General features: G+C 36.9%; 1 pseudogene; it reads right to left on the bottom strand.

The window, feature by feature from the left end:
• Positions 1-22,446: 22,446 nt before the first annotated feature.
• On the bottom strand, positions 22,447-49,709 carry LOC125101646 (glyceraldehyde-3-phosphate dehydrogenase-like; annotated as a pseudogene).
• Between the last annotated feature and the right edge of the window lie 22,380 nt (positions 49,710-72,089).

Here is a 72,089-nt window from a genome sequence, read left to right as displayed (position 1 = left end):
ACTATGCTGATTTCCTGCTCTTCATCTTTTGTGTATCTAGTATAGGTATTTGGTTTGTGATTATCATGAGGTTTATATAAACAAATCTCAAGGTTGTAAACAGGCCATTTTAAACTGAAAACAACTCCAGGATCAGCCCCACACCTGGCTTTCTGCTTAGCAGGGAGCCTGCTTCCCACTCTCTCTCTACCTCTCTGACTACTTGTGATCTCTCTCTCTGTCAAATAAATAAAATTAAAAAAAAAATGATTTAGGGCCACCTGGGTGGCTCAGTGGGTTAAAGCCTCTGCCTTGGCTCAGGTCATGATCCCAGGGTCCTGGGATTGAGCCCCACATCGGGCTCTCTGCTCGGTGGGGAACCTGCTTCCTCCTCTGTCTATCTCTCTCTGCCTGCCTGTCTACTTGTGATCTCTGTCAAATAAATAAATAAAATCTTAAGAAAAAAATGATTTAAACTGAAAACAACTTCAAATGCATATGAAAATTCTACATTTTTACATTTTTACACTTCCTCCTGGGACTCCATAGGAGGAGGGAAATTCAGGGGCCTCCTATGTTATCATCTTGGTCTGGAGTTAAGATATATGCTAACAAGTTTTTTTTTGTTTTAATGACTTAGACCATTTATGTAGAAGTTATTAATAAAAGACAACTGCTACATTGAAATACCAAATCTCGAATTATACTCTGAACATAAAATTATGTCATATCTTTGAACAATTCTTTATAGTTCTAAAGAGCTCATGACATCATCAGTTCATCTAGCAGTATATGCAAAGTGAGTTCATTAAATCTGGCTTAGTGCTGAGAAGGCACATTTAGCTATTTTTCCATATCTATTTTATCTTTTACAAGATTATGAGGGTTATATTGTGCTCCAAATTAATGTACTTAATTTTGTAATAGAATACTTCAGTGTCACTAATATATTTTAATACATTTTATATTAATTTTAATATTTATATCATATTTTCTTTAAAAGGGCAAACTTTTCACAAGGATACATGAAATCATATAATAATTACACAAAATAATTTAGTTTCTTATGCAATACTATATTTAAAAGGAGTGTAAACTATTTGAACATTTAGCATTATATGACTTTTCTCTTTGGTTTAAAATCAGAACATTTACACCAAGTTATTTTTTAGTTTATGATGCTACAAGTGTAAAAAGATAAAAGAAAAAATGAATTTATTTTACGTATTATGGAAAGAATGGCTGAGGATGGAGGGATTATGACTTTTCTAGAACATGCATTCTCATAGATTATTTGAAATTAGATTAATAAAATTATACAGCTAAATCTATACACTAACACCATTGAGTACATTTTACCTTCATATTTCTAAAGAAGTAGCTTATTTGATTCAGTCATTGAATTAAAGAACTTTGAGTTTTGGATCTAAATGATTCTTCAATTATCTCTTTGTCAGACAATGTGAATTTTATAGTTGGATATAAAACAGCATTCCTGACAGAGAATCTCTTGTGCAAAGCCTTGCAGCAAGAAGTTCTGAGGTACTTTTGGGAAAAACTTTTAAAGAAGTCCTAATGACAAGAGTCTTTAAGTGCTGTGGAAATGTGATCATAATATATTGTTACATGACAGGCTAAAGTTATGAAACATACGTATAATATTGTTTGTTTGTTTGTTTGTTTTTAACACCCATATCTAAGTGACTTAGTATAACAGTGGGAAGTGTTGACTCTAAAGTCACACTACTTGGGCTTACATCCCTGCACTGCCATGTATTGGCTCTGTTACCTTGCACAAGTTACTAAACTAGTATGTACCTGCATTTTCTAATCTTTCAAATGGTTATATTAATCATATACCTTTCATAGTGCATTTAGGACAATTATATATGATTATATGATTAAAGTATTCAGAACTGTGCTGCTATAGCACTGAGTGTTCAATAAGTGTTAACTATTATCATACTATTTGTAGGACCTTCTAATAGTAAAGACATATAAACATGTTAATGTTATTTTTATGCATTGCAAAATTAAGAAGTGAATCTTAATTTTATACCCTTTACTTACATGTACTTTATAAAATGTCCACCATGAATTGTGTGCTGTGGTGTTCTACCATGAATTTTACCTTTATTTAGAGAATAGATTAATAAAGTAGGTTGTAAGTGTTTAAGTAAATTAGTAGGCATTAACTTTTTATAATTTCAATCTGGGAGAAACATTTGAACTATTCTTTTGTGAGTAGCAATATTGCTCTTAGCGGATTAAAATGCAAGTATGAAAAGGGTACATTTATTGAATAAATACGGTCAAAATATTTATGGGTAGATATAATTGATTTTATAATTATAGAGAAGAAATAAATGTTTGTTAAAAAACCCATATGAGAAGTGTTTGTCACTATTTGTTTTTCTAGCAATTTGTTGTTTAATTCTCAGTGGGTCTTTTCTGTGTGTTCATGGGTGAGTTGGCAGTGTAGAGCAAGACTTCAGATGGGGGTTATAAAACTGAATATTCTATGTGGTACTTCAAAGTTTTGTTAAGCTGTGTGACCTTGATCAAGTTACTTAATATCCCTGTATCACCAATTCCTCTTGTAAAAACTGAAGAAGTATCTGATCTGCCTTGATTTGCTATTGTGAGGATCACAGCAGTGCTACGTATAAGAAGGACCTTGAAAGTTTTAAGTCACTAGACAGATGGGAATGCTCAACCTTACAAGCTTTTAAAGTATAAAACTTTGCTTCTATTATAAATATAATTGGATATTTCCCAAGGACTTTAATATTAAGATAAAAGAATACAGACTTGAATTCTGCGATAAAAAGTATGCATTCCTTAACTTCAGTGTCAAGCAAAGGCAGATCAGATTTTTCAGGCCCATCATCCTGATTGGGACAAAGAGAAACTCTGAAAAAATATTATATTTAAAACATTCTACTTGAAAGCATTGGAGAACCAATAATGCAGTGAAGAATTATATGGCTAAGATCATTTAGAAGAAAGAAAGAGAGAGAAAGAAACTTGGCATTTGGGTCTGCTTTCACTCTATATTGTCTGTTAATTTCAGGCGGGCGGAAAGCCACCTTTTTTTCTCCCATGGAAGCTGAGAAGCTAAACAGAGCTTTTGGTTGTTTTGCAGGTCTAATGGGACCCCAAAAAAAAAAAAAAAAAAAAAAAAGTAAATGAATATCCATAAAGACAAAAATGTAAAGTTTTCATGCTTTGTTCTGAAATCATAAGAGGGATAGGAAAAAAGAGTAAAGAGGAAATGAGATGACTCTTAGAAGTTGAAAACTTACATCCTCACAAAACCCCTCACACAATTGTTTATAGCTGCTTTATTCATAATTGTTACAGCTTGAAGCAACCAAGATGCCCTTCAGTAGGTGAACAGATAAATGAAGTGTGGAGCATCCAGACCTTGGAATATAATTCAGCATTAAAAAGAAATGAGCTATCAAGCCATGAAAATACATAGAAGAAAATTGAATGTGCATGACTAAGTAAGATATGCCCAGTCTGAAGGGTCACTTACTGTATGATTCCAACTATATGATGTTCTGGAAAAGGCAAAACTGTGAAGATGGTAAAAAATATCAGTGATTGCCAGGAATCAGAGGAAGAGAGAAATGAATAAGAGAAGCACAGACAGTTTTTAGGGCAGTGGAAATATTCTATGTGATATTATAATGATGGATACATGTCATTATACATTTGTCCAAACCCATAGAATGTACCACATCAAGAGGAAATGGTTTCTCAGAGTCCATAGTCTCTCATGGTTCATTTCCCCCTCCAGTTCCACCCGCCTTCATTTTTCCCTTCCTTCTCCTATGGACTCAGAAACAAACAGAGGGTTTTAGAGGGGAGGGCAGTAGGGGGATGTGTTAGCCCAGTGATAGGTACTAAGGAGGGCATGATCATGGAATGCTACATCAAAAACTAATGATGTACTGTATAGTGACTAACATAACATAATTAAAAAAGAAAAAAAGAGGGAATGGTAATGTTAAAATAGGGACCTTGGGTGATGATGATGTGTCAGTAGATTCATCAGTGGTAACAAATGTATCACTCTGGTGGGGGATGTTGATAATGGAGAAGGCTATGCACAGGTCGGCGCAGGGACTATTTGGGTAATCTCTGTACTTTCCTCTCATTTTTGTGGCAAACCCAAAACTCATCCAAAAAATAGTCTTTTTAAAGAAATGGGTAGCTGTGGGGCACCTCAGTGGGTTAGTCGGTTAAGGTTAAGCAGTTAAGCGTCTGCCTTGGGCTCAGGTCATGATGCCAGGTTCCTGGAATTGAGTCCTGCATAGGGCTTCTTGCTCAGCAGGGAGACTGCTTCTCCCTCTGCTTCTGTCCCTTCCTCTTTTTCTCCTTCTGCTTGTGCCCTTCCTCTGCTTGTGCTCTCTCTCGTGCTCTCTCTTCAATGAATAAATAAAAAAAAGAAAAATTTCTATCCAAGATTATGAAATCAGGAAAAGTTGTAGTAACTGATGTTGATGCAAAAAATCGTAGAATTTAAGGGTTGAAAGGACCTTAGAGGGCTGCTGGGTTGCTCAGTGGGTTAAGCCTCTGCTTTAGGCTCAGAGCATGATCTCAGGGTCCTGGGATGGAAGCCTGCTTCCGCCTCTCTCTTTGCCTGCCTCTCTGCCTACTTGTAACCGCTCTCTCTCTGTCAAATAAATAAGATCTTAAAAAAAAAAAGGACCTTAGATACTATCCTTCTATCTGAATATTTTCCATCAAATGGTAATTATTCTTCCTTTTGAGCCCAGCTTCAGCAATTTTATGGTGAAAAGAACCAGGAATTAAAATTTGGTGTGTTTTATTCTTGACCACAGAGATTATATACTTTGTTTTTATGAATCTTAAGCTCTTTTTCAAAATTGCTCTACAAAGTGTTCATTTATTGAGTCTCTTCAAAATGTTAGTAAACACAATAATCTGTAATGTAAACAAATAAAAAATTTCAACTACACAAAATGGTTAATAAGATCAACATCAACAGGTCTGGGGAAATAATTGACTCAGTAAGCCAACATCTCATTTATAGAAACATAAGGGTGTGGGTGTATCACAAATTTGTGGGCTGGTCACAAGCATAGTCACTAAAGCCCACAAGTGGGCTTTAGTGACTATCATCCACATGCAGGATAGGGAGCAGAACTTATCTTGTAGGTTGCTAAAGGAGTCATTTGACATAATTTCTTTTGTACCACTTTCTCTGTGGCACTTGCTGTTTTGCTCTGAATGCCATCTCACCAAACATCCACTCAAAGCAATAATCTAGTAATATTACAGTGATAAAATCATTCACATTTCTCACAGATGCTAGCATTTTTTCAAATGAATATTGCTTGCATTGGCGAGTCACTTGCTACTTTTTCACTGTTCTATCAAAGATAGTGTTTGCGTATACAAGATAAGATGATTAAGTGGAACCCAAAATTTGCATATGTTTAGTCTTTTTTGAGGACATCAAAATAGATTATACCACACCATTAATAAAGTAACCAGATGAGACCGGGCATGTTCAAGGTGGTATGGCCGTATATATTAATAGAGTAACCAAAACATCATTCTGCATCCCTTCAGTTCCAATCATAGGCTACAGAACCTTGCGCTTCTCATTTCTGACACACTGGATTCTAGTCTCTTTCAACTTATTTTCTGTTCGTATTCATCTTTGAAAGTTTTGCTTCAGGATCATCTCGTTGAACTGCACAAATTCTGACAGAAGAAGGCAACACACGCAGAATTTCAAATGCATCTCCATTCTTTAGCTTGAAATGGCCAGTCCACAGCCATTCACTAGAACCTCCTCTTGGAGAGTTGTGTACTGGATACAGGCAGTGGGAAGGAAAGAGTCTCTGACCTCCAGGATCTTACATGTTCGTTTGTGAGGATAAAATACACTCTAAGAAGCAACCATTTACCAAGCCTAAATTTTAAACTAAGCCTTGACTCATTGCTTTTTCTCACTTAACATCCAATTAATCGTAAATTCTCATATTTTGATTTCTCACACCCACAGCTACAAGTTTATCATCATTCCAATAGCGTTCTTACTTGTTCTGCTGGCTGGGGTTTGTATATCTCCCTCCAATCCACTCTCACTGCGAGAAGTTCCCTCCACTCTTCACCTTAGTTTGAACACTTAAAGCAAAATGTGTTGGTGAGCGAATTGTCACATATGGGTAAAATTAAACACAGGTAAGGTGATGACTCTGTCCACATGCACATAACCCATCTGTGGATCAGTCAGTACACTATCCTGCCTCCTTTCTCCATGGTCTTATGTAACATACTTATTCTGCCCTCCATAAGAGACCGAATGCCCAGGGTTGAAATCTGATGATGTCATCCACATTCTCAGCTTAAAAGCTTTCAGTATGCCCTCAATATTCTTAAAGTCGACACCCTCTAATACTGACTCTTGAAATTTGTGATGTGGTGTTGCCTTGCTCTCTGGGTCTATTTCTAATCATTACTCTCCTCATGTGCCCAAGGCTACCATTTTAAACTATTTGTCGTTACCCATACTTTACGCCTTCTCTTGCCTGTAGGCTTTTGTACCTGCTGCTTCTTTCCTGGAAATAATATCCCTTTCACTTTTCTTGTAAATTTTTCCTTTTCTTCCATGGCCCCAGTCTAAGAACTAAGGTTATCTCTCTTAAATGCTCCCATAAAAAACTGTACCTCTTTTATCATAACCCTAATAGAATTGGATTGTTATTTCCAATTTATCTGTTCAGACTCCCATGGAAACTCAAAGTCCTTGAACACAGATACTATCTGTTTTTGTCCTTTTCTGTCAGCTGGCTAGTACAGTATTTAACATGTAACAAATATACAATAATTATTTGTTGAATAGAAATTCATAAAGAAACAATGTATAATATAGATTAAATGTATTTGTGTCAGATTAAGAAAAAAAAAAGTTTTACTCTTTGTTAAATATTTACTCTATGCCAAACATTGGTGATAACATGGTGAACATGATAAAATGCCTGTCATCCTAGAACTCTAGTTTAGTTCCTTTTTCTTTTTTTCTCCATAAATCTTATTTAACTACCACATTTGTTATTATCACCTTTTAAGAAAATACTTGGGAGAACCCCAAATTTCAATACAATCCTACTCTACAAATAACAAAGTTACAGAAGACTGGAATTTATTATTGAAATAAAATTTCCATGAATCTAGTAGAAGGAAATTGATTGACCTTTCAAAAGAGATACATAGCATAGGAGGGAATGCAGAAAGACTTATTTCAGAATATAAATGACCGAGTAGCTTGGCTGGAGTAAAGGTAATCTGAGGGGTAAGTACAAAATAGGAGGTCTGAGGATTGTAAATGAGATCTGAGTCACGGAAAGGGATTTGGGGAAATGAAGACCTGAATGATTAAGCTTTGGCTAAGTAGGAGTTACATTATCCTAGTAGATTGACGTACAACATGGGTGTGGGAGAAGCTAAATGGGTGAAGGGTAATAAGGAACGCACTTGTGATGAGCATTGGGTGTTATATACAAGTGATGAATCACTAAATTCTACTCCTGAAACCAATATTACACTATATGTTAACTAACTAGAATTTAAATAAAAACTTCTAAAAAAAGATTGACATACAGCAATAATATAATCGATGATTTACAAGTAAGATATGTAATGAACATTTTTTAAACATCTGGGTTATATAGAACTATAAAATAAGAAGCTTTAAATTATAGTGAAAATTTGGAAATGCATTAAAACATCTTTGACAATCTCTAATGAAGACAGAACCTTTCAGAGCCTAGAAATTTTAGTCCTTAAAATATTAGATAAATGCCCATGCTGGCATGAATAACTTTGGCCTTTAATAATTTTGTTTAAAAGCTTCAAAAGTTATCACAGTCTAGAACTTTGTGAGATTGCTATATTTTGAACCTGAGAAGATTTTAAGATATACATCAGAAGAGTTCTCTTTAGAGGCACCTGGGTGGCTCAGTCAGTTAAGCATCCAACTCTTGATCTCAGCTCAGGTCTTGATCTAAAGGTCCTGAGTTCAAGCCCTGCATGGGGCTCCATACTGGGTGTGGAGCATACTTTAAAAAAAGTGTGTTGTCTTTATATATTTGAAAGCTATCTGAAGAGGATGATAACCTCCTAATCTATATCTTCATTGAAAAGAGAATGAAAAGAAATGTGCTTCCCCTATGTGAAAATGAATAAAAGAAACCTCACTTAAAATGCAGTTAGCAGGCCCTGATAGAGAAGCTGTCACACACTTGTTACAGCTTGCATAGTTCAGCACAAAGAAGGAAGATTTCCTCCCAGCCCAGCAACAGCAAGGTGTCCTTGCCTGTAGCCAGTGAGAAGCTGCCCCACTTGGAACTCTCATTTTTCCTCCACTGGACTTCTGAGAAACCTGTCCCAACTCCCCCTTTTTTCTGTTTTTTTTTTTTTTTTTTCCTTTGTTTTCTAAACTTGCTTATAGTTCACCTTAGTTTGCTTGTGGTTGTTAAGAGTGAGAGACAGTCTGCTTTGTGTGAATGGAGGTCTAGAACCTTGGATTCCCCACCAAAAGATTTATATGAGGATCTGGCCTCAGAATAAAGACAGCCAGAGGGAAGTAGTAAGCACAAAGCAGTTTATTAAAGCAAAAGTACACTCTCAAAGCGGGAGAGAGGGTAGGTGCCCCTAGGTTGTTTTGGGATTGGATATTCCTGGGTCTTTGTAGGCTGGGAGGATCTGTGATGTACAGTGGGGTAATCTGTAATGGAGGCTGTTTCCAATCATTTGTGGGACTCCTCCCACAGGTGGGTTGGGGAATTTTGACCTTGCAAGGTTTCTGTCAGAACCCTTATGGCAGCCTTTCTCCATCAGGTGGCTGTTCCTGCAATACAAATGCACTACAATGAATGTAGGGATTACCTTGGGGCAGAGGTGGAAAAGGAGAATGCATGATCTGCACCTGTGGCTCTTGGTCTGTCAGGACCAAGATCTTAGAAGCCCCAAGGTAAGGATACTGAGCTCCTGGGTTTTCAATATGTAGTTCTGTTTTGTTTTGATCACTGTCCTTGCCTCCCCAACTCATGTCTTTCCCATTCCCCTTCAAGGACTTGGGACTCTGCCTTTGGGCGTTCCTCCTGCTGCTACCTCCTGTGTAGCCTCTACCTAACATCCTGAACTGCAGTTACTCTGCCATTCTTGAATAAACTCATTTTGCTAACATAATAACTGGTTATTTTATTTTTTAAGGTTGATAACTGAAACAGGAGCTTTGGGATGGATACAAGAAAAACTCTTACACACATTAGAGATTGATAAATACATTTACTTGGACTCTCAAAGAGGAAGTTTTTAAAAATCAATATAAATGTTCCAATATATATTTAAAAATGCTACTCCTATTGATACTGGGTCATCGAGCCCAACAGTCAAGAAAGAATTCTTGAGATGCTTTAAGGTGCAAAAAGGTGATTTTATTATAGCAGGGGGACAGGACCTGTGGGCAGAAAGAGCTGCACTGGGATTGTAAGAAGTGACAGGTCATATACTTTTTAGTTAGTGGGGGTTAGGGAAGAGCCTAAGTCTAAGGAACTTGGAGGCAAGGCTTTCAGGACTTTGAGGGGCTAGCTGCTTATGTTAAGGCTCCTTTCAGTCTTTGAATATTTATTCATTTATTTTATTAAGAGAAAGAGTGCATGGGTGCGCAGGAGGAAGCAGGATGGGCAGAGGGAGAGTAAAACTCAAGCAGAGTCTGCACTGAGCATGGAGCCAGATGTGGGTCTCGATCTCACCACCCTGAGATCATGACTTGAACCAAAAGTTGGACACCCAACCAACTGTACTGTCCAGCTTCCCCAGGTTACTTTTAATCTTTAATAAAACATAAACACTGGGGCACCTGGGTGACTCAGTCAGTTAAGCGTCTGCCTTTGGCTCAGGTCATGATCCCAGGGTCCTGGGATTGAGCCCTGCATAGAGCTCCCGGCTCAGTGGAGAGCCTGCTTCTCCCTCTCCTTGCCACTCCCCTTCTCCCCGCTGCTTGTGCTTTCTCTGTCAAATAAATTAATAAGTCTTTAAAAAATAAAACATAAACATTAAGGCACTAAGGCAGCCATGAGTTTCCTAAGGAATGTAACACTCTGAATGTTTCAGGTATGTGTCAGTGGGCTGCAAGCTGTAAGATTTAATTTAAGCTACATTTCTCTTGCCGTTGTTTTCCTCATCACTATCATTTTCAAGAGAGAATAGTACAAGCAACTATCATTTTGCAGGAAAAATCATTTAATGTTTATTTCATTTGTGAGTTCATGCTAGCTCCCTCCAAGAAAACTGAAAGTTCTTGAGGTTTGATTAGTAAAGAAATAGATGATTCATTAAAGAGCCATCTTTGAACGTTAGCTGTATACAGAACAGCACTTTATTTTTTTAATTATTTTTTTAAATTTAAATTCCAGTTAGTTAACATACAGTGCAATATTGGTTTCTGGAGTAGAATTCGGTGACTCATCACTCACATATAACACCCAGTGCTCATCACAAGTGCACTTGTTAGTACTCATCACCCATCTATCCCATCCCCCACCTGCCTCCCTCCATCAACCCTGTTTGTTCTCAATCCTTAACAGTCTAATGGATTCTTTCCCTCTCTCCTTTTTTCTTTTTCTCTTCCCATATGTTTATCTGTTTTCTTTCTTCAATTTCACATATGAATGAGGTCATATGGTATTTGTCTTTCTCTGACTGACTTGTTTAATTTAGCATAATATACTCTAGCTCTATCCCCGTTGTTGCAAATGGGAAGATTTCCTTTCTTGATGACTGAGTGATATTGCACTGTGTGTGTATATATACCACATCTTCATTATCCGTTCATCAGTTGCTGGATACTTGGGTTCTTTCCATACTTTGGATATTGTTGATAATGCTGCTGTAACCACTGGGGTACATGGATACCTTCGAATCTGTATTTTTGTATCTTTAGGGTAAATACCTAATAGTGTAATTACTGGGTCATAGGGTAGTTCTATTTTTAACTTTTTGAGGAACCTCCATAATGTTCTCCAGAGTGACTGCTCCAGTTTGCATTCCCACCAACGGGGCAAAACTGTTCCCCTTTCTCTGCATCCTCACCAACACATGTTGTTTCTTGTGTTGTTAATTTTAGCCATTCTGACAGGTGTGAGGTGGTATCTCATCCTGGTTTTGATTTGCATTTCCCTGACGATGAGTGATTTTGAGCATCTTTTCATGTGCCTGTTAGCCATCTGTATATCTTCTTTGGATGTCTTCTGCCCATTTCTTAACTGGATTACTTGGGGGTTTTTTGGGTGTTGAGTTTGATAAATTCTTGACAGATTTTGGATACTAACCTTTTATCAGATATGTCGTTTGCAAATATCTTCTCCCATTCCGTAAGCTGCTTTAGTTTCGTTGGTTGTTTCCTTCACTTTGCAGAAGCTTTTTCTCTTGATGAAGTCCCACTAGTTCATTTTTGCTTTTATTTTCCTTGCTTCTGGCGACATATCTAGTAGGAAATAGAGCACCAAAAAGAGTACATACCAGGTTTAAGTAGCTGGTGATAATTTTCTTTTAAGAAGGGTATTTAAAATAAACTCCCAGATTCTTGGAAATTTTTACTTTGAGACATACATTTTAATTATTCGACTGAGAATCTTTCTAAGGAGGATAGGTCAAAGGAAAAAAGAGTAGAAATTGTTGGGTCCCCAGTGTTGGGTCCCCCAATAATGGGCTCATGATTAAAGGAGCGAGACTGATACAAAGCGAAGGTCAAGCAAAGCTTTATTTTGCGCCAAGCATCGAGAATCAAATCAACCGGCTGGGGCCACGTCTCTTACAGAGAGCACGACCCCTCCCTGCCTCACAGACTAACTTTTACAGAACAAAGGCCATGCGGTTGAGCTTGGCTACACACAGGTGGCCAATGAGATTGCAACACACAGAGAAAGCTGCACAGTCATGCTAGGTCACACACGGGTGGCCAGTTGAACTACAATTCACCCCATAGTAGCTATTTGAACTAGCCTATCACCTTAGTCAGAATGGGCACCCAAAAGGCACCCCAAGGGCGGGGCCCATACTCCTTGGTAGCTAGGAGACTGTATGTGCCCCTACTGATTGAATGTCTCCACCTGACCTAACCCACCCTTGTTTTTGGGCTTTGTTACCTGGGACTGGTTTCCCGGACTTGCTTTTAAGTAAGTTCCCCTGGGGGGTGGGGGGGTCGGGCAGGGTCAATTTAAGTTTTACTGCATAAACAACAAAATGGCAGTTCAGCCGGGGTGGGGCCGCTCTGGCTGAATAGGCCCTTAAAAAATGAGAAAGTCAGAGAATGAAGAAAGAAAGAAGAGCATCAGGGAGGGGGTCAAAGTAATAGAGGCAAAAATAAGGTAACACAAATGTGAAGAGACAGAGGATTTAAAGGAAGACAAAATGTATGCTGTGTACCTGTTACCCTGAGACTGGCTAGTGTGACTGACAAGCTTTTGTGACTGACATGAAATCTCAGATTTCTTTGAGAAACCCACGTCTGCATGAGTAATTTTCAAAAAGATCTCCATAGGAGAAGCATCAGTAGCACCTGGGAGCTTGTTAGACTTGCAAATTCTTGGGTCCCCACCCAGAATGCCTGAATCTGAACTCAGGGGGTGCAGCACAGCAGGCTGTATTTTAACAAGCCCCGGGGGGCGCGACACACCCTCAAATTTAATAGTGCTTCTATTTCTTGCTCATGTAACTGTTTCTTGAAGATATGCAGCAGGTGACCTTCAAGAGTTCAAGACTCAGACTTAATAGGATCTTTTGGTTCTACCTGCCTCTACATCTGCACAGTCCTTCTAATCAGCTCTGATTAGACCCTGATTCTGCTTTTCTGGGAGGCACTCCCTTATCTGGTGTTCTGAGAGCAACTTTCATGTTCATTCTCCTCCTTGGCCAAATCTCATGTAAGTAATGGGAATTATGCTTTGTCTGTTTCATGGTTTTATAGCTTTAACAGCACAATCTGTGCATGCCATGTGGGGGGTCCTGAATGTTATTTAAATATCCACATAGCCAAATTTTGTTTGATTGTTTTTATCCAGGCTTATGGTTTCATGGGCAATATAATTCCCTCAAAAATTCCGTACATAGTCGGATTAGATATTTGTAGACTTCTAAACTCTTCTATGTGCTGTTGTGCCAGTAACTAGAAACTATACTCAACATTTGTTATTAAGCATAATTCTTAAGACTGGTTACTTTTTTTTTTTTTTAACCTTTCACATATGTTTCTCTCTAGTTAATGGTGGCTACTTCAGGGCTCTATCTGATTCAGTGTGTTTAGGTAGAAAAGCATTAGTCTGAATTTTGCTACATGGCTGATTCTTTATGTGGTTTTGTTGCTAAAACCTTTCTTAGTCTTATTTTATGCTGTCTGAGGTATAAAAATTGTTTGTGTGTTTGTTTGTTTAACTCTGTGAGATCTCAGATTTTTGGATTCTTTCTTTCTTTTTTTTTCTTTTTTAACTTGCAGATTGGCTCCCTGTTTGCCTGGGGTTATCTCTTCCTTCTGTATTGCTAACACTAGCCAGTAGAAAACCTAACAGTTTGTTTTCCAGCCTTTTTTCTCTAGAGTTCCAGGCCTAAGGTTTTCTATCATGTTAATGCAGTTGGCATTTTGGTCCCATGTTTATCACAGCGTAGTGTGGCTCTCCGGGTTTCCTGCGTCCACAGCCACATGATCACTAAGGTGGTACAACCATAGCGTCTCGGTTCAAGGTACTGATTTGTGCACAAATTAAAGTAATGCGAATTTATGTAAAAGTAATTCCTCATCTCCGCGGCTTGATATAAAAGATCTCCATTTTGATTACATACAGTTCAGTGCTGGTATCACAGAGTGTTGGAGGACTCAGGCACCTCTCGTCTATGGTTTTGAGTTTGCCCTCCTCCTTGTCCTCTGGGTCCTGTACGTTCAGCCAGTGAGTGGAAAAAGAGAGCAGACGATGTCATCAAGGCATCTGGGGGTCAGATCTGGAAGGAGTGCCTTTTACCTCTGCCTACCTTCCATGTCTGCACCTAACTCCCAGGGGGCCTGAGAGGTGTAGTTGAGTTGTGAGCTCAACGGCAAATGGGAAAGAGTTTTGTTTTGTGGTAGAAGATCTTTCAGGTTCTGCCACATAAAAGAGAAATGACAAGCAATAGTAAAGGAGAGTGTGGAAGAACAATGAGGAGGAAGAAAAGATGTTGACAGATGAATAGAAGACATAAAGGGAAAGGGAACTTTGGAATGAGAATTTGTCATTTCATCTTTAGGATTATGAACTATATGTACTCTATGTCTGTATTTCCTTTCTTTATAGATTAAAACAAAACCAAAACAAAAACAAAACTGAGGTTTCAAGAGCCTGATAACTTACCTAATTTCACACAACCAAGAATGCTCATTCTTTTTTTTTTTTCTTTAAAGATTTTATTTATTTATTTGTCAGAGAGAGAGAGGGAGAGAGAGCAAGCACAGGCAGACAGAATGGCAGGCAGAGGCAGAGGGAGAAGCAGGCTCCCTGATGAGCAAGGAGCCCGATGTGGGACTCAATCCCAGGACGCTGGGATCATGACCTGAGCCGAAGGCAGCTGCTTAACCAACTGAGACACCCAGGCGTCCCAAGAATGCTCATTCTTAAATTCAGATCCAAAGATATCCAAAAAGAATGTCATGTTCTTTCCACTTGAAGGAAGATACACACATACACCCACACCCATTAATATCCAATAGAGGGTTATACCCCCTGGAGCCAAATGAGTTTGACTTTATACTCAGAACTTCATTATTCTTCTGGCAGTTTTTTTTTATGAGAGATGTATCAGGCATAGTATGCTTAATAGTTGTTACTAATTTGATTAGTTAAGAAAATCTGGTTAACTGATATAACCTGAGTATAAATTGGTGACAGTACATCACCCAGAAGACTTTCATTAGAAATGTAAAATAATAAAAAACCTTTAAAATGAAGAGATTTATCCTTTGAATCTACATGTGTAAATGTTCTTGCATTGCTCCTTCAGTAAAACTCACAGCAGTTTATTTAATTACTATCATTTGTCTCCAAAAGCAAATATTTACAAACTACATGAATTCCTCCAACACTCCATAGCTTTTAATCTGAACTGAGAAAGCAAGCTTCAAACTGATGGTTTTTGTTTAAAAGATCCAAATGTATGAATAAATATAAGTGATTAACTTTTATTATTGTACCAGAACAGAAATAAATAAATTCTCTTTATGCAAACAACCATTTTTCTCTAAAACCTTTATCTGAGAGCTATGGGAGATATGTCTGTGAAGCAAGCTATTTTTGTTTGGTTCTTTAAAGAACAAAAATGTTTCAAAGCCACCACGTAAATAAGGCTTTTATATCAGTTGTGTATATTATTGTCCTATTTAAAATTGTAAGTCTCTTAATAGGCCATTTATTTTTCCATATAAGCAAAAATACAGACATACTGACATACTCAGGTCTTTGGAGAGAAACTTCTCTCTTGGGTGTAGTCCACTCAGACTGCACTCTTTTTGTGTGTGGCGGGGAGCTTACATCAGTCTTCTCATTCTGGAAAACAGAACCTTACTGTAGTTCTAAGATAGGTCCCACCTCTTTATGTGCATTGTTCTGAAAATAACCAAAAGGTTCTCGTTTAACTTTGGGAGACATTGAAGCGTTAAAAGATAAACCAAGGCATATTAAAAATTTAAGTTTATTTGAGCAAACATCGATCCGAATTGGGCAATGACAAACCAGAACTGTTTTAGGAGTGTTTGTTCCCAGGAGCTAGAGGGAAAGACGTATGGAGAATGTTCAAAAGCAAGGAAAGGGAATTATTTGATTGGCCTCAACTTAAAGCCCAATTAGCTGTTTGTGATTTGTTGCCCCTACTGTCTTGATTTTGTAAACTTGAGGCATTTATAGGCTTAGATTTTGGTTTGCTTACATAGGCTGTCTGGCATTAGAGCCACTTCAGTCTGATGGCTTCCTTGTTTAAGTGCAATGAAAAATATTTAGTTGAGGGGTGCCTGGGTTAAGCATCAGATTCTTAACTTTGGCTCAGGTCATGATCTCACGGTTGTGAGACTGAGCCCTAGGTCTGGCTCTGTGTGGAGTCTGCTTGTCCCTCTCCCTCTGTTCCTTCCCCTGAATAAATGAATAAAATCTTAAAAAAAAAAAAAGTTTAGTTGAGGGACACCTGGGTGGCTTAGTCAGTTAAGAGTCTGCCTTCCACTGAGGTCATGATCCCAGGGTCCTGGAATCGAATCCCACAGCAGGCTCCTTGTTCAGTGGGGAGCTTGCTTCTCCCTCTTCTTCTGCTCTTTCTTTCTGACAAATAAATAAATAAATAAAATCTTTTTTAAAAAGTTCAGTTGAGAAGGTTAATGGCATGAATTATTATTATTTATAGGTGAATAAGATTAAATGTATATATATTGTAGACCATGAGTACTATTTATGTACATATACACTCTTAGTGTGGTCCTGTCAGTTCCCATGCGCTCACAAGATTAAATTACCTATGTGTGAATTCATCGTTATAAGACTAGAATCTACATAGCCCATAGGCTCCCTGCAGAAACCCACCTAGATCGACCACATTTTGCAGAAAGAAACACTAGAATTGTCACTTGTCTTAGCTTTTGTATCCTAAAAGCAGAGAATTCTTATTTGCTCTTTCTGCATATGACCAACCCCCCTGATTCAGAATGAGTCTTCATTCATTATTTTTCTATAGTCTTTTCTGTTTCATTTTCTATTAACTATGACACAGACTGTGTAATGTGTAAACCTAAAGAAGCAGAAACTTTACTATGATGGTATGTTTTTCAAATTGCTGCAAAAGTTGCTAGTGTATCCTTCTATAGATTCTTCTCCCTTATGATCATGTCAGTGAGAGGATTTATTAAAATTATTTGGTGAATGGAAAGACTTCTAGAACTCTTCTTAGTCTTCACCCACTATTCAACAAAATATTACTTTGTATTCATTTTCTGTTACACTGATGTTCTTCTCTGTTGAGACAAATTTTTGCCATTTAAGACTTTCTTGCTCAGATAGCTGGGTGTTGTTTAAAGATAAACTGAGGCATATTAAAAATGTAAGGGTTTCTGCCATTGCACTACTTGGTATTTACCCCAAAGATACAGATGTAGTGAAAAGAAGGGCCATCTGTACCTCAGTGTTCATAGCAGCAATGACCACAGTCACCAAACTGTGGAAAGAGCCAAGATGCCCTTCACCAGATGAATGGATAAAGAAGATATGGTCCATGTATACAATGGAATATTATGCCTCCATCAGAAAGGATGAATACCCAACTTTTGTATCAGCATGGAGGGGACTGGAGGAGATTATGCTGAGTGAAATAAGTCAAGCAAAAAGAGTCAATTATCATATGGTTTTATTTAATTGTGGAGCGTAAGGAATAACATGGAAGACACTGGATGAAGGAGAGGAGAAGGGAGTTGGGGGAAATCGGAGGGGGAGATGAACCATGGAGAATGTGGACTCTGAGAAACAAACTGAGGGTTTTGGAGGGGAGGGGTGGGTGTTGGGTGAGCCTGGTGGTGGGTATTATGGAGGGCACGTATTGCATGGAGCACTGGGTGTGGTGCATAAACAATGAATTTTGGAATGCTGAAAAAAAATTAATTAAAAAAAAGAAATAAAAAATGTAAGGGTTTATCTGAGAAAAAAAATTAATTTGAATTGGACAACACCAAACTAGAAGTGGTTAGGAGCATTCCTTCACAGAGACATTTATAGTGAGAAGATGGATGCAAAGTAAGGAGATTATTAGTTGGCTCAACTTTAAAGTCTAGTTAGCTGTGTATGATTGGTTGTCCTTACAGCACTTTGGTTTCATAACCCTGAGGCAATTACAGGATTAGATTTTGGTTTGCTTATGTAGGCCACCATGGCGTTCGAGACACATCAGTTTAATAGCCTCCTTATTTAATTAACAGTGTATTGTTAACCTTAAAAATAAAATAGCCAGTTATTTTATCAGCAAAATGGATTATTTGGAAATAAAAAAATTGCAATTCAGGAAATGCAAACTGGCAAAACTGTAGCAAGTCTGGAGAACAGAGGAGAAGAATGTTCTTTTATAGAGGAAAGGGAGGAGTTGGGAGGGGCTGTTACAAATTCATTGGAGTAAATTGAGAATTCAAAATGTATAGTGGCTTTTCATTGGCTGAGTTATGACAGTGTGTCATCGGATGGGCTGTTCCTGGGTGAGGAAGAAATCTTTCTAACTCCTTGCTGGAGCAAGTTTAGGCTTCTTGTTGGGAATGCAAGGCATCTCTCTTCCTTTAGGGTCTGGGACTGATGATGAATGGTAGTGTGTGAGAGCTCCCACTTCTAGTCTTCTTATTTTTTTAAATTTTTTATTTTTTATTAACATATAATGTATTATTAGACCCAGGGTACAGGTCTGTGAATCACCAGGTTTACACACTTCACAGCATTCACCATAGCACATACCTTCCCCAGTGTCCATAACCCATGAGTTTTCCTTTATCCAATTTCACAATATAGTTAAAGATAACTTAAATTTAAAGGGACCTCAAAGACTTTCTTGTTCACTCTTCTTGTTGTGTGGAGGAAGAAATAAAAATCTCAGAATCATGTGGCTTTCCCAAGACTAATTCACTCTTGAAAGTCAAAGGTGGCCCTGGAGCAGAGACTTGTGGTTCTAATTTCCTAATCTCCCCCCCCCCCCCATAATTCTTACTGACTGTCCTCTCTTAGATAGGTAAATGGAGATATTTGAATGTTTTTTCTCCACATGCTTGATTCTACATAAGTGATTTCAAGGTACACATAGGATAATTAAAAGGGAGTTTTATAGCTGTCACATTTAAACATAGATACCCAATTCCAAAATTTGGAAGTCCCAAATAGATGGCTAACAATTATTAAATAATCTGTAGAACAGTCACATTTCATTTCTGGCCATGCTAATTCTTGCTAGCTATGATACTAAACATCAGGTAATGTAATATAATTGATAATATAATTTTCAAATATCCAGCTTTGTGGATACAGTCAGTAGGGTCAGTCTGTGCAATTCATAGATATATTTGGAAGTTTGTAGGCAGCTTCTGAAAGAAAGATTGGTATTTATGTTACAGGATTCATGACTGAAGAAGGCAGTTGAAACAGATAAACACAAGGCACTAAGTGAGTTTACAGCAACACATATTATCAGGTGCTTAGAAATAGGTTCCTATTGCATTAGAACAAAGAAAATTAGTTGAAAGAGTTAAAAACATATTTTAGAAATACTCTGTTTTAAAAATACAGAATATAACATAACTCAAATGAGATAAAATCTTTATAATATTTTTAAAAGAAGGTAGCTATAAAGTTTTCCTACCAAAAGGAAAATAATACATTTTTCTTAAAGATGTTACTTGTGGGGCACCTGGGTGGCTCAGTCAGTTAAACTCAGGTCATGATCCCAGGGTCAAAAAAATCAAATAAATAAAATATTTTAAAAAATAAAAAAAATAAATAAAAGATTTTTATTTGAGACTGCAAGCAAGAGTAAGAGAGAGCGAGAGCATGAGTTGGGGGGTGGCCAGAGAGAGAGAGAGAGAGAGGGAGAAGCAGGCTCAGGTCAGCTCAGGTCATGATCCCAGGGTCAAAAAATCAAATAAAATATTTTTAAAAATAAATAAAAAGAAAAAAGAAAAAAATGTTTATTTATTTGAGACTGCAAGCAAGAGCAAGAGAGAGAGAGCATGAGTTGGGGGGGGTGGACAGAAAGAGAGAGAGGGAGAAGCAGGCTCCCCGTTGGGCAGGGAGCCAGCCTTGGGGCTCGAGTTCCAAAATGATGATCAGAGCCAAAGGCAGCTACTTAATTGACTGAGCCACCCAGGTGCCCTTAAATACATTTTAAAGTAAGAACAAAAGAATATGATTAGCTTTTCTCAAAGTGTGAGGGAAAAATGAGAAGAAAATCTTCACCGTAGTGTGTTAAATAATAGTTCTCAATTTTTAAAAATGGAATTAGTCAATAGAAAAGATAATTTCCTTGAGGTTTTTAATGTAACTCAGAACTTGATAGACTCTTTATAGAAAAAAAGTGACCTTTTCGTTGACAGTTAATTATTAAAGTACCAATTTATAAAACAGTGTTTTTTCTATTGATTTTGAAAGGAACATGAATATCAGTGTAATGGGTTATTAGTCAATCACTGGTATTAAGAATTAGCTGTTGGGGCGCCTGGGTGGCTCAGTGGGTTAAGCCTCTGCCTTCGGCTCAGGTCATGATCCCAGGGTCCTGGGATCGAGCCCCGCATCGGGCTCTCTGCTTAGCGGGGAGCCTGCTTCCCCTCTCTCTGCCTGTCTCTCTGCCTACTTGTGATCTCTCTCTGTCAAATAAATAAATAAAAAGAAATCTTTAAAAAAAAAAAAAAAGAATTAGCTGTTAATTTGAAGTAGATGGTAAACATATTATTCAAATAATTCTCACAATAGAATTTTCATTTTGGGTTCCCAAATGAGGTAAATTTATGTGAATGTCTCAGTACCGACTTAATTGTTTTTTTCTCAGGAAATAGTGTCTTCATAAATGTCTATATATCTTAGATTGAATAATACACTTTAGGGAATATTCCAGTGAATATTGCTAACTATGTTATAATATCAAATTCAGTTCAGTATTCAGTGATTCTTTTAATTCATAATCATCAAAAAACACAAAATCTAAGGTAAAAGTAAATTGGAAAGTTAGAAAGGTAATTGGAGGAGAGGTATTTATCACTGTTGAAATATTAGCTAATTATAACCAAATATAGAGTGAGAAAATGAAGTAGTTATGGTATGAATTAGAAAATAGATACTTCTGTGAAAAGACAAAACCACAACTCTTATCAGAAAAGCTGAGTTTCTATGCAAAAAATGGTAAAGGGGAAGGAATTTTTACATGTTGGGTAAGTAAACAAGATTGAAAACTCTAAATTTTTTGAGTGGTAGAGAAATATATTTAATTATTCAACAACCTGAAGTTACCACTTGTGAGTAAAGCACCAAATAAATGTTATTTCTTTATAGTTGTATGTACAAAGGTAGAAAAAAGGGGGAATTTCCAAAATATTTCAGTGATCTATTCCAGATATGAATTCACCTAGAGCCTAAAGATGTCAATTAGAATCAATTATTCAGAAGCTGATTATCCCGTTCATCTATTTCCATGTGCTTTTCCCTTAACATTTGTCTCTGCTTTTCCATTGTTAGCAAAAAGGAGAGACAAATGACTGTGGAGGCAAAATTAGTTGATTATGTATAAAAAGCTAACTGGTTCAATGGAATAGTACTAGACCAAGAAAGGAATGTCATAGTGATACATACTACAACATCAATAATTCTGGAAAACTTTATGCTAAGTTAAAAAACAAGTTGCAAACTGCCCATATTGTATGATTCTCTTTATATATTTTTAAATATTTATGAGAGAGAATGAGTTGGGGGAGGGAGAAGTAAAGGGAGAGGGAGAAGCAGGCTCCCCATTGAGCAGGGAGCTGGACATGGGACCTGATCCCACCTGAGCGGAATGCAGATGCTTAACCAACTGAGCCATGCAGGCACCCCTGATTCTCTATTATATTAAATGTGAAGAATAAACAAATTTATACTAACAAAAAGGAGATTAGTGATTAGCGCTTACCTGGGGCCAGGGGTGGGGTGGTGTATGACTGCTAATAGGGGATTTCTTTTAGGAATAATAAAAATATTCTTATATCGACTGTGATAATGGTTATGTAACATTGTGAATATGCTAACATAATTGAATTGTATGTTTTAAATGGTCAGGTTTTTGATATGTATATTATATTTTGATAAAGATTTTTTTAAAAGAAAAAAATTATATCTCATTTCAAGTCTTACAAGAGTTCCATTTAGAAAAAGGCAATACATTTACCATTACATCTAAAAAGATGAAGGTAATTGGTTACACTGATAAAAACAATTTTATTGGCTGGTAAGGATGAAAGATATATTGTGATTTTTATGGAGGCTCAATCACACAGGCATGATCAATTATTAAATCCACTCCTAGTCTCTCTCCCATCTTTGAAGAATGGGAGTGGAACTGAAAATTGCAAGCTTCCAATCATGGCTTGGTCTTTCTGGTGACCAGCCCCTATCCAAGATCTACCTCTTTAGAACAAAGACACTGCTATTATTACCCAAGAAGTTCCAAAGGTTTAAGGATCTCTGTATTAGGAACTGGAGTAAAAGACTGAATTGTAGAAGAAAATATTCTACTAGCACCCCTATTTACAAGGAAACTGTTTGCTGTAGCCAAATTCATCATCATATTAGGAAACAAACTTGACAAGGTAGTCAATGAGAGCAATACCAGCCTCAGCATTGAAAGTGGAAGAGTGAGTGTTTCTGTTAAGGCTCAGGAGACAACTTGGTATTCAGTGTAGCCTGAGATGCCCTTGAAGGAGCCCTCTGGTGCCTGCTTCATCATCTTCTAGATGTCATTGTATTTGGCAAGTTTCTCCAGGTAGCAGGTTAGATCCACGACTGACCTGTAGTGTTTGGACAATAAACAATAATTTTAAAAGAATAATATAAATGGTCTGTGTTTCGAATAAATTAAAATTGGGGGTGAGGACACAGAAGTCCATGCCAGTGAGCTTTCCATTCAGCTGAGGGATAATCTTGCCTACAGCGTTGGTGGTGCCAATAGAAGCAGGGATGATGTTCTGGGCAGCCTCTCAGCCATCACACCATAGTTTCCTAGAAGAATTGTCCATGGTCTTCTGGGTGACAGTGATGGCATGGACTGTATTCATGAATCCCTCTGTGATACCAGAGTTGTCATGGATGACCTTGGCCCAAGGAGCCAAGCAGTTGGTGATGCAGGAGGCATTGCTGATGATCTTGAGGGAGTTGTCGTACATCTCATGGCTCACACCCATCACAGACATGGGTGCATCAACAGAAAGGGCTGAGATATTGACCCTCTTGGCCCCACCCTTCAAGTGAGCACCAGGCTTCTCCATGCTGGTGAAGACCTCAGTGGACTCCACAAAATACTCAGCACCAGTATCACCCCATTTGATGTTGGCAGGATCTCCCTCCTGGAAGATGGAGATGGGCTTTTTATTGATGACAAGTTTTCTGTTCTCACCCTTGCCTGTGCTGTAGACTTTGCTGTGGGTTGGGTCATCGATGGTGACAGTATCCACTTTGCCAGAGTTCAGATAGTCCTGGTGATCAGACACTCAGTATGGCCAAATCCATTGACTCCAGTCCTCACCTCCACATCTCAGGGACATGCACCAGAAGATGCTGTTGTCTGTCAAAAGGACAGGAGCAGAGAATCATATTTTAAAATATTTTTATATTGATGACAAGAGTTTGATAGTCTTCCCATCAGGGAAGAGATAATTTGAAAGTAATGGAAGAATATAGTGAATATCCACTTTAGTAATTATGAAATAAAAATTCAAAGGATTGATATTAAAAGAGATAACATTTAAATTTTGTCTTTTAATCTATGTAAACTATTTGATGCTTTCATGGTCTATTAATCATTTATTATGCAATCAATTATTATTGGAAGATCAATGGTCTGGGTAAAAAGGTAGAAAAGGTAGATTTCAACTTCTCCATTTCAGTCATTTTTAACCAGTGATGTCCAGAGTGATCTACACAGTCATTTTCAAGTGATTGAAATGAGTTTGTACAAGAAACAGTAATTTTAAAAGAATAAAAATCTTTTACATGGTATGTATGTCTAATAAATTAAAATTTCCATTCAGTTTGACAAGCAATCTGAGATTTTAACACTCTCTTTAATACTTTTGCCCATGTGGGAGGTTACTATTTTTACCCAAATTTTTACTGTAATGTATTTTTTTTTCTTCTGTATTTAGTCGGTTAGGCTTCTGCACAAAAAGCTATCCAGGCAATCAACCATAGACATGATGAGCATTTCAAAGAAGAGAAGAGGTGTGTACACTTGTGAATTATATGTTCAAATTCATTGCCCATTTTTCAGAAGTATTAACATCCTCTTACTGGTTTGTAAGATATCTGAACAGACCATCATCCCCTTGATAATATGTAGTAACTAGGTACATAGGTCTGAGCCTGATGGTGTACGCTCAGATTCCAACTCCATCATCTATTTGTTGAAAAACATGGATCAATAAGTAAGCTAACACTTCTCACTTTTCTCATCTATAAAATGAGGACAGTAATACTACCCATATCTTATTATTGCTAGCAAAGTTAAAGGCTTAATACATGTAAAACATTTAGAAACTTTGTTCCTAAATTTCCTCTTGCATGTAATGAGGATAATTATACCATTTTGTAGCACTATCATGAGACTAAACACTTTTATATATGTAAAGTGATCTGAATGGTGCTTGGCATTTGGTCACTGCTATGTAACTACAAGTGCTATTAACATTTTTACTTTATTATTCTAATAATGTCCAGTGTACAATAACTCCCTGCTATTATACAGTGCAAATAACTGGGTTTATGGTGTGTTTTGTAAAGTTTTGAATTTTTATGCAGTGGTACCATTTTATAGGCCAATGGATGCTAGTCGTGCCATTGCATTCTTTATATGGTTGTCTTAATCTGCTTGAAGTGCCATAACGAAATTCCATAGACTTAGTGGCTTAAATAATAGACATTTAGTTCTTATATTTTTGGAGTCTGGGAAGTCCAAGATCAAGGTGCTGGGAGATTCATTTGCTGGCAGGGCACTTCTTCCTGACCTTAGATGGCTTTTTTTTTTTTTTTTTTTTTTTTTGCATTTTCATCACATGGAAGAGAGAGCAGGAGAGCTCTGGGCTCTTTTTGGCCAGAGGGTCAAAGCTCTTTTGGCCAAAACTCTTTTTGTCTTCTTAAAAGATTACTCATCCCATCATTAGGGGCCCCACTCTCAGGACCTCATCTAGACCTAATTACTACCCAAAGGTCCATTCCTCCGAAAATACTACATTGGAGATATATGAATATGAATTTGAGGGATTTGGGAATGCACATATTCAGTACAAGACAATAATTGTCTCATTTCAATCTCTGTGTATCTTACAGGTTTGATGCTTTTATTATCCCACTTTTCAAATCAGGAAACTACTCTTTTCCAACATATATTTGAAAAGTTGTTTTAACTTTTTATATTGGACTTGAGATTCATCATTGTTGTTTTATAGGTACATTTATAAAGCTCCAGTTATACATATAGTTACATATATATATGTATTCTATTTTTATAGTTTGATAGAGAAATGATTAAAATAATAAAACAAAGGATGTCATATTTATGTTTTATTGTTTAAAAAATTTGTAAAATAATAAACAGAAAAACTTAATATAGTTAAGGCTCCTCTTACCATTTTATCAAAATAAGCACACTTTATTTAGCTGAAACTCTCTAATTTGAGTGCATATGAAATTCCTATGTCAACCTTTGACCATAATTTATTTGATTAATCTTTTTCAGTTACTTTGTTATTGAAATTCAACTTATATAAAATATTGTTAGTCTATTAGCATCCCAACATTTTATTGACATGTTTCATTATAGGAGAATAGTCTCATATATCATGACATTGGTTTTTTAAAGATATATATCAGCAGTATGTTTTGCTTTATCTCTGATACTATTGCAAAAAAAGAGGGAGGGGTGTTTGGATCTAGCTGGCCATGATTGTGGAACTAAGCACATATAAACACTTCCATGGTACCCTCTGGAATTCTTACTCTGTTATTTAAAAGTTTTGAGGACTGAGCTGTGTGTTATTTAAAAGGTTCGGAGGACTGAGCTGTGTCTGCAGAATGAAGACTTGTTCTGTTTTGTTTTGGTTTCACTCTCCAGGTACCTGTGACCAGAAAGTGGAGTTGCTTTCTTTCTTTTTTTTTTCTTCATATTGCTAATTCTTATAATTTTTGTAATTTCTTCTACTCTATCTTGCCAAAACTTCGCTATTCTTTTGATATTCATGATATTTGACTATTAAATCGGCTCCCTTTTTCTGAATTTTCCTTCATTCAGTAAGGTCTTTAGTTTTTGACTCAAAATCCCTTTCTCCATTCCATTCTTACTGTCAGTGAGTCCCTCCAATGGTATTTTATCCCAATTCTCTTCTGCTGCTTACTGAAATAACCTCTCAGCCACTGCTTTTCCTAAAAACTCTGAAAGTGTGATTTCAGACATCTCGCCTTCCATCTCAACACCCTTGTATCATCCAGTTCCACTGATAGGATTCCTCGATATTGAAGCTGCTAGTCCACTAACCCCATCATTTTCTTACTAACATCATTCCTCCTCGCACCTTGTTCTACTCTTTGCTCAGTTTATATCCCATGGTCTGTTTGGCCTTTGCAAAAGCGCTGCCATCTTTGAGCTCTGATGTTCTCTACCAGCGGTAGTTCAAGTCCTATGGAATCCAGTCATCCAGCTTTTTCTTGTCTGTACCCTAAACAGCTGAATTTTGCACAGAAAAATAACATAATTCAGGATAGCTAGTTTAGATACTTGGGTAACACTGGCAGGAAATTTTACAATGCATTCCTAGCAAGCTTTGAAGCCTCTCTCTTCCAGATCTGTGCTTCTTAAAGTATTTTTCAGAAACTGGTGCTCTTTTATAAGCTATTTATTAGTGGTCCATGAAGAGTGAATTTGCAAACTTTTAGAGCAATTTCAAGGAATAAGTTTAATGCTCCTGAATCTAATGTTAGACAAGTCTTGTTTTGGTTTTATCTGACTTTTTAAAAATTTAATATTCCAGTATTTCATTTTTATTTTGTAAGAGTATTTGTTCATGGTGGAGTGCAAATAAAAATAAATGGTCTATTACCTTGGATTATTTGAGAAACACTATCTTGGATGATTATTTCATACCTTCTCCTCTCTTCTGGAACCTCTCTTTACCTTCCTTATCTTGCAGAAGATAGAGCTGGCTTCTACTTCAGTGTAAAAGAACATAGAAGCTATTGGAAGGGAGCTCTGTCTCCCTCTCATTATCACGTTGGGGATCATACCCGCACCTGCCCTGCCGCTGCCCTCCCCTGCTCTGGTGGAAGAGGCCCCTCCCTGCTCTGCACCCTCACCTTTCACCTGTGCTTCGGGGCCCCTTGTCCTTTCTACCTTGTCAGATTTGCTCTGCAGTTTTCCCTTTCTTCACCAGCACGATCTCTTTCTCTGGATAATTCCCACCAATCCTGCAAACATACTGCAGTATCTCTCCTCTGAAAAAGAAAAGAAAAAAAAGGCAAATATGTGACTCTAAGTTCAATATTCCCACAAGGTCCTCCTCCATTTCTCTGCTTGTCCTTCACATCAAAAGTTCTCAAAAAGAATGTGGGAAAGCTGAGGACTCTTGCCTAGAGGAACTCCCAAGTTCCGGCAAAATTGAGGTGGGGGCACCCCAGATTGTAGTTTCTCATTATAATTGGTTTCCCTGTCCTGGGATAATATGTAAGTTCTGCACCACACACAGGAGAAATTTGTAATTGTTTATTTGATTGGGCAGACAGATATGCCTCATCGTCCACATTTTTTATTAAGCATATCACTGAGCTATTCATAGACTTCTCAAGGCAGTAGACTAGAGCAACCATAGCAGGGTCTTTGCTGGCTGCTCTCTGGTGGCCCCGACTAAGTATGAGTCACAGCAAGGGCTTACTGCTAAGGGGGAGTTCCTTGATTTTTAGGCAGAGTAAATTTAGTAAGCCTATTTCTCTGAACACTGCTTGTCTTTATTGATTATTTCATATTCATCCCTCTACCTCCAGTTGGGACAAGCCTTCAGGGATTAAGAACTCAGCAATATTTCTTGATGAGTAAAGAAGATGTTCATTAAGTATCTACTATAGTCTAAAATTAAATGCTTGCAAATATGCGTAATCAGCAATAGTGAATAATGTAGTGTTTGGTGAGAGGACAACCTGGAAAATGCTGATGAAAATTCTCATGGGGAAATAAATCTCTTTCTGGTTAGGTGAAGGAGAAAAATATTATAGTGTTGTGTAGATAAATACTCTCTTATAATAGTGATCATTATTAGATATTGTTCAGTGATTCATTATATTAATATTTTAAGATAATCATTTCTAATTGTCCAGAATGAAAGGATCTATTGACCTTAACAGAAAAATGATTTTGAAGTAAATTAAGCATCAATGAAAATTATAATATGAATATTGTTTTTTTGCTGGCTTTTTACTTACATTGGATCATTGTTTTATTGATCTCCTAAATAGCTATCTATATGAGAGCCCATTTTAATTTAACATTACCTTTCCATCAAAGGATATGAATTCTTTATTAAGCTCAATAGCTTTTTTTTTTAAGATTTTATTTATTTTTTTGACAGAGATCACAAGTAGGCAGAGAGGCAGACAGAGATAGGGGGAAGCAGGCTCCCTGCCGAGCAGAGAGCACGATGTGGGGCTCAATCCCAGGACCCTGGGATCATGACCTGACCCTAAGGCAGAGGCTTTAACCCACTGGGCCACCCAGGCGCCCCTCAATAGTTTTTTTAATAGACAAAATTATAAATGATTTTTGTTTTATTCATCAGTAACTTTACAACATGAAGACAGAATGGTTAAGAAATGTAGCCATCACACTGTATAGAGTTGAGGTGATCTTTCATTCGTGGTTCCTTGAATTACCTAATTATAAAACTGTGCTACTCAATAATTAAGTGATACATTTTTAGAGTACAAAACCAAAGCAAAACTACCATTTTATCATTTATGTCAATATATAAATGACATTTATTGCTGGTTGCAAGTTTTTGTAAGTTCTAACAGTGACCCTCTATTACTTAATCATGTCAAATAAAGCTCATGCACCCCTATTCCAAGTCTAATGTGTTTGTGTGGGGTGCTGCCATTAACCTACTACCACCATCCCAGTCATCCTTTGATCAGCAACAAGTGAGTATTTAATCTATGGAGTGTCCGTAAGAGGACTTCATTAGAATTTTTCACCTTGGTACCAAAGTGAGCTTCAGCCATATTCTTGTGATAGCAGAGAGAATGAAGGCAACATAATAGCAAGGAGCAGAGAGGAGAATTAAATTAAATTAAATTAAATTAAATTAAAACCAGTAAATTCTTCCACCTAAGGAGTTTGAAATGAGTTTTGATATAACTGACTGATCCCTAACTCTGCCAGGATTCTAATTATATTCCCTAACAATGTATATCTCAGTGAAGAGAAGAGTGTTTACACGGATTGGTTAAGTCTTTTAAATCAATACCTTGGTGGCTGAGTTGGTGCCAAGCTACCTGTCCTTGAAGAGGGGCTATTCCTGTGAAGTAACCACTGGCAGAAATTTGTTGGGAAGCGATGATGATGAACATAGGAGCTAGCTCATAAAATATCTGTGAGAAACAGTAAGTCTTAGTGACATTTACTGTGAAATTTGGAACTCAGTACAAACCAAAGAGAAGATGTCCCCCTTTACAAGAGGCGTGATCATCTGTACAAGTGCTACAAAGTTACTGTCAATGGCCTAAATGTAAAAACAAAGTTGTGGCTGAAAATATCCTTTGTACGATAAGGAACTATGAAATTTCAAGTTCTACTCACTGCAGAGAGGGAATAAAGGCATGGTATTGCATTGATCTGTTTTTTACACTAGACTTACTAGAAAGTGAAAAATCATAAAATTTGAGACCATACTTTTTTTCTCATCAAAGAAGGTATTTAATTAGATATTAAAGACTATTTCATTTCATGGTTAGCAGGGCCATTTTTCTGCACAGAAGCTTGAAATGTCATAATTGTATTGATGAGTTTTATGTTCCTGTTTTAGAGATCTGTCCTTATTCCTCAAAAAGAGCCACAGTAACATACTGACATAGTCACACTCAGTTTCACTTTTTTGTGTGACTTTAGTCTGCCAGATGATATAAACTTAGCACTATACCAACTGTTTTTGAAGATTTAAAAAAGACGTATAAAATGCTTTCCCCTTCAAGGATATTTAGTAAGGATTTATAATTAATTCCCAGAGAAATGATAATGTCTGTTAAATGGTGTTTCTTACAAATATATTTTCTGTAAAAGACAGGTCAGTTTGAGAATGAAACCTATCACTGGGGATAGGAAGGCTCAATGTTGAGGAAAGTGAGGTTCAGAAGGGATAATAAAGATCACTGAGAAGACCCGAAGTTTTCAAGGTATACAAATGGAATGGGCTATTGTGTGAGGGAAGCTGTGTGGATATTAACTTGAGTGAATCTATTGAAGAATAACTCTCTACCTCTCTTGCCACCATGAGAAAATGTCCAAACGTATTTCCACTAACTTTGTAGGGTCTATATATGAGGGTCTGATTTAAAATAAAACCTCTTTAAAGTACACACTTTGGAAGTGCTGTGGAAATATGGCAGAAACAACTGTTTGGAGCCAACTCCAAAACAAAAATAGAGAAAGGCAACATCCTGGACAGATTCAAAGGTTCTCTATGTGGAGGTAAAAAGGGAGAGGCAAGCTGTTTCAAAAGCAACTGAGAGCACCTCAAGAATCATAGAGGACTTTGAGAGCCACTGACACTGCCGTTGAGTTGAGAGGCCCACATGGTTACCAGCCATGAGAGAAATGCTCTTTCATAATCAGCTAAAAGGATTGTCAAGTGGGAAGAATACTTGGCTCCTAATTGGAAGAAAAACACCAAATGTAGTGAGATGTTATGGAAGAGGGAAAAAAAAAACAGTGATCTCAAATATGTAAGCCTCAACTTGATCATGATACAGAATCTAGTATTGGTTTAATGATTAAAATATCTTACTAAATAAAATTCTGAAATAGAAAGATGACTTTAAAACCATATACTTTTCTAATTGTCAAGCATCTCAGGAGAAAATTATTAAAATCCCAGAGATTTTGAGATGGTTACTAATGCTGCAGTGTTCAGTATTTAGATGTATGAGACATGTATTTTGAACCACCAAACTTCTGTGCAGTCAAATGACATTATTTTTCTGTACCTTTATTTAACTGAGCTCTTTTCTCAGAAAAAGGGAACCTAACTCTACCAATGCAACCATTCCTTTGGTTGTCAGCATCCAGCCCTGCTGAAACCTGCTGCCAAGGTCTGCTGGACCCCATTCTCCAGTCATTAGACCCCTGCTGTTTATTCTGTGTTATTCTTTTCATAATTGAAAGGCATCTTTAGGGGCACCTGGGTGGCTCAGTGGGTTGGAGCCTCTGCCTTCAGCTCAGGTCATGATCCCGGGGTCCTGGAATGAGCCCTGCATTGGGCTCTCTGCTCAGCAGGGAGCCTGCTTCCTCCTCTCTCTCTGCCTGCCTCTCTGCCTTCTTGTGATCTCTGTCTGTCAAATAAATAAATAAAATCTTTAAAAAAAAAAAAAAGAAAGGCATCTTTAGTTTACCTTACATCAATGTGGAGTAGGATAAGCTACCTTAGATGCTCTCCTACACCTTTATAGACCTTTGGTAGTTTGGAGATGAGTGTTATTTCAAACTGTGTATCTGATTAGAAGTATTTTACCACAATTTCAGCTCCACTGATGCTACCCATTTTAGTACTGAGTGTTCAATAACGTTATATTACCTCTGAGTTCCATACAGGAAGCTGGGCACAAACACTCTCTGCTCTCTGAACCCTAAATCTATCAGTTTCTATTGGCCATTCCTATCGAAGTTTCAATATTAAGAATTAACAGGGGATGGGCACCTGAGTGGTCCAGTAGGTTAAACATTTGCCTTCAGCTCAGGTCATGGTCCCAGATCCTGGGATCAGACTCTTTGCTCAGTGGAGAGTCTGTTTCTCCCTCTCTCTCTGCCCCTACCCCCTCCCCTACTCATGCCCTCTCTCTCATGCTCTCTCTCTCAAACAAATCCTAAAAATATAAAAATAAAATAATTCACAGGGTCAAGTGTTTTGCTTTTCTAGGAAACAACCACCACTGACTCATTTTATGGACCTCTTATTTCAAAATTCTTCTAGGGAATAGAACTGTCCCCTGGGAAATGGTCATTCACTAGCATGCCTTTTGTCTAACAGGGCCATGTGACTAATTCTTGCAGAAAAGAAAATAGAAGACATTAATTTTTTTAAATTTTTTCCCAGACCCTTAAGGCAGTTAAGGAACAAGTGTACAATCTTAACACTTTCTTCCCCCTCCTACTGGTCAGACATCAACACCTATGGTGATATTAAAAGACCCAGTATCCATGAGTGACTACAGGGAGCATAGTTCCACCTTGTGTCACCTACGGCTACCAGTCAGAAACACCCTCATTGTTCTTTTGTACATTCAAGAAATAAACTTCTGTGGCCTTAAGCCATATAAACTTGGAGTTTGTTTGTTATAGCAGCTAGTATTACTGAAACTAGTACATTTATTTTTAGAGAGTTCTACCTAAATTCTACTGTTTTTGGTATTTTTCTCTTCATATTTAAAATCAAGTTTCAGAAATGTAACAAACAAAATTACTTTTCTGTCTTAGGCATCTGGCTTGTACAGACTAAACATAGTTTGTCATTCAAAACTATTTTCTTTGCTGTAACTCTAAAGAGCATATTTTAGAACATTAATCCAATGTATTTTTTCTGTAACTCTATCAATCTTCCTAAGGAACAGATGTATGGAAAGGCACTATTGCTTCTAAATGGTAAAGGAGAAAATAGTAGGGGAAAAGATATATGGGGGTAGAGTTTGAGAAAGAAGCTTCAGTTAACTTTCTTGTCCTCAGGTATCATAAAATAACATTGAGTTAGGCCAATACATTTTCTGTTGGGGACTCATGAGCGAGTAGTCTTTCAATCCCTAACATAGCTAGGGAAGAGTGGCCTTGGGCCCGGAACATTTCCTTGCAGAAAGATAAAAAGCCCTTATAGCATAAGATGTAAATTTGTCTTTGGTTGGAATTATCTTTCCCTGTTCAGGTCTGTTGTGTAGTTTTCTGTTCAGCTTAAGTGTGTGTTGATATGTTTGTTCTTTCAGTTTTGTAGGGGAGGGAAAAGGCCCTTCACCTGCAGGACAAGAAAGATACGTGCAGACCTTCTCCCCATATCAGCTGTGGGGTGAGATTTGCTGACCATGGGGTACTGATGCTTACTATTAAAGTTGATCTTGCTCTGCCTCTCTTCTGTGTGAGAAAAGTAGTGCTCCACCCATTGCCTGTGTGAGTCATGTCTTTTTGGTGACCCTAACACTAGCAAACTATGCAATGGATTGACATTCTGGGACTGTTGTTCCTGGTGGTAAGCACCAGATGTCATTCCCTCAACGTTTTCAAGTGAGAACACTAAAGCACACTGTTTTCTCCCCATGATACAACTAATTCTTTAGACCTACCTTCCCCCCCGCAAATGTTTGCATTTCTTAGCAAGCACCTGTGTCACCATGATTAATAATAAGTCTCAAGGGCAGATAATGGGATTTCCAGATGCTAATATTCACTGGGTTGTTTCTGAGATGATCAACTCTATAAAGTATGCTCTAGGAATGTGTGAAGAATACTAATAGTTTTTTTGAAATGTGTTCTAGTTAGAAAAAAATTGTAAGACATGTAAAAACACTTATTTATAGTTCAGAATTGTTTCAGTCATTGAAACGCATTGCCAAGCCAAAATTAATTTGTTCAATGTTTTTACTTTAATTTTCACCTTGTGTTTGGAACTGAAGATAGGATAGTTATAAATGTTGTCATAATTTTTTACAAATATCATTAAATAACTACTTTTTATAAACCTTAATTCCAGCATATGCCAGTTGACAAAGTCAGGAAGGTCAATAGATTCTGCTATGGGTTGAGGAGGAGGGAATAATAAAATCAAAGCAGTGTTTTAGAAATAATGATATATCTTCTTCTAATTTAGCCTGTACTCCTGGACTATCTTATGTATCAGTAACTTAGCTCTTGATTATAGTTCCTGAATATTGCACTGGGATGGGTGTCATTTCAGTGGATATGGCCACATTTCTAGAAAAAGCATAGTAGCACAACATTGTTAGCACTTCAGAAATCTGACTTCATTAGAGTTCTCTATACTCTCTATAGATGTCAATGTGCTCATTTGCAAAATCAAGTAAATACAGTTTCCTAGTATCTGTTGTCTCACAGCTTAATTAAGGCTGTAAATTCGATAAAAAGTCAATTCTGTGTGCAAACAGACATAAAGATCTTTCAGATGCTTTGATTTATGACCCTATGCAACTCAACTAGATCTGATTCACTACAAAAACAAGGATCATAGAGTTTGTGGCCCCTTAACAATTTGCCTATTCAGTGAGTACATTTATTCATTTAAAAAATAATAATGTTGAGTCCCCATAAACATAAAAACTATTCCCGAAGCTGGACAAACAACCATAATAAGACAAGTCAGAGGAAGTACTTGTCCCCCTGGAACTCACATTCTAGTAGAGGCACAGAGACAGACAATAAACAATAACAATAGCAATAGCACTAATTAAGATCATTTCAGATCATTGTAAGAGCTATGGAGAAAACAAAGGTTATGCAAAAAAAGAATGACTGTGCTTCTGGGTGGGGTGGGTGATGGGGGAGACCTCTCTGAGGAGATTACATTTGAAATCAGAGTTTAATAACAAAGAAATAGCTGTGAGAAAATCTTCAGAGCATTTTTGGTAGAAGGAAGAATAAGAATTAAGAAACTAAAACAGGATTGAGGTTGGGCATGTCTAAGGAAATAAGAGACAATAAAGATAACTATCACGTGAGTAAGAAGTATGGTGGCAAGGAGGGACATCCACAGAAGAGTCAGGATTTAAATGATAAAAGGCCTTGTGAGAAGTATTAAAGGATTTGGATCTTTTACTATATACAAAAGGAAACTGTTGGGAGGTTTAAGCATGATATGGTTTATGTTTTATGAAATAATTTAGGTTATTCTGTGGGTAATGGATTATAGGGAGACAGACAGGAAGAAGTTCCGAGATGATCACAGTAATTCAATAAAGAGATTCTGATGGCAAAACTGAGGTATTAGCACTGAAAATGAAAAAAAGTAGACGGATTCAAGAGAGATTTTAGATGTAGAATTATAGAATTTTGTAGATTGGATGAATGATATGAAGAAAACTTAAAAATCAAGGACTTTTTTTTTTTTTTTTTTTTGAGAAAGAGTGAGCACATGAATGGGGGGGAGCAGGGGGGAGGGATAAGCAGACTGTGTACTGAGTGTGTAGTCCTATGCAGGGCTTGATCCCATGACCTGGAGATCATGACCTGAGCTGAAATCAAGAGTTAGATGCTTAACTAACTGAGCCACTTAGGCACCCCAGGGAGAACCTTTTAGTTCTTGGTTTAAGCCGCCAATGAGTGGTTTTCTATGTACTGAGATACAGCTGACTGGACAGGAATGAATCTAGGAGATCAGTAATTCTAATGTGACCATGTTTTCCATGACTATTGAATATCTGTGTGGAGAGGTCAAGTATGCAACCGGTTTTAGTAGTCTGGAGCTCAACAAGGGGGTCACGATACACATGTAGAATAGCAGGAATAAAAATGAAATGTAGGGCTATGGGACCAGATGAGAGGAAAGTTAGAGGTGAATGGAGATACACTCTAACATTTGAAGCTCAAACAAAGGAGACACAGTGAGCAAAGCGACTACAGCAAGCAGTGAGTAGGACAAAGAAGCAAAAATGGGAGTGTTTCAATAAAGAGGGCATGAGAAACTGGTCAATTATGTTGCAAGCCGTTTAGAGATGGGGTAAGAAAAGGGTAGAACTAGATGCCCTGGGACTGGTGTTACCTTTTTAAATAATATGCCAAAAAGCAAGATCATGGAAGAAAGAACTGATAAGCTCGATTTAATTAAAATAAACTTTTGCTCTTTGAGAAATGGTTAAGAGAATAAAATGGCAAGCTGCAGCCTGGGAGAAAATATTTGCAAAAGCCATCTGATAAAGGACTACTATTCAAAATATACCACATCTTCAAACATGTATATATAATGGAATATTACTTAGGCATCACTCATCTGTGAGGAGGCTTCAAAACAGATGAACAGAGGGGAAGGGAAGGAAAAAATAAGGTAAAAACAGAGAGGGAGGCAAACCATAAGAGACTCTTAACAACAGAGAACAAACAGGGTTGCTGGAGAGGAGGTAAGTGGAAGGATGGGGTAAAGGGGGAGGCATTAAGGAGGGCACTTACTGGGATGAGCATGGGGTGTTATATGCAAGGGATGAATCACTAAATTCTACCTCTGAAACTAATACTACCCTATATGGTAATCAACTAGAATTTTTTATAAGATTTATTTATTTGAGAGAGATAGAGTATGTATGAATGGGAGGTAGTGGTGCAGAGGGGAAGCAGACTCCCTGGGACTCCATCTCAGGACCCGGAGATTATACCTGAGCTGAAATAAAGAGTCAGAGTCAACTGACTGAGTCATCCAGGTGCCCCACTAACTAGAATTTAAATAAATCTTGAAAAGGAAAAAAAAAAAAAAGATCATCATACAAAATGCATAAAAAGCTTTTAAAACCCAGTAATAAGAAAACAATCTGATTTTAAAAAATGGTCCAAAGACCTTAACAGACATCTCACCAAAGAAGAGATAAAGATGGCAAATAAGCACATGAAAAGATGTTCAATGTCATATCTCATGAAGGAAATGGAAGTTAAACAACAATGAGATGCCACTCAAACATATTAGAATGGCCAGAACCTGGAACGAGGACAACAGGGAAATGTTGGTGCTAAAAAGAAAAGAACTATCAAGCCATGAATACACATTGAGAATCTTAAATGCATATTATTAGTGAAAGGAGCCAATCTGAAAAGTCTACATACTGTATGATTTCAACATACAGTTTGTGATATTCTGGAAAAGGCAAAACTATGGAGACAATAAAGAGATTAGTGATTGCCAGGGGTTGGGAGGAAAGGGATGACTAGAGATACCTCAGAAGATTTTTAGCCCAGTGAAAATGCACTCTGTGTTACTCTAAGGGTAGATGCGTCATTATACATTTGTCCAGACCCATAGAATATACAACACCAAGAGTGAATCATAATGTAAACTATGGCCTTTTCAGTGATTATGATGTGTCAGTGTAGGTTCACCAAGCATAAATATACCATTCTGGTGAGAACATGTTGATAATAGAGGAGGTTATACACTTGAGGGAATAGGATATATACGGGAAATGTCTGCATGTTCCCCTCAATTTTGCTGTGAACCTAACATTGTCAAAACAAGTAAAGCCTAGGGATGCCTGGGTGGCTCAGTTGGTTAAGCATCTGTCTTTGGCTCAGGTCATGATCCCAGGGTCATGGGATCAAGTCCCACTTTGGGTTCCTTGCTCAGTGGGGAGCCTGCTTCTCCCTCTGCCTGCCTCTCCCCCTGCTTGTGCTCTGTCTCTTCTCTTTCTATCTGATAAACAAGTGGAATGGTGGGGATAAGAGGTTGATTAAAGGGATTGGGTGCATGACAGGTGAGAAAGAGGAGCTGGTGAATATGAACACCTATTTCAGGATGTTATCCTGAATGGGGTATAAAGAATGCAGCAGGAACACAAAAGCTCATAGTGTTCATTGAGGTTCATTTCCATTTGTAAATCATGAATGGGATAAATTTATAAAACTAGAATTAAAAGTACGAATCAGAATGGGGGGAGAATGTGAACATGGAAGAAAAAGGAGAAATTAGCTTACATTTGAAATCTTTTTGTTAAATAAGATAATTTTTAGTTCGTTAAGCCTTTTTTATATAAAGCCCAAACAATTTGGTGTATAGTACTTTAAAAATCTTAATATTTCTGAAATTTTCAAAAGCTCTGTTTTTTTAAATTTTTATTTTAGTTTCTTTAGCTGAAAGTTATGTCACCTTACTCACTCAAAATCCAGTTTTAGAGTTTTTATGTATTTTCACCATATTTTGTTCATCCCTAATCTACCATTTAATAGCAGAGTAACAAAAGTAGTAGAGTATGGGACAAATACGAAGGCAAGAAAAAAATAAACAATTTTAGCCGTGATTTATGACTACACATGGAACTAATGGAGTTGAAAGATACAGAAATCTGTTAAGTGAAAGATATAGCAGAGAAAAGGCACACTCATGTTTATTGGGAGTTTGTGATGGGTGTAAATGAACCTGAGATATGTTGTGGCCCGGGATGACACCTCATGGTGTCATTACGTTGGAGGTGAGAGATCATTGAAATTATTAGAAATTAATGATGGAGTCAGGACTGGCCAGAATAGAACTGAAAACACTAAATCTGACTTTCTTAACACTTGCTTATCCTGGATGATAGAATTTATCCTATTGTGTTACTGGAAATCCACTTAATAGATTAATCAGTCTCATATTCATATTTGGACAAAGTTTATAACTTATCTACTTGCTTTTACTGATTTATTCTTGCTAGAGTAACAACGTTTCCAATTTGTATTCAGAAAATGTTATATTCAGGGAATTTAAGTTGTGGCTTTCCCCCCCAGTTAGTTATTGAATAATCAATGACTCATTGACTCCTGTAAATAACTTTGGACATACTGGTAATTGAAGATCAAAGTCCTCTTTATGATGTAAATACCCCAAAGGAACACATCTGGGAGCTTTCAATCTGAAACCTAGGACAGTATAAATGGATGGATGGATGGATAGATGGATGGACGGACGGATGGAAGAAGATAGAGTTCCATAATTGTGTACTGTACATCTCAAGACCTCATCCAGAAGGCTTACTGTAAACACTGGTCCCAAGTTTTAGTGCCATTCTACTCATTTGCTTGTGAGGTCTCAGTGAAGTCATTTCTTGTCCCTGTTTTTGTTTTATCTATAAATTTGGGATGATGCTACTTATGGAATAAAACAGAAAAGGCTTTGAGAAGAGCGGAATGCTAAATATTTATGTTTATCTGCCTGGTTGTATAACATGGCTTTCCATTCTTCTGCTTCTGTATCACTTAAGTGAGAGGACTAGACTAGTTTTTGTTCTTCTGTCTCCCTCAACTCTTAGAACAGTTTCTCCTTCTAATGACAACCATTGGTCTTTTCCTAACTTCTGAATGGGAGACAAGATTATTTGACCTTGTTTGTCTCTTCTGTGCTGTTTCTTAGCAGTGACTGCCAAAGCACACATCCATTTTGTTCTGTTTATTTATACTCTCTAGAACAAAATGACATTTCCTCAACTCTGCACTGGTTTTTCAGCTGTGGCAGCTAAGCAAAATCTACCAGATTTTCATTCCCCTATGAGAGATAGCTTCTAAAGTCTGGTTTTATTTATGGATATTACTTATTGAAGAGTCATTAATATTTAAAGGAAAGGCCATATATGGCAGTTAAGTGAAATTTATAATTTTAAGAGAATTTTAAAAGCCAATTAATACCTCAGTAGTTTCCAAAGAGTTTACAACTCAGTCCCAGGGAGATTATTATGAAGACTTAGTAAAAATGGAAAAAACTCCTCTAAACATTTTATATGCTATGTAAGAAAAAATATTTTACCAATAAACGAAAAAGAGAGGTGTTACAGTTTAATGTCACTATTACTGTTAGAAGATTTTTTATGTTTTTTACTTTTCTCAGTAATGAAAACATATTTTTTGGTTTGAAAAACATGTATTGATTTGTTTGTCTTTCTTTTGACTTACCAAAAGATGCAGAAAATGCCTTATTCTTATGTGTTTGAAATGAATTTTAAAACACAACATTGACAACTCTTAAGATGAGTGAATTCGTGGGCTTCTTTTCTGTGAATAGTACATTCTGAGAATCATCAGTCCTGTCTCCTTGAGTGATAAAATAGAAGTTAAGTGTTCTGACAGTATGATCATTTGATGTTTTTGTGTGAATTTTGAAGCTTTCTTTTCACTGAAATTTACTGATAATATTGTGTGCTGTGTTTTGATCTTTATGAGACTTTTTCCTCTTTAGTAGTCCTTTTTCCCCTTTCCTTTCCTCTCTCTCTCTTTCTCTCTTTCCTCTCCAAACATAAAAACAACTTTGGACTTTAAGAGAACTGTCTTGTACAATATGGCTATTGGAAGCACTGATATAACATGACTCAAAAGAGAGCTAGATGTCTCCTGTATGACATGTATTTTGAGAAGGATCACCTTCAACTTCACCTTAGAAAAATGTCCTTTATGTTGGAAATGAAGTACATTGCACTTTGAGTAGACAGACACCATATGAGAGAACAGAGAGAAGAGAAGAGTTGGACTCTGTAGTAAATCTTGGTTATCTGAGGCCTTCTGGTACTGATTCTTTAAGAATCTCCAAGCATTTTTCTCTAAACAGGCAAATAGACTCTGGGAATGTGTTTTTGAGGATATAGATAGATTACAAATAGGCAGACAGGAGCATTCCTCTCTTCATTCTTCTTCCTCAGGATATTTTCTGCTGGAGCTGAGTATGACTTTTTTTGTTTCTGTTTCCCTCTAAACAAATGTGCAGAGATGTTGTGGAAAGAGTTTAGGGTGTGTGTCAGGGAGACCTGTATTTAAATTCCTAGCTTTAAATTTATATTCAGTATAAACTCTTTGATCTTTCATTTTGTCCTGTATAAAATGGGAAGAATGATAGCACTTTCCTCATAGGGCTGCTGCTTGGAGGAAATAAGGTATCAAACAGGAAGGGCTTAGCATTTCGGAGGCCCATCCTTACCTGGTTCTGGATGGAAAAAGATAAATATTTTAAAGCATAAATTCAGCCTTGTGACTGAGCCATCAGAGTTATGCTTCTTTTTCCCCTGTCTAAAATCTCCTCATCAGCTTCTTCCCATCATCCCCCCATAGAAAAGTTGAAGCTTACCCATTCTTGAGGCCTCGGCTTAAATGCTTCTTATGTTTTGTTTGACTAAGGTTAGGTTTCCTATTATGGGTTCCCAAAATGATCTATACTTCTTTGTATGCTCATTACAGTGATAATTAATTGGCAACTATTACCCTCTACTCCATCAGCTCCTTGGGGACAGGAAACAGTCTTTCTAGTTGACAGTGTATGAGCCATGCCTAGCATATTATGAGTTCGCAATAGGTATTTATTGAGCCAAAGTCTTGAAAAGGACACGTCAAGGCCTCTGTTTTTTCATTTGTCCATGCAGGGGATATAGATGGTATCCTGGTAGTATAAGGGTATGTATTCCACTAACATCTCTACCCCCTATATCATTTCTTCCACCAACTAGAGAGATTCCTCTTTTTATCACCTGGGGTAAGTAGATGGGTCTCCAACCCAATCATACTTCTATTCTCACTATGGAGAGGGCTTCCTAAAGCCTGCTCACCAGCAATTTATCAAAGTCTGCCTATCCTGGCATCTTTCATCTTACCATTTTTCCCTAAAGTTCATGCCAAGGCCTCATTCCTCTGGGGAAGAATTGCTGCTGTCTGCCTATTTATAACCCATCCATACTCTCAAAAACACATTGCCAGAGTCTGTTTGCCTGTTTAGAGAAAAATTTATAAGGATTCTTAAAAAATCATATTGCCAGTATAGTAGAAAATGTTGGGGAATACAAAATACTGGGGAAAACAACATGGAGCTAGTGGCCAAAATTCCCTCCATTTCCTCCATTTCTGACTCTTAAAAGTGGAAAGGAGCTGACTATGTCTCCATGATCAATTCTTCCCAACTGTAAAGCACATGTGGGCCACACACCCTCTCTGGGTGGGCAAAGCCTGGGTTGTTGGACAAGTCTGTTCAACTCACGTATACAAATACATTCAGAGTCACCATGGTTTGTAATCATGTGCATATCACTGTTCCAGAAAATTATTTTCTAGATTCTAGATACTTTCTTAGGAACTACTTTTTTTTTTTTTTTTTAACTCAGAATATGCAACTCTTTTCCTCTAGAAGCAGAAAAATTTAGAAGTGGCAAAGAGGGTGGTAACTTTTAACCACAAGTTAAAATTGGTTGATAAGATTGGTTAATGCTTTTAACTTACAAGATTGGCTAATGTTTTCATAAGGTATCATCCTTTTTGCAGATTACACACTCCCTTCTTTATCTTTGCTCTGTTCAAAACCCTCAGCTCTCTCATACCCAGGAAAACCTCAGTACCATAGACAATCTCGGGCTTTTCACTGAGGTTGAGGGAGGAACTAAGGTTCAGTCACTTCCTGAACTTGGTCACTTTCAATAGAACTGTCCATTTATAATGTGTTACCACCAGGCAGTGAGGAGACTACATTTTAGAAACTATATATATATATTTCCTTTATATATTCTTTATTTATATTTCTCAGTGGAATTCTGCCACTCTGGGGCAAGGGAAGAATGGAGGACTGGCTAAACTGGGAAATGCTCAGGACAAGACCATTTCTTCTATCTCAGCTTTACCAGTTTTTAGCTGTGTGAACTTGCACAAACTACTTTTCTGCACTTGTTCTGTAAAATGGGCATAACAGTGGTACCTATTCCATAGGGTTATTCTGGCAATTAGAATTAATAATTAATATTTAAAATAGTGCCTAGTAAATGCCAGTAAATATTAGCTATCATAATTAATGTCACTGAATAATGAATATGTTTTCTTCCACAAGGATTTGAGTAGCTGTGTGCTTATTTGGTATTTTCAGGCAAGTGATCACACAACTGCAAGGGGATTTCATGGCAGTGTTCTAATATACTCCAGTCCCAGACTAACTATTCTTTTATTTAACTACAATTTGCACTAGCAATTTTAAAGCTACCTTATCAAAATGTTAAGTGATATCAGTAAATAACTCAAGGGTGGTTTTCAGAGTAACAGAATTTATTTTAGCCAGCACATTTATGGTGCTTACAGTGTGTCAAGCACTGTTGTACATGCTTTGAAATAGCAACTCATTTAATTCTTGCAATGACACTGTGAGAGAGCCACTATTATTAGCCCCATTTTCCATGTGAGGAAGCTATGTATTGGAGAAATTAAGTGGCTTTCCAAGGTCATCCAATTAGTGGCAGTTAGTCTACCTGGAGAATATCGAGAAGGCAGCATGGCAGAATTGTCTAGACTCAAGTCCCATGACTTGGGTTTGCAATCCTACCTTTGCCATTGATGCGGGGAGGTCACTTACTCTCTTTAAATGAGGGCAATGAACTGTATGATATCAGCAGTTCTGGGTTTAGCCTTCTTGAAATAATTATTCTTTCAAAAAGTAATCCTAATTTAAAGAGGAGACCAGAGTAAAGTAGCTAGGGAAAATTGATTATATGCGCATAACTTTAATTTTGATAAATCATCTTTGAAAGAACCACAGCAACCATGGAGGTGCCATATATTAGAAATACTCAGCGTCTCTGCTGTTACCAATAGTTGGTGAATGACATCACACAATACATGTTGCCTGCTTATAAAAGCGAGAATCTAGGGTTAGCGCAAATGGACACATTCTGTTGCTTGAATCCTATATATTTTACTAATTGAAGACTATATTCAAGGCATACTACCCATCAAGAGAACTCAAGCAGTATAAAAATAAAAGAGAGCTATAAATTCTGAAAATATTGGTGAAAGAAAGTTGATTCTGTAATTTGGGGATTCTGCCTGTTGAATAATAGTCTTGAATTTTTAGGCACAATATTCATCCTTGCAAGTGGGTATCTCTGATTAGTGTATGAAAACAGACTTTTAATTGAAATTCACTTGTAAAAGCAATATAGATTTCAAGGGAAAGATTCAAAGTGTATTGCAAGTAGTATTTTAAATTGGTATGTGATGCTATCTAGCCTATTTGGTTTTATGGTAGGGACAAATAGAAATAAGATAAAAAGTGGAAAATTGAATTTTGAGTTCTATGATGAAAACACAGATATAGACTACAGTGGGGTTTCTGACATTTTTGTGAGGAAAAGCCTTCTCAATGTTTCTGAGTAGAGAAGTGGGAGAGTTACCAATAGCTGCAATTTGATCTCCCCTTCCTGATGAAAAACCTTTAGCAAAAGAAGCAAGAGGGTGGTGGTCATCAGCTTGGAGTGGAAAAGGTAAGGCTTATACATATTCTTAGGAATCTTTGGAACAAACCTAACAAACTTTTAATTAAGTGTCTAAGGTAGTATTGATGACAACTACTCTCTTTTGACTAAATCCTTGCTCTATGTTGGGAAGTTTGTTAAATATGCACCTAATACCATTATCTCCTTAAATCTGCACAAAAACCATATGAATCCTACACATCTCTGCAGGAAGAGACCTGTGGCCTTTGTCACCAAATCTGACAATTCATAGGAGCATAGGATGACAGATTTGCAGGCTGGAGAATCTGCTCTTGTACCACCTTCTCTATTTTTGCCAGAAGCATAAGCCCTCTATGCTGCTCTTTAAAGTCATGTTTTCTTTAAATGACTCCATTTTTCCTTTAAGAAATATATTTTTAAAGGACATTTTTTTTTATCACCATCTATGGCTAAAACTGCTAGTGCTCACCCTTTTCAGTCTTCCTCCGTTTCCAGATACATGGGAAGATGATAGTCCTGACACCTCCTGGCCCCTCCACACACACCACCTTCAGTTGAGGGGAGGAGCCTCGTGATGGTCTAACCAATGGATTATAGAGGTTGTGGTATGTGTTCATTAAAAAAACACAAAATGGAAAACAAAAACAAAAATAAAGTCTCCATTTTAAAGATGAGGAAACTACACTTAGAATTTAAAAACTATTAATCATAGCTGTTCTAAGTTCATTGCCTGATAATTCCAACGTTGGGGTCTTTCTGAGTTGGATTTGATTTGATTGCTTTACCTTAGTGAATTCTTCTTATTTTTCTGTGTGCCGTGAAATTTTATTTTTATTGATTCTGGACATCAAGGCAGCACAATACAGATTGAGGTAAATAGCCATTTTTGCATAGAAGTGTGTGTATCTCTTCTGTCAGACTGTTAATGTGGAGACTTATGTCAATCTTGTCATGGGTTTAGGTGGGATTATGTTGTTGCTATGGTTATCATCAGTGTATCACCACTTCTACATGCTTCTAGAAATACCTTAGGATAGCCTGGATGTCATAGTGTTTTTCCTTAAATTTTTTTTAAATTTGAGTGTATTTGACACACAATGCTACCTTAGTTTTAGGTGTACAACTTAGTGATTTGACAAGTTTGTACATTATGCTGTGTTTACTGCAAGCGGAGCTACCATCTTGTCCTGTTACATTGCTATTACAATATTATTGACTATATTCTTTATGCAGTGGCTTTTATTCCCATGACTTACTCATCCCATAAGTGGAAACCTATATCTTCCACACTGCTTCATCCATTTTGCCCAGTGTCCATAATGTGTGTGTGTGTATGTGAGTATGTATGTATATACATATATGTACGTGTGTGTGTATGTAAATTGTTTTTGTTTTCTTGGGTAAATACCCAGTAGTAGAGTTATTGAATCATACGGTATTTCTTTTTTTAATTTTTTGAGGAACCTCCATATTATTTTCCATAGTGGCTGTACCAATTTGTATTCCCACTAACAGTGCACAAGGGTTCCTTTTGCTCAGATCCTTGCCAACACTTGTTATTTATTAGCATTTTGATTTTAGCTATTCTAGTGGGTGTAAATTGATCTTATTGTGGTTTTGATTTGCATTTTCCTGATAATTAGTGATGTTGAGCTCTTTTCATGTGTCTTTCGGCTATCTACATGTCATTTTGGAAAAAATGTTTGTTCAGTTCCTCTGTCCATTTTAATTGGATTATTTGTGGGTTTTTGATGTTGAATTGAGTGAGTTCTTTATATATTTTGAATATCAACCTCTAACTGGGTATATTATTTACAAATATTTTCTCCCATTTGGTAGACTGCCTTTTTGTTTTGTTGATGGTTTCTTTGGTGTGCAGAAGCTTTTTGTTTTGATGTAGCTCCAATAGTTTAAGTTTGCTTTTTTTCCTTTGCCTTAGGAGACCTATCTAGAAAAATGCTGCAACAGCCAATTTCAGAGAAATCACTCCTTGTCTCCTCTTTTAGGATTTTCATGGTTCCAGGTCTCACAGTTAGGTCTTTAATCCATTTTGACTTTATTTTTGTGTATGGTGTTAGAAAGTGGCTCAATTTTGTTCTTTTGCATGTAGCTGTCCAGTTTTCCCAGCACCATTTATTGAAGAGACTGTCTTTTCTCCATTGTATATTCTTGCCTCTTTTGTCACAGATTAATTGGCCATATAATTGTGGGTTTTTTCTGGGCTCTCTATTCTATTCCATTGATCTAGGCCTCTCTTTTTGTGCCAGCACCATACTGTTCGTTTTCTACAGCTTTGTAGTCTATCTTGAAATCTGGGATTGTGATACCTCCAGCTTTGTTCTTTCTCAGAACTACTTTGGCTGCTTGGAATTTTCTGTGATTCCATAAAAATTTTAGTGGATAAGGAGAATTAAGAAAGAAAAAAAAAAACACCCTGGTGAACCAAAGTGTTTTTCTTAATTCTCCTTATCCATCCTCAGGTTTTAGCCTTCCCTTTTGCTCTTGCACCTGATATGGGGTCTTCCTATGTCCTTGTTCTCTCCAGTGGTAGATTGCCAGTCTTTATTACTTTGTGTTGTTAATCCTGATTTATGGGGCAGGGGAATTTTCTCTTGTTTTGGCCCAGTCTAAAACTTCGGTGAGCTTGGTCTCGAGTTTGGAATTTCCTTAGTAAACCTGCTTTGCTACCCATGTAAGCCAAACTCTGCTATGGATCATTAGTAGTTCTTGTATGAGCGTTTCCTGCCCCTCCCCTAGTGGTAGGAGACCTTTAATGGTCTGGTCTCAAGACAATTTCCTATTCCTACTCCAGAACATTTCCCCAGCATCATCTTTTTTTTTTTTTTAAGATTTTATTTATTTATTTGACAGACAGAGATCACAAGTAGGCAGGGAGACAGGTAGAGAGAGAGGGGGAGAGAGAGGGGGAAACAGGCTCCCCGTCAAGCAGAGAGCCAAGGCGGGGCTTGATCCTAGGACCCTGGGATCATGACCTGAGCTGAAAGCAGAGGCTTAACCCACTGAGCCACGCAGGTGACACGCAGCTTCATCTTTAAGAGTGCCTGAAGTGGTGATTTGTACTACAACTTCCCAGCAACTTAAGTCTTTTGTTCTGTAGAGGAGAAGGTTTTAAATGAGAATTTATGCCTTTCCTCTAGTGTTGGATACTCTACTTATCTAAACCTGCACAATCATGAGAGTTTCTCTTATTCCCAATATGCCCCATTTCTTCTTTGAGCCCTAGCAGAGGTCTGTGGAGGACAGCCTGTAAGTAGTATGAATGCCCCTGTGTCTGTGGCTCCCAGGGGTTCTATACTCTTATGGTAGCCCATACTCAGATTTTATAAATTCATTTAAAAAATAGATAAGTTATTTTTAGCCACTTGTATGGCACTGGTGTCTCTTTTTCTCATGTCTCTCTGCCATGTGTGTTTCAGTCCCTATGCCCTGTCTGCGTGGAGACATCTTTCCTGGGATTCCAAGATAATTGGTTGCCCTGAGATCTCTGACAGGTTCAAGAAAAGTCATGATTTTATAGTTTATCTGGCATTTTCATCTTATTAGTGTGGGAACAATACTTTTTCCACCCTTCCACATCATAGGCATAAGTGAATCTCCAGTTACTTCTTAACTAATATTATATAGTTGTCCTAGGTTAGGTTCCTACAGATGTGGAGAATGAGCCAAAGATTCAAATACAGGTGATTTACTAAGTACCCCCAGAAAGAACAAGTAGGAATATGGAGGAAACAGGAAAAGGAAGAAGCTCAGAAAGGATACAATTTTGGTGACATCTCAGCTTGATCATTGGTGAACTCTGTAGCATAAATTGTAGTTCAGTGGGCATACTGACTTATGGCAAAGGAGCTGAGTTTTTAATAGTCCAATAACAGTTGAGCACTAGCTGAAGGCATCCTTGGGGTAGAATATGTACCACCAACCACTTCTGATTCTCTGTAAAAGTTAATTGCTACAGTGCTCAAAGGCAAGCAACTAAGGAAGGTAGATGTGACTGATTTGCAGGAAAGCACAAAGAGGTTGAAAATGAATGGCTGCTACATATTCTACTGCTTTACTGATACTAATGATTTTTTAAATGCTATTTTATTAATTTTTGTTTTGGTTACCTATTGATGTCATACTTTCTATGTTTTTTTATTTTCAACTTTCATATACACTTGTTTTAGTTATTTTTCTTGTAACAAACATCAGACTGTTGTTCATTTCCTCTAATTTTATAATCTTGACCATACAGTAGATGAGTTTCAAATATTTTCATTAATTATGGTAATTGATATATTTTTAATTCTACTGCCTGAATTTAATGTTTCTCTTTACTATCATTTTTTTTGCATTTCCCCTTCCTTTTCTGCCTTTTACTGAATTCTGTAGGTTTTATTTCTATTTTTAGTAGAATTTTTAATTATTTAAATGCATAGCTAACTGTATTCTCTGTTAAATCTAGATTTTCAATAGTTTTATCCTCTTCAAGGATATCCTCTTTTCTATTGAAGTTTAGTTAACACATATGTTATATTAGTTTCAAATGTACAACATAGTGATTTGATAAGTTCATACATTTTGCTCACCACAGATATAGCCACCATCACCATACAATGCTATTATAATACCATTGACTATATTCCCTATGCTGTACCTTTTATTGCCATGACTAAGGACCTATAGTCCTTATTTAATACTTATTGAACCTTACTATGTTACAAACACTAAAGTTTACATCCCAGAGATAAACAAAATCATCATAGGACTTGCATTCTCATAGAAATGACAAAGTTCAGCTACCTTATTTTTACTTAGTAGTTATTTAAATTAAATGATCTATTTCTGTACACCATGATATTCTTATATTTTATGTCTTTCTACCACATTAACTTTACATAAAAATTAAATACATGCTTTACTTGTTTGGTGATATTCTATGAGTTGTAAACTCTTAACATTTGTGTTTCTGAAGTATTTCTTGATTTTGCTTTAATTCTTAAAAGATAATTTAGGTGGATATAAAATCCTACACTGGAATTATTTTTCTTGAGTATTTTGATGATACTACTTCATTATTTTTTGGTACCTATTGTGGTAGTTAAAAGAGTTTTTTGTTGTTTTGATGTTCTTCTATAGGTAATGTGTCTTTTCTTTCTGACATTTAAAAATGCATTCTCTTTAAAACTTATGTGCCATAGTCTCACTGTAATGTGTTCAAAGTTTGGGTTTGTTTATATATTCCCCTGGTACACCGAGTGTAGTTTCATAACTTGGTTCTCAAAAGTTATCTATTTGTATATTTCTGCTGTGCCATTCCCTTCATTATCTTCTTCTGGAACCCCTATTAGTCAATAGGATGTCTCTCTCCAAGTGATTTACACGTCTTACACTTCTCTCACATTAAAAACAATTACTTCTCTCTTTGTGATTTGTACTGAGTGAATGTCCTGTGTTGTGTTTCCATTCACTAATTCTCCTTGGGTGTTGGCTAGATTTTAGTTTATCTAATAATTTTAGGAAGGATTTATCCATTGCTTTGTCCCCCAAATAAACTTCATGATGAAAACCATCACTTCTTCATGATCCTTCAGTTTGGCCTGTATTTCACTGGGTGATTCTTTCACTAATCTTACCTGGATTCATTCTTGCAGGTCCAGTTGGCCCAGCTGGGAAGTGGGCTTCCATGGTCTCATTGATCTTTCTGGTAGTTGATGACTGTGGTTGGGTGCCCTGTTCTTCAGCTATGTAGCCTCTCATCCTCTACTAGGTTATGTTTGGCTTGTCCTTATATGTAGGAATCAGTCGGAAAGGTTGAAACCAGAATTTGCAAGGTTTCTTAAGGCCTAGACTTCAAATTTATACAATTTCCCCCACAGTTTATTAGTTCAGAAAGAACAGGGCCAGCCCAGAATCTGGGTGGTGGAAAATTAGATTCCACCTGTAAATAGGAGAAGTTACAAAGATATTTCAGAAGAGTGTGGAGAGAGAGACAAGTGTCATTTAGAAATAGTCTCTTGTCATACCTATCAATTAGACCAAATAGCTCATATTTTCCCACATGCAAAATATGCTTAGTCTCTCCCTATTATCTCACAATATTATCTGATCATGACATTATTATCTGCAACAAGTTAGGTGATAACTGAGATTCCTCATATATAGCTCTTCAGGTAGAGCCACTTATGATCCAGAGACTTATAAAGAAAAAAGACTAGTTCCTCATACACTATACACTGAACATAAAATATTAAGACAAGGACAGAAGAATTACAATAGCCATACCGAATCAAAAAAGGGAAAAATGGGATGGGGCATAGAGCAATCACTAGTCAACAACAATTCTGAAATCCAGCCAAACACGTGTTGTCAGAGTCTCCTTTTCCAAAGTAAGGACATGAACCCTAGTAAGGGTCCAGTTATTCTCTGAAAAGCATTCTTGGCCTATTTCCTGACTATAGAAATTTGAGATCCCAGAGGCTTCTTTTTATTTTGAACTCTCTCTATTTCCCATAGTTGGGCCTGTTATAACCTCCTTAAAAATATTTTGGACTGTTTATAAATCTAATTGAGATGTCCTCAGTGTGCCAAATGCCACATCCATAATTCTTTAGAAACAGGCCTCTATTTACTTTGAGCTATATGGGAGGTTGTTTTTAGACAGTACTCTTAAGATTCCTAGAAAGTCCTTGTCTTCCTATAAAGGTTTACTGGGCACTCCCATAAGTATCTCTGTGCTCTTAACTAAAGATCTTACAGCCACACACTTGATTTGATCTTTACTCTAAGACCAGAGCTGGAAAGTATAGAAATATGAAATGGTTTTATTTGTAATCCAGCATGTCTAAATTCTTTATATTTCCTTTAAATTCTGCTTGCCAGATGAATTGTTCTCTCTTTAGCTCACTCTCATCCCATATTTATCATAGACAGACACAGAAAGCCAGTTGTCAATTTCAACATTATGCCTGCATATTTCTTTGGCCAGACCTGTTAGTTCATTGGGGACACTTTCTATCTTCCCAGTTATTGAAGATGGTTGTGAATCATTAATTCCCCATCTTTCCAGACACAATGAATAGTTTCTCATTGTTTTTCTATTTAATACTTATAGTTCCTTCACTGTATTAGAGCCTCCAATCAACCCCTATAATTTGACTTCATGTACATTGAATTTATGTTCCAGCTGTGGATTTTCAGTTGCTTTTTTACTGATGTGTGCATCTTTCTTCCAACAATTTAAAATTTTGGTCTGTAGGTTCATTTTGTTTGTTTGTTTTAAAGATTTATTTATTTATTTGACAGATTCACAGTGAGAGAGGGAACACAAGTGGGGGGAGTGGGAGAGGGAGAAGAAGCTTCTCATGGAGCAGGGACCCGGATGTGGGGCTCCATCCCAGGACCCTGGGATCATGACCTAAGCTGAAGACAGACATTTAACTGACTGAGCCACCCAGGTGCCCCTGTAGGTTCATTTTGATTGGAAAGGATTTTCTCTCTCTCTCCTTCCCTCCCTCCCTTCGTCCTACTATGTGATTTTTCTCTAATGCCATGTTTCTTAAGAATCAGCATTTAGAATCAGGTTTATCATTTTTTTTTAACCTTGTTGATATTGTGAATCCAGCTTGTTACAGAGCCAGATCTGATTTATTTCTTATTTATGAAATGGAATTTATATCCTCCTATTGCTTCAGCCCACATGTTTCTTTGAGCCCTAGCCACGGGTGGCCATCAGCAGCAGTTGATCTTAGCTTCTTTCTCAAGTGAGACCTCAGGAATAGGAAAGGCTCTTCTGGTCCCTGTTAACCCCCTGTAAGTACATTTCAGTCTACTACTACTTTCACCTCAACCCGAGATTCAGCAAGACTTTGGCTTCATTCTCCTCAACTGCTTTGTACTTAGAATTCATTTCCAATTTACAAAAAAGTTTATCTTACTAGAGTATAGTTTGTTCTTTTGCTTTTCCCTTTCATGTTTTATTCATTGCTACTATGCGTATATAATTAAAGGGGTACAAAAAAGTGTGGATATACTACACCAATTTTGCTCCATCATTTGTTCTTAATACCACCCCAAATTTAGAAAAAAGAAAATACATGTTGCACAAATGTAAACTATTATTTAAATCCTAAGCTGGGCACCTGGGTTGCTCAGTCAGTTGAGTGCCTAACTCTTGATTTTTGGCTTAGGTCATGATCTCAGGACTGTGAGGTCAAGACCTGTATAGGGCTTTGCACTGAGCATGGAGCCTGCTTGAGATTCTTTCTCCCTCTGCTCCTTTCTGCCCCTGCACCCACCCTACTCCCTGGACTGCTTGCGCACTCATGCACACCATATGCATACACACTCTCTTTCCCAAAACAAAACAAAACAAAACAAAACACTGAACTGATATTTTAATATAGAATCAAATTTTCTCTTCAGTGATATATCAAAATAGCATGCAACCAGTGCCTAATGGACAAAATTTATGGTCATATAGGAGTCTTCTAAAAATGTTCTAAATTGGATTGAATAATACTGGATTTATCCTTCTCAGGGATAATTTCATTTCGCATGAAATGTTCTATAGTACCTATTTTAACACTGTACCTAGTGAGGGAAGTCCTTAGAGGCACACACAACCACAGTGTCTAGGGTTGAGAAATAGAACTGTGGCTGTTAAGACTATTAAAGAAAATCCATTCTTTCCAAACACATTCTCCTCTCAAACAAGTACTTAAGGTTTGGAATCAATCCAGGCTAGAGACTGTATTGTATTTATGAAAAAGGATTGTTAAGTGTCAATATGATTATATGGTTGAAATCCTCTATCTGCCTTTTTATAATGAAACAACTCTATGACATCACTAGCAGCTGACGGGGGAGATCACAAAATGGAACTGAACAGAGAAGATTATGCACCCAGACACACAATAGCAGAGCAATGAGCTATGTAATAGTTGCTTATCTTAGGGTTCTAGTTACCGTTTGCAGTTTACCATTAGTATTATGTTCTTGTAAGTAAATTGACCTTTGGTAGTATCATTAGAGTAAGAGAGAAAGTAGGTGTTTTTCATTTTCTTTTTTCTTTTTTTTTTTTTTTCATGTTGTCAGAATGGACTATAGAGGAAAGGCTAGTTTTCCCTAAAATGTGTCCAGAAAAGTCTGATTTCTATCTTACTGAAATTCATGAGGTGGCAAAGAAGTTGGAGGAATATAAATTTCCTATTCTCCTATCCACATTTTAAGAAAGACTGAGTTAGGAATATTTAGCAACATGATAATACTAACAAATTTGTTGATTTGTGGTTATACACATGTTACCGAAAAGTTATATTAAAAAGTTGTGAAGATATTTGGAAGCTTTCACAAAAATTCCAGGAAATTAGTGCCTTCTGAACAATATGACATTTTCTATCCACCTGTATCTCAGATCTTCTTTTTTTTGGTAATGTAACATAATACTTTATTGCAATCATGCCAAACCCTAATGAACCAAAAAGGACTGTTTGGGAGAACAAATGGTCAGTCCTTGCATTGAGATTTTGAAATATACAGTAATCACTTGTCCTTGATCTTCCCATAGGAACATTTTCAGTGCAAACTTTGGTAAGAGAACATTCTCTACATTGGCTTCCTGAAATTTCTCAAACTACTAGTAACTCCTTGTTATGTGTACGCAGGATTTCTTCCTTTCCTCAGACTTGCTCTTGCTTGAGACATTGATACATTTGCTGTTTGATTTCCTCATTATGTATTTCTCTAGGGGAGGGATACAATAGGTTTATAGATCTAACATTCAGGGTGCTAAATTCTATTCCTTTACCACTATAGTTTTTTAAAAATGTATTCTCTAGGGTTATATATCTAATTGTGCAATGGAATTTATTCTATTTTCTGTTTGTAATTTTAGAAGTGTGATGCTATATCTTCCTTCTGGCTATCTGATAAATTTCAGTGTTTTGGAGACACTCTTGGAGTTAGAAATCTTATTCTTACATATTCTTACATTAAAAAACTTAAGTCTTGATTCTCTGGTGTCTCTTTATAATGCAAACTCAATTTGTAATATGATGAGTTTGTACCAGAAGTATGACAATGAAATAAATGATTCTAGATCAAGTAAAAATAGTTTTTAAAACTTATTTTTTCTATCTTTTAAAAGGACTTTTGGGCGCCTGGGTGGCTCAGTGGGTTAAGCCGCTGCCTTCGGCTCAGGTCATGATCTCAGGGTCCTGGGATCGAGTCCCACATCGGGTTCTCTGCTCAGCGGAGATCCTGCTTCCCTCTCTCTCTCTCTGCCTGCCTCTCCATCTACTTGTGATCTCTCTCTGTCAAATAAATAAATAAAAAATCTTAAAAAATAAATAAATAAAAAAAATAAAAGGACTTTTAACATAATCATTGAGAGGTATAACATAAAGAATTATAAATTTCAAGTATAAGATATAACCTATATTAAATAGATTTATGGAATTTATCCATAAAAACTACCTTTTTTTCCTACTTCTACATTTAACTATCTCAGTATACCAGGTACTCATACTGTATTTGGAAACTCCTCAAAAGATCTTCAATAGGAATTTGTACTTCTACTTGGGATGTAAAAATCTGCAAGGAATGTTACTCCCACCTTAATAAGAAGAAAAGGCTAATCTTCAAAATTAAAACAGTTTTTAAAAATTATCAGATCTGGGGTGCCTGGGTGGCTCAGTGGGTTGGGCCTCTGCCTTCGGCTCAGGTCGTGATCCCAGGGTCTTGGGATCGAGCCCCACATCAGGCTCTCTGCTCGGCAGGGAACCTGCTTCCCCCCCACCCCCCACCCCTGCCTATCTCTCTGCCTACTTGTGATCTCACTCTATGTCAAATAAATAAACAGAATCTTTAAAAAATAATAATAATAATCAGAGCTGAGGTCTCAAGGTAAGCTGGTAGACTAAATTCCAGAGTGGTAGGCCCTTCTGAGGAATGATGACACAAATGAATTATTTCCTCTTTGGCAGGACATGAGATGAAGAGACAGCCACTGTAAAATCAAGTGAAGAGAAAACAGTCACAGTTTAATATACTATTAAAGGCTAGGTTGGGGCCAACATGAAAGTTTAGAACCTCTGGGAACTCCAGACCCAATGGGGGTGTACGTTCACTTTCCATTGCTTTTTCATAGGCTTCCACTGGATACTTGAGAAAGATTAGGGGCAGGGCAGGAAAGAGCTACCCTCAGTAATACATGGGCACAAAATCTTGCCCATGTCTTGAGCCTTTCCATTATATGAAGCTAAAGCTTCAAGCAACTTGAGACCTGAATCCAGGAAAGATCTGTTATTCATAGGGGAAAGTTAGAAGCAAGTCATCTGTTTTGCAGGAAGAATAGAAACAAAACCTGTCTCCTCTTGAGAGATGTAAAGAAAGCCCTATGGCCCACCACAAGCCATGCAGTGAATAGGAAGAAACAGTAATTAACGGTTGTGGAAAGACTAAGAAATCCTTCTGAGCAGGGTCTCAGTCAAAGGTTCATTGCCACCAAGGGAACAGCAAAAGCTATCTCACCCAGAGGACAGAGTTTGGACCAAGAATGTTGCACTGATAATAACCAGTTCTTCTATGACTGAGAAAGAGAAAATTTTGTCTCAAAACTCTACAAGGAAGCATTTGGATGAAGTAAGGAAAACAACAAGGTTTTTATGACCCAGTACACAGCATGTGACCAAGACCAAGACTGGGCCAGGAGAACAAAGAACTGTCATCCTCTGCTCCCACCAGAAGTTTACCAGATGAGATGTCACAGTAGTCAACCAATGAGGAAGCAAAGAAGTTGTGGAGAGAATCTCTGTGTTTCAGGTATGCAGGTCCCACTGAAAACTGACGGTGGAACAAGAACTCTGAGAGACATCTTTGGCAATAGGTGTAGCACTAAGCACAGGACACCAGCAGCCAGGTGCTAGAAAAACTGGGAGCTTGTGGTGTTCTGAAGGAAGTTCTAGCAACATTAAGTCTTGAAACCAATTCAACTAATGATTATGTTGGCCCCATCCCCATACTAATGGCTGACATAATTAGATACACAAAAGAGCAAGAATAAGCACCCCATTGTTAGGAGATAAAGAGGCAACAGAAGTAGATTCAGAGATAAAATGACTAGGACTAATAAGCAGAAAGATAATAGTAGAAAGGATGTAAAATATGCATATAGATTTCAGCAAATAGAACTATAAGAAAAAGTACAATAGAAATGCTACAAATTAAAAAAATGATATCAGAGGTGAACAGTTCTTTTTATAGACTTATCAGCATACTAGCTATAAAAGAATAAAGAACTACTAAACTTGAAAGAAAGATTAATAGAAATAATTCAAACAGAAACCAGAAGAACAAAAAGTGCTAGAAACCAGGGGTGCCTGGGTGGTTCAGTTGGTTAAATGTCTGTCTTCAGCTTGGGTCATGATCTCAGGGTCCTGAAAATCAAGCCCCATTTTGTGCTACCTGCTTGGCTGGGAGTCTGCTTCTCCCTTTGACTTTCCCCCTTCTTGAGCTCTTTCTCTCTCACTCTCTTTCAAGTAAATAAATAAAATCTTCAAAAAAAAAAAGTGCTAAAAACCAAATCAAAACAAACACCAGAATTTCCAGAGCATGGGGGACAATATGATACGGTTTAATATAAGTGTCAATGGAATCTCAGATGGAGAAATAATAAGGAAAGGAAACAAAGAAATAGGAAGGAAAAAAAGTATTTGATAGGAAAATATAGCATTTACAAAGTTACTGAAAGATAACAAGCCTCAGATGCAAGAAACTCAGAGAATCCAATCAAATACACACACATACACACTCCTAGATACTTCTTGGGAAAACTGTTTAAAAAAAAAAAGATAAAAAGGAAATTATGACAGAAGAAGAAAAAAAAGGAAATATACACAGAAACAAAGATAAGAATTGCCACATACTTCTTGGCTTAAGCTATGTAAGAATTCAATGGAGTCACATCTTTCAAAGTCAGAAAAGAATTTAAAATTCTGTCAACCATAAACTTTTTATTGAGTAAAAAATATTTCAAAAAATTAAGCTAAAATGAAGAGTTTTTGGGAAGAGAGGAAGGAGCTGAGGGAAATCTTACCAATAGACTTACCAGAAAAAATGTTTGAAAACATACTTTTGTCAGGGGTATGAGAATTGAGGGAAACTTAAGACCTAGCATATAAATGATGAGTGCCAGAGATAGTACAAGTAAAGGCATTTCTTTCTCATATTTAACCTCTTTTAAAAATAATTGACTGTCTAAAAGCCAAGTAATAAAATAAGTTGTTGGATTTATAGCATTTAAATAAGTAATGTGTGAAGAATAACACATGGATAACCTGGTGTAATTTTTTACATGTTTTGTGGTATGATATCATTTTTGAAGGAGGATGTAACAAGTTAATGACATGTCTTTTTTTTTTTTTAAGATTTTATTTATTTATTTGACAGAGAGAGATCACAAGCAGGCAGAGAGAGAGGAGGAAGCAGGCTCCCAGGATCCCAGGACTCTGAGATCATGACCTGAGCTGAAGGCAGAGGCTTAACCCACTGAGCCACCCAGGCGCCCCTAATGACATGTCTTTAAAAATTTAGAGAAACTGCGAACTTTTTAAGGATGTGGAGCTACAAAGCCAATAATTAGAAATTAGATTAAAAAAAAATACTCAAAGAGTTTAGGAAAGGGGTAGGAGGAGAAAAAAATAGAAAAAAATATATAGAAAAAATTGTATTCTTAAATCCAACAATATCAATAATTATATTGAAAGCAAATGGTCCAAATGAACGAATTAAAAGACAGTTTGTCAGATTTACAAGCAAGATCCAAAGACATGCTGCCTATAAAAAACCCCTGCATTACACATAAAGACACAAGTGGGTCTAAAGCAAAAGGACAAAAAAGATGAACTAAGAAATTTTGAGAAAACCAAAGCTGGAGGTGCCATATTAATATCAGACAGACCTCAGAACAAGGAAGGGATTGAGGGGGGGCATTTTATAATGATTAGGGTGTCAGTTCAAGAATACATAACAATCTGAAATTCATCTGTATCTAACAACAGAGGATCCTCTTACTGAAACCAAAAATTGAGAGAATTGAAAGTTAAAACAAAATTAACAATTGTAAACTGAGACTTCAACACTTCTCTGTTACTGATGAAATTAGTAAGCTCAAGGAAGTAATGATATAGAATACCTGAATAACATTATAAACCAACTTGAACTAATTAATATTTATAGGTAACTGAATCCAGAATATACATTCTTTTAAAAGTATGTATAGAGAATAACCAATATGGATCATGTACTACACCATAAAAACAGTCTCAATAAATTAAAAATATTTAAATATTCTGTGAGTGCAATAAAATTAAATGAGAATCAGTAGCAGAAAGATATCTGGAAATATCCCAAATTTTTGGAAATTAAAAAAAAAATTTTCAAGTAATCAGTGAGACAAAGAAAAATCAAAAGGGAAATTAGATCTCACCTTCTTTAGGACTGTGTAATATTTAATGTGTGTGTGTGTGTGTGTGTGTGTGTGTGTGTGTGTAATATATATAACATCTTCCTTATCCATTTATCTATCAATAGACACTGGGTAGCTTTCTTATCTTGCCTATTGTAAATAACGCTGCAATATACATAGGGTACATAAGTATTTTCGAATTAGTGTTTTGTTTTCTTTCAGTAAATGCCCTTTGGTGAAATTATTGAATCATATATTTCTATTTGTAATTTTTTGAGGAACCTCCATACTGTTTGCCATAGCGACTGCACCAATTTACATTCCCAGCAATAGTGCATGAGAGTTTATTTTTCTTCATATCCTCACCAATACTTGTAGAATATAAAAGATAACAGTAATAGCATTGTATGGTGACAGATGGTAGCTACACTTGTGGTGAGCGTAAAATAACGTAAGAGTTGTTGAATCACTATGTTGTACACCTGAAACTAATATAACATTGCATGTCAACTATATTCACATACAAAATTTTAAAAGGGGAGCACCTGGATGGCTCAGCTGATTAAGCATTCACCTCTTGGTTTAGGCTCAGGTCATGATCTCAGGGTCATGGGATCAGGGCCTGTGTTAGGCTCCCTGCTGCTTCTCCACTCCCTCTGCACCTCCCCCCCAGGCACTCTCTCTCTCTCTCTCTCAAATAAATATATAAATCTTTTAAAAAAAATTTAAGGGAAGTTATAATATATTTGAATTAATATAAACAGAAAAAATTTTTAGGGTGAAACTAAAGCTTAGAGGAAACTATATATGTATTCAATTCTTTTTTCCCCCAGCTTTATTGAGGTATAATTGACAAAATTATAAGATATTTAAAGTGCAAAATCTGATGACTTGATATATGTATACATTATAAAATGATTCCCACAATTCAGTTAAATAACACATCTGTCACCTCACATACTAACCTTTTTACTGTCTTAAATTATACCTCAATAATACTTGATTTAAAATAATTTTCAAACTAGATAGATTCTCACTAGAGAAACAAGAATTCTGTAATACAATTAGTGTCCATTCTCTGTTCAATTCTGTGCCAGATTCTGTAACAATCTAGTAAGGATTACTGCCCTGGAAGTTTTTATAATATACCTTAAATAATTAATAAATTCATTAATAGATATTTATATCCTAGCACTGTTCTAGGTGGTGGCTTATTAAGATCAAGACCAATAATAACCACCAGTTCTTACTAGTTATACATATACATGTGTATATATATTTATAGGTATGTATATATCATTCATTTGCTAGGGTTGCTATACAAAATACCACAGACTGGGTGGTATAGACAACAGAAATAATTTTCTCACGGTAATGGAGAGTGCAAGTCCAAGATCAAGTTGCTGAAAGTGAAGGATTTGTTCTAGCACTCTCTCCTTGGCTTGCTACCTCTTCTCATTGTTGTCCCTCTGTGCACTCAGGCCTCTGTATCTCTCCTTGTGTCTAAATTTCCTCTAGTGATAAGTACACCAGTCAGATTGGATTAGGACCACCCTAACATACTTATTTTAATTTAATTAACATCTTTAAATCCAGTCAGCTTTGACGGGAGAAGAATTAGGTACAAACAAGTCAGCTGCAAGAGATTGGGAGCAGGGGACCACAGTCGAAAAGACTGCTGCCCTGAGCAACTCCACAGTCTCACTTTTATTAGATAGAAACAATTGCCAACAGAAGGACAGATGAAAGTCAAACGTTAGTCACAGGTCTTGTGGACAAGCAAGGAGGAGGATAAAGTTTATAGTTAACCAAGCACATTCAAAGGACTCATCTAAAAAACAACGGGCTCTTCTGGGAAGAGAAAGGAGCGATAATGGAAAAGGGAAGCAGGCGGTATTTCGTTCCACACTGAGCTGACGGGGTGATGCCGGCTGCCCGGCTTCTGTGAAGGGGTGGCCTTCCGCCCTGAGCGAGCCGGGCATCCCCAGCTGCCCAGCTTCATGGTCGTGTATCGTCCTTCTCCCCAAATACCTGTTGCCAGTATATGTATTTCTTAAGGCCATATCTAAATGTGCTTGGCAACTAGTAAAATCCTCCAGGGGTTATAGTTTAAGTAACAAATTGTTCCCAGGGGCAGTAGCACTTATCTCCAAATATAGTCACCTTCTGAGATACTGAGGGTTGGGCCTTCAACAAAGAACTCTGAAGGGAGACAATTCAGTCAATAATAATTATTATAAAACTGTTACTCCTTTTACTATTAAATGAGATGAATATTATTATAATCATTTCACAGATGAGGAAACAGGGGCTTTGAGATAGTAAAGAAAAAAGTCACTAATGAATAATTCTTACAATAACATTTTCAAAAAATATGTATTTTATTTTCACTGATGCTTAATTTTATCTTTTGTCACCGTTATCTGTAAGTACAGCAGCTAGTCTGAAAAATTATTTTTCAATTATACATATTATTAACCAAAGTAGATTTTAGATTCAGAAAGGAATGTGAGGGTTAAGGTAATAATAGGCCATTAAACTAAATTAAAAAAAAGAAACTAATAATGTAGTCTGGTTGTTATTTTATGTGTATTAAGAAGCAGTCTTTCATTACTTTTTTTAAGTTTTTTTTTTTTAAATTCATTTGAGAGAGAGAGAGAAAACACAAGCAGGGGGGAGGGGCAGAGGGAAAAAGAGAAGCAGGCTCTGCACTGAGCAGGGAGCCTAATGCAGGGCTGGATCCTAGGACCCTGGCATCACGACCTGAGTCAAAGACAGCCGCTTATCTAACTGAGCCACCGAGGTGCCCATAAGAAGCAGTTCTTTAAAAACAAAATGTTTCACACAAAATATATCTTGATGTTATAAAGGATAATTTTTAAATGTGTTCAAACCAGTGGCCTAAAAACCCAATGTTTGCATGGGAGAATTCTACAGGGAATTCTGCTTTATTAACTCTAATTAATTAAACATGTATCTTGACATTTGAGGAAAATAAAAATTCAAATATGCTGTCATTAGCCTCTTTGGCTTTGGAGTCAGTCTCAATTAGTGTCAAAGCTCTGTCTGCTACAAGCTGTTTTGGACAAATCTGTTAACATCTCTAAAGCTTAGTTTCTTAATTTAATTTTATTTATTTATTTATTTATTTATTTATTTTAATTTGACAGAGAGAGAGATCACAAGTAGGCAGAGAGGCAGGCAGAGAGAGAGGAAGGGAAGCAGGCTCCCTGCTGAGCAGATACCCCTATGTGGGGCTTGATCCCAGGACTCCGGGATCATGACCTGAGCTGAAGGCAGAGGTTTTAACCCACTGAGCCACCCAGGCGCCCCAGTTTCTTAATTTTAGAATGTGGTATGCTATTAGTTACTGCCTGGACTGACTGAGGAGATTAAATAAGCTCATTTATGAAAGCATTTAATTCATTGTATGGCAATTAACATGTGAAAATGTATTAGCTGGCATCATTGCCACCAGGTCATCACCATTACTGTTGCCATCTTCATCATCACCGTTGATAAAAGAAATATTTTGTGTACTATGTTTAAGTTTGTGTGAGTATTACATAAGCTACAATGGCATTCACTTAAAAGTTAGGTAACAGTGTGAAATGTAAAGGGTTACATCTAAAATGAGAATTTATTGATATGTGAAACTATAATGTAAATTATAAAGTTTTATATCATCTGTAAAAATGTAAAGTTACTGAGAGATTGAGAACATCAGCTAATTAATTGCTAAAAAGAAGTATTATAGGGGCGCCTGGGTGGCTCAGTGGGTTAAAGCCGCTGCCTTTGGCTCAGGTCATGATCCCAGGGTCCTGGGATCGAGCCCCGCATCGGGCTCACTGCTCAGCAGGGAGCCTGCTTTCTCTCTCTCTCTGCCTGCCTCTCTGCCTACTTGTGATCTCTGTCAAATAAATAAATAAAATCTTTAAAAAAAAAAAAAGAGGTATTATAGAAATTTGTACTAAGCGGGGTGCCTAAGTGGCTCAGTCAGCTGAGTGCAGACTCTTGGTTTCAGCTCAGGTTATAATCTCATGGGTTCTGAGATCAAGTCCCAGGTCGTATATCTGTTACGGGCTCAGTAGGGAATCTGCTTGAGATTCTCTCCCTCTGCCCCTCTCTCCACTCGGGTACACTCCCTCTCTCTATAAAATAAATAAATAAAATCTTTAAAAACAAAGAAATTTTTACAAAATATGTCCCACTGGTATTTTATTTTCCATCTGAACAACTCCGGAGACTTATAACCTTAGGGAATATATTGTCGATAAAGCCTAAGGGAGCCACATTTCTACTCTCCTCTACTGTGGACCTTCAAGGGAGGGAATTCTCAGATTTGTATGAAGCTCCATGAAAGATAAAACTAGGCTAAAGGGGAACTTCATAAAGCCGTCATTGTAAATAACATGAATTTTTATGTTACTGAAATATAACAGACTCGTCAGGGGCAACTATGATAATGATGACATATTTATGTGTGAATTTCCAGGGGTGCCTTTTGTGCCTCATAACTCACAAAATATGACTCAGTTACTTCCCTGAGGGCTTTCCATCTGAGTTAAGATAAAATAAAATAATTGAGATATAAAAACACATAACTAGAGAGTTCTCAAAAAATACCTCCTAAGGTCATCACAAGATCATTTTTCCAGGAAAATGACCCTGAATGTCCATGAAATCTTTTCTAATGTTACCTTATTTCTAAAGCTAGAGGCACTGGAAGAGCTATAAATAGCAATATAAATTCATAGCAAATGCATATTGGGGTTTTATTTTAGAAGCAAATAACTAGTAAGACATATTTCTTGTTTTTTATTACTAAGTTATTGATATTATCTATTGATTCCACTTGAAATAATCCTACAAATACTTTCTAAAAACCAACTAGGTGATTGGCATTGAGTAAGATGCTTGGGAAATAAAAAGATAATTGAAAATTGGCCCTTCCTTCTCTGGGTTACAGTTTAGACCAGGAGATAGACATAAACACAAAAACATTGCATAGGGGTCAATGCTTACAGAGAATTAAATGTGCTTCATAATTAGTATAAAAAAAAAATCTCAGTTCTACCTACTGAGAGCTAGGTAGGCTACATCTATTAGGCAGTTTTTAGTAGAGGACATTCAAGGCAAAATGAATGTTTTCCAACAGACAGAAGAACATCAGAGTATGTTCAGACAATGCTGAGAACACCAAACCCTGAAGGGAGACCTCTAAGAAATACAGTTGGAACTAAAGGTAGAATTTAGGGTAGGTTGGAATACAAAGGGTCATAAATGTCAAATTTTAGCAATCCATCTGAAACAATTATACAGAGGGCTAACATTGATGAGACGTTCAAAAAAGTCTCCAGTGAAGCTGAGAAAGGTGGGCTGGGGGCATGATTCATACACAGGATTAGGTGGCAATTTTAATAGTCTAGATTAACATTCCTCACACGTATATTCATATAAAAAAGACACTCTCCCTCCATTTACCAGTACATATATATGATAGTGTGGCATGGAAATCCTCCGAGTCTTTCTAGAAATAAAATAGTTTGTATTAGAATTGTATTTGAAGACAGATGGGAGTAGAGAGGTTTCTAGCTGGATGGCATCCCCAACAATATTTAAGTGTTACAGTATGAGATTAAATACCCATGATCCTAGCTCTTCCTTTGAGCAAACATAGTTGGTCAGATCCAGATTGGAAGCTAGAGGTTTTTCTTTTGTTTATGCAAAAAGGCAAGATTTGTGTAAGAACTCTGCTTAATAGCAGGTACATCAGAATGTATCATTTCATTGAACATCTGGTGGGCAGGAGAAAATAGTCTTCCTAACCAAGATTACTCTGTAAGTTGCTTCTTTGAATATGAATGGCTATTAGGTCAGCAGGAATGGGCAACATGCCAGAGCAATGGGAAACTTCTTTTATTTTGTCACAGGTACAACTCGATGAATGGTCTGTGGAAGGATATATTGAAATAGCATGTTATCCAAAGAATCAAAGAGAAATTGATCAAAGTTAAAAATTATTCTGAAAAAGTCATTCCTTATAGTTAAACAGAATGGAGAACAAGAGTGAGTTCAATAAAGTAAAGGTACACTTTTCCAAATTAATGTTCTCTTTCATGTTCCTTCAGCAATTTTCCTTACCCACCGTTTATGTGACTTCTCTGTGTGAGCAATTAGCATCAGTAAGATTCATCAATACGCCTCAAATGTCCAGCATCTTCCTCTTAAAACAATTCATGCAACCTAAAGCACACCAAAAAGATGAACATACCTGAACCTGATTTTAGGGCTTTGATGCTGTTCTCTTCTTGGCATGTCCTGTGGGCAAACTCCTTACCAACCCACGTAATTGGCTTGCTATTTCAGTTTCTCATGGTGAATCAAGAAATTTTCAGTCCAAATGTTTTTCAAAGATGTTTTCTCATTATTGAAAGAAACATTAGGTGCTAAATTTACCAGTTCACTGTTTATTTCTAAGAACTCTCATATGCTTAGACCAGAATAAACAAAGTATGTTTATAAAAATATATAAATATTATTAAAATCTTAACTAGGAAATCCTTACTTGGCAAAGTCAGACGTTGAAAGCCACATCCTAATATCAGAGGGATTAGAAGGTAAATACCCGAGGAAGAGGAGCAGAAAATATCACAATAGAAATCATCAATTGTAAAATCTGACTTTGTTCACTGAATGTAGTAACTAAATATAAAAGTGTAAAATATAAAGGAGGAGGACCAGAGGTGCCTGGAAGGCTCAGTCCGTTAAGCATCTAACTCTTGATTTCAGCTCAGGTCATGATCTCAGGGTTGTGAGATCAAGCCCTGTGTCAGGCTCCATGCTCAGCACGGATTCTGATTGTCGCTCTCCCTGTGCTCCTCCTGCTCTCTCTCAAGTAAATAAATAAATAAAATCTTTAAAAAAAAAAAGAAGAGGACCAAAGAGTTACTCTTAATTCAGTGAAGGGTGAACAGTCTAATTAGACTGTTCTATTTAGACTGTAATTTCAAGACTAGACTGTTCTATTTAGACTGTAATTTCAAGAATATCAACACAGAAATCTCCTTAATGTCGTCCTTTCTCTGTGTTTTTCCAGAACTTTTGTACTGATCACTTATAGCCGTGGTACTTAACGTCTGGCCAATCATGGGAGTTGAAAGAAGTGGGACTTTCTTAGTGAGGAAACAATGACTATTGAAGCAAATGGACCATGGAGTAAAGAACTATAGAATTTATCTCATGACTTAAAAATTGCTGCCTGGCCTCTAGTCCATAGTGAAACAATGGGGTGCAAGTACCTATACAAAAAGTGTCTCTGTGCATGTGTGTTATTGGGCTCAAAGAAATAGATTATGAATGAGTTCAGAGTGGGGCCAGGGAGATCATGGAGGGCTTTGTTTTAAGTAAAAAAGGAGCCCTTTGAAAGAAGTATTCTACAAAAGCCCACGTTTCAAGAAGAGTATTTTGAGAAATTCAGTTGTGACTGGGCTAAATATAGAACTATTAATTTCAGTGTCAAAGGGAACATATCAAATGTATAATATGAAAAGCTGCACTTTGCAATTTTAGGAGATGAGCAAAATAACTCTACCCATAATATAAATACTCAAAAATGCAATAATAGAGCCATATAAACATTTTTTCCTAAATTTCCATTAAAACAGTTTTCCTTTTTGAGTGATGCAGAAATAATATGAATTTTTAAATGTTATTATAAATATTATATTTAAAGTATTTAAAAAAACAAGATAAATGAAAGGAGAATTTGGCTTAAATTTTTACTCTCTTCAAAGATGTAGCCCCAAAACTTACTACTCTCAAAGCAGTGATGAAAAAAAGACGAAATTTACACTGTAAAATTTTGAATCAATGAAATATGCCATTCCTCTGCTTCCTATGTTCCTTTTCTAGCTACTCATTCTCAAGCCCTTTCAATGCTTTCAATAAGCTCAACCAAACTTAATACCTTAAATAACGGTGTTCCTCAAGGTTCCACACAGAACTCTGTTTAAATTTTATACTTGGTTTATATCCTCTACATTTATGAACTGCCATCCATGCTAACTTGGGTATCTCACAGGGATCTCAAATTCATTGTGATCATTTATGAAAGCTATTACCATCCATCCTGTAGTCCAAGCCAGAAAACTGTGCCATTCTATAAACCCCCCCTTATTTTAGTGTCATATACTATCAAATACCAAATGATACCAATATTATCTCCTACACATTTCACAAATGCTTCTTTTTCTCCTTCTCCTTCTATTTTTCTCCTACTACCACCATTATGCTCAATAAAGCTATCATTATCACTAGCTTGAACAATTGCTGCATAACTTTATCTCTGTTCAGTAGATTCAAACCAATCTATTATCAATTTGGTAGAAAGAGTGAGCTCATAAAAAATGCTCTTATAGGGACATCTGGGGGTGAGTCATAATAGAATGGCTAGAATCAGAATTGCTCTCTTGCTATTAACATCTATAAAATTAGTATATAAGAAACAACTAATTAAAGGGATTAAATAAACCCAATAAATGGCTCAGAAACTTGAGGTAGGGGAAGCACACAAGTATTCTTCTGCAGGTGGTTTCATGCTGTAACGTGGAGAAGTGAAGCCCAAACAAAGAGTGTTGATCTCAGTGGATGAAAGAAATAGAATCTGAGGGGTAGAAAGTCGAGACTGCTAACGGTTGTTGAAATTGGCAGGTCAGGCCATGGGAAGCAGAGAGATGAAGAGAAAGAGCTCTACAAGTCTTAGGAGTTTTACTCATGTCATTGTCCAGATATTCTATGGAACACACTTCGGGAAAATCCTTTGTGTAATTTTTTGTCGTCGTTAACTACTGGTTTCCGTAGAGAACCTCTGAGAGGTAAAGTAGCTTGCCTGATACTAAGTAAGTAGTGAGTGATGGGTACAGCTGTGGATCTAGGTACCCGTGATACCTTTGGAGTCAGAAGTCTCAGATACAGATCCAGTACAAATGCAGTATAGGATCACAATCTGAAAGAGTATTACCAGAATCACATCTCTTGGCATCCTAGCTACTGGTGCATGTGACGCTCAAGACTGTATTTTCATTATTTAAAAGTCTGTAGTCTTCGTGAGTATATTCTTCTTCCTTGCTTATATTGCATTCTTGATTGGTTTCACATTTAAACAGAAACACTAAACAATTGCTTTTGTTAACAGGAGAAAATGCCTTTTAGAGATCCAATTTAGCTTTGACTAGCTTATAGGATACTGATAACCTTAAAGGCAAAGTAAAATACAACAGAGGATATCTTTGTTTTTCCACCCTCTCTAATATATCATTAGGTTTCATTAAATTATTGCAAAATAGGGGCACCTGGGTGGCTCAGTGGGTTAAGCCTCTGCCTTCTGCTCAGGTCATGATCTCAGGGTCCTGGGATTGAGCCCCACATCAGGCTCTCTGCTCAGCAGGGAGCCTGCTTCCCCCCGCTTCTCTCTGCCTGCCTCTCTGCCTACTTGTGATCTTTCTCTCTGTCAAATAAATGAATAAAATCTTTAAAAAAATTATTACAAAATGGTACAAAATGAATTTTAGAGTTAGATATGTTTCTAGTACTGAGAAAGTAGTATTTTTCAAATAAAATTTTAATATTAACCATAAATGATTACTTCAACTCGCTGTGGACTTCACTAGGAGATTCTTAAAAACAATTTTTTTTTTGTCAAAATGAGAGTTTCAGATTCATCCTTCTTTTTTTTTCCCTTTGAAAAATGAACACTATTCTTTCTTGAATGAAACTTCCTTGTATACCATGGTTTATATAAGATGAAAGTTACAGATACGTAATGTTTTATGCACTTGAGATATGTAGATTAAATTTCATTCTGTATTGCTTTCTTCAGGGAGCTGTTTTAAAGTTCTATTTAAAATATGATTTGGGGTAAATATTTGCTGTGTCCTCATAGTTAATGATACATTAACTAGCTCAAATTTTACATTATTTAACTTATTTATTTTTATTTTTTTTAAACATATATTTTTATCCCCAGGGGTACAGGTCTGTGAATCGCCAGGTTTACACATTTCACAGCACTCACCATAGCACATACCCTCCCTAATGTCCATAAACCCATCCCCCCTCCCCAACCCCCCTCCCCCCATCAACCCTCAGTTTGTTTTGTGAGATATATTTAACTTATTTTTTAAATTCTCTTTAGGTAATATATAGACTTTAAGATTATAAGAAACACACAAAGAGGTGCCTGAATGGCTCAGTCGGTTAAGGTTAAGTGTCTGTCTTCTGTTCAGGTTGTGGTCCCAGGGTCCTGGGATTGAACTCTGCCTTGGGTTCCCTGCTCAGGGGGACATCTGCTTCTCCCTCCCCTTCTGCCCCTGCCCCCCTGCTCATGTGCTCTCTCTCTCTCTAATAAATAAATAAAATCTTAAAAACACACACACACACACATATACATATGCACAAATAAGGAGGTCGAAATCAATTATTGGAATAATGGTTTGAGACTCCCAAACTTGTGCTAAGTGGTATCTTTGGATTAAAAAAGATGTCCTTTCCCAAAGATAGTTACCTCCCTATCTGTTAGGAAAAATCTCAATAAAATTACACATCTACGATATGTACTTTGTACACACAGTCTAAGTGCTTACTATAACTGAGGACTGTAGAATCTGTACAACCATAGACAGCTGGAGTTACTGATTTTCTACTCCCTTAAAGCCAAACTTCACACAGTATTTGATTGATTTGTACTCACTTTCTACCTTGTTATAGCTTTGTTTTAAGATGTTTTCTTACGTGAGGCAATTTGTGTTTTACTTTTCCAACTGGCCATTTTTCCACCCTGATTATCAAAGGTTAGCAGTCAAATGCCTTTTTTTGTCACAAACAAAATTAAAACTCTGAATTCCCAGCATTCCAAGTAGTGTCCTAGATAGAGCAATCTGTAAAATTTTACTTGAAACAAACACAAGAAATCTTTTTTTTTTTTAAGATTTTATTTATTTATTTGGCAGACAGAGATCACAAGTAGACAGAGAGGCAGGCAAAGAGAGAGAGAGGGGGAGGGAAGCAGGCTCCCCCCTAAGCAGAGAGCCCGATGCGGGGCTCGATCCCAGGACCCTAGGATCATGACCTGAGCCAAAGGCAGAGGCTTTAACCCACTGAGCCACCCAGGCACCCCCAAACACAAGAAATCTTAAAGGAAGAGATCCAGATGGTTCTTCCTGGATGTGATCATGCTTTAAGAGACTGTTTCTTTGCTTTGCACACTTTATATTTCAATAGATACATTAAAAAGCCTTTCACGGTTGCCTAAAAAATCTGAATATTTCGGAGAGTTACAAAATAAGAATAGTCCTTTAGTCACTGTTTTCAGGTTAAAAAGAAGCAATAATTGTTATCATGCTATTCTGTTGTTTATTCCAAAATTATCACGGCTTTTAAATCCATCAGCAGTTGTAAAGATCCCTATCAGAAACCACCTATAATTCATAAACCCAGATATAAATTTGAAGGGCCCTTGGACATACTTGGTTTGACTGAGCAGAGCATGGATTTGGCCTGAAGTTCTATCCCACTGAGATATCTTCTTCTGTAGTCCATTTGAAACAGAGAAAGATAGTGAACTTTAATAGACATATTCTCATAAAACCAATGATCTCTTATGTGTGATAGAAAATAAACTGGCAAAAACCACTGAGGTATTAAATGCATACAAAATGTACTACCACTGGGCTCAAACCTCTTCAAGTCTTCATGCTAAAAATCACGTAAATTTCCTATTTATAATTTATTTTTATTTTTTTTAAACATTTATTTATTTTAGAGAGTGCAGGAGTGGGAGGAGCAGAGGAAGAGAGAGCATCTCTGGCAGACTCTGTGCTGAGCACGGAGCCCAGTCGATGGAGCAGGACTCATCCTCACAACCATGAGACCATGACCTGAGCCAAAACTGAGTTGGACACTTAGCCCAATATACCATCCAGGCACCCCTTTTTCTATTTAAACCTCTATGAAATGTAAAGTTATATCGAAAGTATACACACTTCAGAAAGCAGTTTAATTCAATAGATATGTATATCAGAAGTAACATTTTAAATGTTGTAGCCTATGAGGGAACAGCTGAGTGACCACTAGTCAGTGTCTTCCCTTAAGCAAGCCATTAACTTGATCTGGTCTCTAATATTCTCACCTGTAAGAAGAAAGTTCTAGGCTTGCAATGGTCTACTCTAGCTCTAAGCTTCAATGAATTAAAGTCTTCTGTAGTATCTAGCCAGCAGCTACCATTGGGGGAAAACAAGTAGGATGTTCATGAGGTTTTTCTCTTCAGAAGGTATTAGATGGTCATTTCCATTACACTGGGGCAAATAGCTGCAGAGGCAGAATAACTGAACTGTAGGATTTTATTTTAGAGATCATTAACCCAGTGCCCTGATGTTGCAGACAATGAAGGCCAGACTGGCAGGTGGTCTGCGTGATTCTTTTAGGATCTCAAGTCTTAACTTCTAGGCAACACTTAACTTTAAAAGGAGATGTGTGTCACTCAGCATCAGGGAAATACAAATCAAAACCACAATGAGATACCACCTCACACCAGTCCGAATGGCGAAAATTAACAAGTCAGGAAATGACAGATGCTGGCGAGGATGCGGAGAAAGGGGAACCCTTCTACATTGTTGGTGGGAATGCAAGCAACTCTGGAAAACAGCATGGAGGGTCCTCAAAAAGTTGAAAATAGAGCTACCTTACGACCCAGCAATTGCACTATTGGTTATTTACCCTAAAGATATAAATGTAGTGATCTGAAGGGGCACATGCACCTGAATGTTTATAACAGCAATGTCCATAATAGCCAAACTATGGAAAGAACCTAGATGTCCATCAACAGATGAATGGATAAAGAAGATGTGGTATATATATATATACAATGGAATACCATGCAGCCATCAAAAGAAATGAAATCTTGCCATTTGCAACGATGTGAATGGAATTAGAGGGTATTAATGCTGAACGAAATAAGTCAATCGGAGAAAGACAATTATCATATGATCTCCCTGATATGAGGAATTGGAGATGTAATGTGGGGGTTTTGGGGGGTAGGAAAAGAACAAATGAAACAAGATGGGATCGGGAGGGAGACAAACCATAAGAGACTCTTAATGCCATAAAACAAACTGAGGGGGGCCGGAGGGAGGGGGGTAGGGAGAGGGGTTATGGACATTGGGGAGGGTATGTGCTATGGTGAGTGCTGTGAAGTGCATAAACCTGGCATTCACAGACCTGTACCCCTGGGGCTAATAATACATTATATGTTTATTAAAAAAAATAAAAAATTAACATATTAAAGAAAAGGAGATGTGTGGGTGATGACTTTTGTCTGATAAGAATAATTGCAAGGTTTCCCTCTATAAATGTCATCACCCCAACCTATTTGGCCTGTTTCTCTTTTGATCAAGAAAAAAGAAAATCCCATAATTATATTCCTATCTCTTTAGCAGGTCAGAAGGAAAATTAAGATCTTACATTAAATTATATTGAACATCCCCAGTATGTCAAAAACTTGTAGTATGGAAAAAGTCACTCTCTCCATGTAGAGTGCAAAGAAAAACTTTAAGACTGCCATGTGCAAAGGAGGCTGAAATGCTGGACTAGGAACCATGACCCTTAGAACTCCATGG

The sequence above is a fragment of the Lutra lutra genome, chromosome 6, assembly GCF_902655055.1.
Source record: "Lutra lutra chromosome 6, mLutLut1.2, whole genome shotgun sequence".
In the NCBI taxonomy this organism is placed as follows: Eukaryota; Metazoa; Chordata; class Mammalia; order Carnivora; family Mustelidae; genus Lutra; species Lutra lutra.
Note: the sequence above shows the minus strand (reverse complement) of the source record. Positions and strands in the feature narration are given on the sequence as shown.